The sequence below is a fragment of the Lepidothrix coronata genome, unplaced genomic scaffold (genome assembly GCF_001604755.1).
Source record: "Lepidothrix coronata isolate B3197 unplaced genomic scaffold, Lepidothrix_coronata-1.0 Scaffold80, whole genome shotgun sequence".
Taxonomy (NCBI): Eukaryota; Metazoa; Chordata; class Aves; order Passeriformes; family Pipridae; genus Lepidothrix; species Lepidothrix coronata.
This window is the reverse complement of record NW_016690260.1, coordinates 2,131,319-2,199,884: the sequence shown is the minus strand read 5'-3', so window position 1 is coordinate 2,199,884 and position 68,566 is coordinate 2,131,319. Positions and strand designations below refer to the sequence as shown.

At 39.4% G+C, this 68,566-nt stretch overlaps 1 protein-coding gene across 2 annotated transcripts; it reads right to left on the bottom strand.

Moving 5' to 3' along the window:
- Positions 1–7,919: 7,919 nt before the first annotated feature.
- Positions 7,920–42,576, bottom strand: KIF5B (kinesin family member 5B). Of its 2 annotated transcripts, none has more exons than XM_017820254.1 (26): positions 42,237–42,576; positions 33,816–33,903; positions 32,186–32,259; positions 31,616–31,720; positions 31,158–31,206; positions 30,777–30,832; positions 30,570–30,657; positions 28,969–29,093; positions 27,398–27,502; positions 26,831–26,976; positions 24,892–25,040; positions 23,360–23,553; positions 22,669–22,737; positions 21,372–21,578; positions 19,899–20,042; positions 19,064–19,252; positions 18,093–18,210; positions 17,705–17,766; positions 17,483–17,592; positions 17,200–17,301; positions 15,841–15,901; positions 15,660–15,731; positions 15,386–15,490; positions 14,652–14,868; positions 12,798–12,927; positions 7,920–10,475 (listed from the first exon to the last, which is right to left on the bottom strand). In XM_017820254.1, exons 1-26 carry the CDS (start codon positions 42,360–42,362, stop codon positions 10,469–10,471), a joined length of 2,898 nt encoding a protein of 965 aa, XP_017675743.1. In that variant the 5' UTR covers positions 42,363–42,576; the 3' UTR covers positions 7,920–10,468. The 2 variants fall into 2 exon arrangements, with proteins under 2 accessions (XP_017675743.1, XP_017675744.1); XM_017820255.1 differs by having other exon boundaries at positions 19,064–19,249; positions 42,237–42,571.
- Positions 42,577–68,566: the final 25,990 nt, after the last annotated feature.

Here is a 68,566-nt window from a genome sequence, read left to right as displayed (position 1 = left end):
CTATAAGTATTGAATACCAAATACTGAAACATGTCCTGCAGCACATTTCCTGCCACCAAGACCTAATCTGAGTGTGAGAGGGATCAGCACCTCCCCTCTCCCTGGCTGTGGTGTCCTGGGAGGTGACAGACATGTAGGGACTTTGATGTCTGCAAGTGTAGAAAAGCAGGAGATAATAGAAGTAGATCCTTACAGAGTGAGGGCAGGTTGCTGTGATACACCTAAACGTTGGGTTATTATGTTGTCTGAGGCTCCTCTTAGATGCGAGTGGGTGGTGTGTAACTCACACAGCTATAAGGATACAACAGGAATTAAAATAAAAGTTGGCCTCATTAATCTTTTCTAAAATATCTGAGGTCTGTACGAGTTCAAAACTTCCAGTGGACGCTCAATTTTCTGTTGATGATCCTGTCAATGATGCTGCCCTCTGCTAGCAGCAGCACCAGGCAGACTTCCAGCTCCGCTCTGTTAGAGGGCCTCATGCTAATACAATAAAACATTTGCTTAAGGTGAAAGACTTTTCCTGGGATAGCCTTCGGGACATGTAAAGGCAGGGGGAAATTCAATTGAGGAAAGAGAAGCTCTATACACCTTTATGTCTTTCCAGTGTAACACAACACTCACTTTCCTGAAGAAGTCCCCTTGAGTTTTCCCAACCACATGGGCCATTTTGTCTTTGAAATTCTCTCCAGGCACATTGGTTTTACCTGCTCTTAAGGGTGTACCTTTACTCTTCCATTTTTTCTCTCGCCATATAAAATTTCAAACCCTTCACAGCGATGCACTTGACCTACTGAACTGGAAGCAAAACCTCAGGGAGCCCATAGTTAACCATGTGGCAAATTGGTCCTTCCCACTGGCCTCACCTCCCCAAATTTCTAACTGCTAAAGCAGCGGGAGACCTGCCCCGGCAGGGAGTTGCACTTCAACCAGCAGAAACCGATAACGGCAGAAGTATTTTGCTGTGTCAAATCCCTGCCAGCACCGTAGCTGCATATTTTCCCGATGGTTATCTCCTTTCCCAGGGTGCTCTGTGGGTGCAGCTCAGGGGAAACGTGTCTCACCAAGTCAGCGCCAACCCGCGCCAACTTTAATTCAGCAGCATCTCTTCCAGCATCGCTTCCAGCAACCGGCCCTGGGTATCACCCACAGCACAACAGAAACACAGCTCTGCCGCTGTCCGGGATGGGGTGGTGTGTCTTTTCTCTCCCCTCCACCATGCCTTGTGTTCCTGCTCTCTCTCAGACTCCAGAGGAACAATCCTCGCCTTGTTCCCGCTCAGTGACCTGGCGCTGGGATTAACATGCATGAGCGGCTGCATCATCTGCACAGGGAAAGAATGCCGGGGCTGCATCCGGGTGTAAGTGGCCACTTAGACCCGTCCTCAGCCAGCTGCTGGGGTGGATGGAGATTTAACACAGCTCAGGAAAGATGATTAAAAAAAAAAATTCAAACCCAACCCACCCTGGTTTTTGAGAGGGTGATCTATGCAGTTTCTGGGCTGGAAAGAGCATATGCAGGGAAAGCCTCGTGTTGAATTGCTGGTGGGGCTGCAGGGAGAAGGACTGCACAGAAGTGGGGGTCACACAGGTGGTATTTGGAGCAGCAGAGCCCCCAGATGATGACTTGCCAGCCAGCTGCATGCTTGATTTTAATAATAGTAATAATAATATTATTATTAATATTAATGTTGGCCCTTTGTAAGTGCTGCCAAGAACCTCAGTTCTGCCTGAGGCTGTGTGGCCCAGGGAGACCTCCCACACTAGGAGTGGGACTTGAGGAATGCAATCACCAACTGGGGGAACACATTAAGGACACCAAAGTGTTTTGCTCTGCCCACCAACCACAGAACTGATGGGAACAGTTTCCAGCCCCTACCTGGGCAGCAGTTGGGGCCCCCAGGGAAGGAGCCTGCCCTTCGCCCTCTGCAATTTTCTCAGGACTGGGCTGACTAGCACTTCCAAAGGGCTACTTTTTTTTTTTAGTTTCTGAAAAGATGGTGTCAAAGTTTGAATGTCTAGAAATTTTTTAGAAATACTGTTTATCTCCATATGTAGTTTCTTGCAGACTTGGACAAGTCAGCCAGCCAGAGCTGGATCTGACTTTCTGCTCTGGCTGGAGGCTGAGGGTGGTTCTCCACTTGCCTTGCTGGAAAGCCCTAAGGGAAAGCAAGGGAGGCAACAGCATCCACCCACTGCTTCATTTGGCTGTCCCAGCACCATCATTTTCAAGTGTAAGCAGGATGCTGCTATTAGGCAGGATGAAGAAACATGGCTATGAATGCTCTCAGAGCCAAACACCGGAGCTGGAAGCAGAGGGAAGAGCCATCTCACAACACAGGCCAGGTTACCTGAATGTCCCCTGGTTCAGAGGAGGCCTGTGCCTGAGTAGACACACCTGAGAAAATTTCTGATAAGTACAACTTGGTGGTGCCAGCCCCACAGGGGTCTTTAGGCATCAGAGTACACTTACAGAGAGTTACCATTTCAATCTATATCATTTTGTCTTAACCCTCAGGCACATTTTAGGGAGTGTCTCTTCCCCCTGGAAGCAGGAGTGAGCCTGCTGCTGTGAGCAGTGTTTGAGACCTCTGCCTGTCCACGCAGCAGAGGGAGGGCTGCAAATATGTGCTCCATGGTGCTGCTCCTCCAGGGTCTGTGCCCCCAGCCGCCTGTGATCCCTGCAGCCCAGCAGGATGGGAGCAATGGACAGTCACCAAAAAGGACTCCTGAGACACCATGTGCATCCATGCTATTTGCTTTCAAGAGCTTCCACAGCAGATGTAGTTGTCAAATGATTTTGTTGCTATCCATTATTCACTGTATCAAATTAGAAATCTCAGAATTGGTTACAGAAAAAGGAGTTATTAGCTGTCTAGTAATTTACATGATCTGCTCCCCCTTACTCTACTTTTCGTGGAGTTATGTTGACATTTGAAAAAAAAAGTTCTGTTGCTATAGCTACCAAAAATGAGCTTCCAGCCATGAGATTATCATCAATAAAACATGCCAGATGTGTCTCCAAGAGCTTTCATTAATAAAAAAACAAGTGTGATGAGAATCTTCAGACTAATTCTAGGGGACATGAATGAAATGCTTTTAAATAACTAATCTGATGAAAAGTAAAAAGCAACTAGCACCCATAAGATTTTATCCCAAGCACTAACTGAAGCATTGCTCTCAGTGAGAACACATGCAGCAAAACAGCCTTTTCAGAAACACACAGCCCAGAAAGCTGAGCACAAGTGAAAGGGGAACCCTGTGTTTTACCAGGCTGACGCTGGTCCTTTCCCTCCTGCAGAACTGCTGATGTGCAGAACAAAACCCTGGGGCACGTTGTAATAGTGAAGGCTGAATTTCCTGTCCTTGCAAAATCTCTTCTTCTTTGCAAGTTGTCTCAAAAAACTCAGCAACTTGTTCCCTTTGGAGTATCTTCCCATATGTATTACAACTTCAAAAGAAAGATGCATCCACTGTTGGCCCTAATGAAGACCCACCAGCTATGCATCAGCAGGGGGGGACAAAGGGAGCAGAGGAGAAGCTGAGAGAGGAGCCTCAGACTCAGGTCTTGCCCGAGGGCCAGCAGGTCCCTTCCCAGCAGCATGGCAGGGTGCTGGGGGGCTCTGTTCATCCTTCAGGCTTCACCAACCCTTGGAGTCTCTCTGTGGTGGGTATCTGCTCTTGTTTGCTACAGCTCTTTCATGCAATATTTTCCAAACATCTCTGGGTCACCTTGCCTTGTCCTAGGTTGCCAAACTCTGACCGAGAACACGACAAAGCCAAACTCCACCATTCTCGAGGCTGATAGCCCAATTTCTACCAGCTTCATCAGAAAACCATATGAACCAAGGATCTGCTTCTTCATCTCCACTTGTGCTTACACTCCCACAGTCAGGTGTGCATACAGTTCTCCTCCCCTGACAACTCCTGTGCAGGTTCCAGTTGGATGAAGAATAGAAGGAAATTTTTTATTAAAATTGCTTATTTTTATGCATCTTGGCACCTTTTTTTGTGTGTTTTTATTTTTTTTTAAATGCATTTTCTCTCATTTCCCAGTCCATAGCTCATTTTCACCAGCATGTGACCAGGTTAATAAACTCACTCCAAGCTATGTGGATGCTCTGAGTCCAATTTGAACACTGTATCTCTGATTAGCCTGTAACAGGCAAAGTACTTGTTTGCTGCCGTATTGTCACTGAATTATCCTGCCCTGGAACTGGATGCCAGTGTTTGTCACCATGGGAATGAAACATTAATTTAATGCTATCTGCATTTATTACAGAGCAAGCCCATTGTACAGGCTGCCAAGGGAAACTGACAGTCCTCTACAATAATGACTGTGGGGGAAAAAATATCCATTTCTCATCAGGAATGACTCTTCCCACCTCTCACGTGCTGCTCAAGTGTCTGTGGATCAGTGGAGACAAGTCAGCTGGAAATGAGAGAAAAATACAAAAATGTCTCAAGCTTCATCAAATCAAGTTGATTTGATAATGATTCACCCACTGCACAGGTCTGACTTCCTCCATCTTATACCATTATTTTGCAGTTCAAATAAAGAAATAAATTTTTGTGAAATTTCAAAGTATATTCTTGAGGAAAAAAGAAAAAAAGGTTTAAATAAAGAGTGGGAAATGCCTAGGAGAATATTCTGGTACCTGTTCTGAAACATAACACGCAGCTTTTCTCAGTATTTTAATGTCGGGATGCAATCCTATGCAGCTCGGCGGGAAGGAGCTGCATCGCCAGCTGTGGGAAAACGTGGCTCTTGGCGTGGCAGCGCGACACGGGAACACAGGCAGGGGGGCAGCGGTGCCCGGGAGCCCCGGGCTGGTGACAGCGGGCGATCCGAGCGACCGTCGCGTTGCCGAACGCCGGGAATCAAACGCGATCCCAAGGTATCCACAGGGGGATCCCCCGCGCGCCCCCTGGCGCTGAACGGGCACCGGATCCCGAACTGATCCAGGTCCCGGCTGCCAAACCGGGATTCCAGACCAAAGGAAGAACAGAGACCCAACCCAAGGGAGGGAGCAGGGATCCCTGGATCGGCGGTTCCCAGCGCACGAGGCCCCATCTTTCCCCGTGCTCTCTCGTGGCCGTGAGGTCTCGGGTCGATACAGCGCCCACAGCAGGAGCTGCCATGAGCCACTTAGTGCTGGCTGTCACTCACCAGCTGGAACTTTAACCCCAGATGGGAATTCCATTTTTACTGCCCTGAGCAGTGAGATGACAAGTGTGGCTCGTGCTTCATCACATCCTTGTGGGCTCACTGACACAACGGTGCTTTACTGGGCAGCGAGGATGAGCTCAGCCATGGCAGGGGAAGAACTCATCATTTGTTATTATAAGCTGAACCTCAGATCTAGAAAGTGTCACACACCAAACTCGAAACTTTTATTACTCCACCACAGCCTGGCCTGTGTTCCTTCCGCTTGAGACTCGTGCCTCAGCTCATCTCCTATTGCATGCACACGGCCTCATGTTCCAGAGGAAAGCAGACCTGTAGGAGCAGCAATATCAATTTCTTTCAGGAAAAGCAGGGAGCTTGTCCCTTTCCCCAGCACTCAAGCCCAGGTCCCCAGGGGGGCAGAGGGGAGCCCTCCAGGCTGAAGGGGCAGAGGGTGGCAGCGGCAGAACCAGGACTCCCTTCTTAGCGCGTGTGAACAGAGGGAGCTGTGCTGCCTCTGCAGGACAACCCACCAGGATGAGGGAACCCGACAGGGCACAGCCCCCAGTGCACGTGTGAGAGGACACCCTCTCCCAAAGGAGCTTCCCTCTTCCATCAGCAGCAGGAAGGGGGGGTCACCCTGCTGCAGCCCCCTCTGCAAACCAGGCCCTGGACATCACAGTCACAAGGCAGCCGGCACTGCACACAGAGAGGCCTCGCAGTGGTTGAACCGAGCTTTCCTGGGCAGCAGATTGAGTTCTGTCATGGTTTCTGCTGAAGGGTATTTCCTACAGTAAAATCGTTTAAACAATCATTTACACCCTCTCAGGAGAAGATCAGCACGAAATACTCTGCCAACATCCACTTGCTTATAGGATGCTGGGTGATCATGTAAAACATCTGTCTCGGCAGCACAAAACCCCCTGGCTGATGAGAATTGGACCTGTTGATGAAGGAGATAAGCAGACAGGATAACACAGACATTTACACTTTGCTGAGCTAATTTACTTCTAACCTTTTAATTTCCTGACAAAAGCCACATCAAGAATCCACTAAAACAGCAAGTGGCTTCACAAGTATCTTCAATATGGTGTTATCAGCCATGAAGTGTATTTGTCTCCAACTGCAGGAGACAATTTAGTTGACTTACAGGACAGTTCTCAGGCATTTGTTCCTCGCAATAGAAGCCGTGGAAACAGCTCCTTAAAACACGCCTGGGGGCACCTCTGAGTCATTTCCACGCCTAGTTTTGTGGATTTAGGAACGCAGAGAATGTGGGTTATGCTGCTCTCCCACTGCTGTTACTTCCTGCAGGTACAGAACAACACTTGCCTTGGTAGTGTAGAAGCCATTCGATGGATTGAGCTCTGTTCCACAACAGGGAGTGCGTTACTGAAACGCGCTCCTGAAACACCCCTATCTTTCCACTTTAAAGTCATCAGCCTCTTACTTCCTTTTCAAATTTAAATAGGTTCTTTTCTTTTGTACTGTATTTTCCTTCATGTAATTTTTCCTCTGCCCATTATACTGGACAGCTGAGCTGAATGATACCCTCTGCACCTTCAGCTTTCACAATGGAACATTAAAAGGAGGCAGCAGCTCAAATTACCCTCCCTGCCCAGTCCCACGTCATTCCCCCCAGCAAGGCGTGCTTAAAGATAAAACGATGAACAGTCCTGTAGGGGACTCAAAAAGATTCATCAGCTCGAAACTCCCCAGGCAAAAATTCTGACATACCCATCAGTCTTCAGTAATCATCTTCCAGATGTGATTTCTGTGTTATTTAGTGAGGTTCTATTACGTACTTAACACTTACTTAAGTGACAGTTTTGCACATAGCACATGTTAAACAGAGTGATGCATTTTGAGGCTTCCTGAATTGGTGTTACAAGGTCTTGGTGCATTCAACAGTGAAGCTGCTCAGGCCAGCCAATGGAACAAACTTGTTCTGTCAATGAATTCCGTATCAGTTTTGTCGGTGCAGGTAACCACACCTTTTCCCTGTCAAGAGATGTAATAATATTTTTTCTTAATTTCAGAGGTAATTTTGGATCATACATTGCTCCCCAGAAACTTCAACGTGAAAGGAGATTTACTTTCCTTTTGATCATCCCTTAGTCATTGTCTGCAATTAAAAACATCTCAGTTTGGTCATCTCCTAGCAGACACAAATCCACTCAAAAGTCAGCACTGCACTGCTGTGACTGAGCCATCTTCCGTTAACAGGATATACCAGTTGATATTAAAAAAAACCCCCAACAATCCCCCCCCCCCAAAAAAAAAACCAACAAAAAACCCCACCCAAACCAACCACAAACCAAAACATCCACAACAAAGAGAAGCCAATAAAAAAATCAACTACATAGCAAGTGTATCTTTGGGAAAATCAAAGTAATCCCAGACTAGAGGGGTGCAAAATCTGATAGACCATGGCTGTAACTGATGTCTAACACTTCCATAAGCATCAATCAGGGGGTTTTTTTCCTGTTCTTTTGTTTGGTTTGGGATTTTTTGGCTTGTGTGTCTTTTTCTATTGTGAACAGTCTTCTGATGACTAAGATTTAAATATTGATATTTGTGGGGGGGAAAGTTTACTTGTATTAACTAACACAGATATGAGGTTAAGAGACATCAAGTGATCACAATTTACAAAGACAAAAGTGGTCATGAAACCTACGAAGTGAAAAGTATTATATGGAGACAATGTAAAAAACAGGTGTAGAGATAATAAATAGAATAAATGCACAAAGAAGTTCAAAGATTTTTCTTCTCTTTATTTAAACACAAATACATTTACAGCATGCAGGTAAGTTAAAACTATATGGCGTCTTCCCCAAACCAATTGTTTTAATGCATCTTACGTGTACTGAAGTTAAATCATATTCCACAGGTAGACTTGTCCTCATGTCAAATTTAGAGTTACACACAGTAGTGAGTCAGCATTTAAGTTATGTAAATAATTTAGTTGTTCACCAGAAATAAATATTATTTCACCAAGTTCCTATCCTAAACCATCTTTTAAAAATATGATCTAGAGGAACATAAAAATAAGAACCATTCAAAGACTGCAAGTTGAAATAGCAGTGTTGAACATTCCCCATATAGACTGAATATTTTAATTTACAAAATACAGTAACTGTTCTGTCTGGCTGACCCATGACAGCCAAATCAGAAAGCAAAGAAAGTTGTGTGTTTGTTTCTTTAATTTTTTTACATTTTAAGAGGCAGTTCTTGGTAAACGTCATAAAAGGTTTCAAATAAAAAAAAAAAGTTTAAATATAAAAAGGTGATGTACACTGAGCTACACACTAGTTACTATTTAATCTAATTTTTTAAACACAGCAATTTTCAGCACCAAAACCCATGACAATTACCTACAGGAATGAAACCCCCACTCACAGGCATGAGAAAAAAATCCTGCTTCATTTCAGTGCGTTGTTTTGTTTTTATGATTGCACATTGACAAATGAAGGTCTGACAACCTGTAGTTAACATTGAGAAAAATAATGGACAGTGCTGTTTCCATTATGAGAAATTTAATTCAAAATAGTTTGCTGTTCCTTTATATTTCTTTGCTCAGTATGCTGTCTTCAATCGTGCTCTAAAACAACTGTAAGTTTGGAGTGTTTGGCAGCCCTAATGAACAAAACTGTCTTAAAAGCTGAAAACTCCAAAACAGTGAGATTTCCAACTGATACACTCAACCTTTAAAAATCAAACTATTAAAAATTCAGACTACTGTAGAAATAGAAAAAAGTGGTTTAAGGTCTAAAATTTGACTATAATCCATCAAAATATAAATATTTTGCCTATTTAAAATATAAAAGTTGAAAGTGATTTGCTGTCTGAACAGTCACAGAGTTTCTACTGTTTCCACAATAACCGATGAATACCCAGCAAAAAAATTCAAGCCAGAACAAAAAGTGGTACCAACCAGGTCAGGAAAGCTCACCGAATTCTTCCAGTAACATTAAGTTCCTTCTCTCTCAAAGACCTGGTAGCCAGTTTCTATACAGAAGAAGGCTGTTCTAAAAATTATAGTGGCTAAACCCTATGAATAAGTTAAGCAAATTACACTACAAAATTTTAAACCCTGGATTCAGCTCAGTGGGAGTACTGGAGCTCAAAACAAAACAAAAAAACCCATGTTTCATTTTGTTAGCCACTTTACAGGACTTTATTGCAAAGAGAAGAAAAATATTCAACAACTACTACTTTGGACATTTCATATACCTACTTACAAATGGATTACAAATACAATTCAGGGTAGCACTTTATTTTATTATTATTTTAAACACGTGTCTCTGGGATATCCAGATACACCAGTTTTAAAAAGTTGTGTCCTCTATTAACGTATCTGAATTCGTTAGCCTGTTGCTGAAAAAGGTTTTTCTAACTGAAAATTAAAATTTTAGCCAAAAATTCCAGTATGTAGTGGAATATAAAGTTACATTTTAGATTGCGCCCATTTCGCTATTACAAACAGCGAAAGTGAACCATCACAGATACAGACAAATGGACAGACAGGCTCATCATAATGAAGCAGAATGTTTTCACTCCACCAGACTGTACTGTGTGCAGAATCAGGAACGGGACAGATGGGATAATCCATTGCCAGAGTCTTTTTTGTAAACTTAGGTTTACTCTTATTACTGTACAATATTTAATTCTAAGTCACCCGATAACCGGGCGTTTAATCAGATAACAGTTATACAGCCGTGTTCATATTGAACTCTTGAGATCTGTGGTGTAGCGATCGCAGTGCCTCGTGGCAGTTGTCGTAAGCACTTCAGTATTCTTACACTGTACAAATAGATTTAGTTCCAATGCTCTATGTAGCATTCCAAAAGAAAACTGTGATGTAGAGTGCCGCCCTAGTTCAGTGGGACATGTAGTGTTATGTGAAGTGATAAAAATGAAAGTATACTTAAACACTGTTGCACATTCCCTAAGACAATAAGATGTACACAAATTAAGCTAGAAAATTGGAACTAAGATTTTCTCAACATACATTCAGCTTGGCACAGTGCAGACTAAATTTAAGACATGAAAGACAAACTGTGTAATAAGCAGAGCTACACTTTAAGTAACATGTCATTTTTCAAGACGCCAAAATTGCACTCTAGTTTTTCTTTTTTGGGAATCAGTTAGCAGAATTTGTAGAAGGGGGAAGAGCTGTACAGGCCAGGTATAATTTATACATTTTCAGAAAATAATCCTACAGTCCCCAAATGGAGAGATTATTGTCATGGAATGACTCCCTCTACACAATATCCGATACTTCTCACGCCGCATTTACTTTTCAGCAACTGTAAATGAGAAAAATCACAGTGTTAAGCCAAAAATGCCAAGTGACTTATATTTACAGTAGACCATATCCCTATTTACATAGATTTAAGAGCCCAGTTCTTAGACTACTCAGATAAGTGCTAATAAAACATTTACTTTAAAATAAGGAATCTCTCAACACAAAGCATTTACAGCACGACAAACCAACTGGGTGTGCAATCTTGATGGCATTAATGGAGTAAACATTACAGAGAGAAACCACTCATAACCCAGCTCCATTTTCCATGACTGTTGCTGCTTTTTCAGGCTAGTGACAACTGCATGGATATCACCCACCAGTTATTGCAAAGTTTTGATTTTGCTATTTTGGAAAGATGGAATGGGAATTAAGACATCGTTCGGCATTAATGATTTTAATTTATCATCTCTGTATTTCTTTAATGTGTCCAGAATAATTCATTAAATAGTGGTCTCCAAAAGCTAAGCAGTATGTTGTGTTCCAACTCTACCCAAAGTTCTTCTCTAATCAGAAGTTCACGTGCTTATAATCGGTATTAATCGTCAAAAAAAGTATAGCCATTACTACAGAGAAAAATGATCCTGGCCACCAGAGTATTCTCAAGCTCAGAACAAGTTTATATTAATAGTAAAATAAGTTCAAAAAGTTTTGTTCCTTTGCTTCCCTAAGAGACAGGTTCCTCTAAGAAGAAGATAGGAAAGTAGAAATGAATTACAAATCTCCTGTCTTTAAGTGCTAAACTCTACTGGCCTCTACCACAATAGGGGACATGATGACATCAGCAGAATTACAGGAAAGCTTTGCAACTGATTCTGTGAGCATATTACATGGGAATGTTTTGGTTTGTTTGTTAAAAACATGTTCTAGACAAGCCTTAGCCATTTTGCATTCCTTCATGATTTACCTACACACAGTCCAAAAGTCAAAGTGCCAAGTCTCATATTTATATTCTCCAGGAGCAACAGTGAAAGCTCTTGTTCACAGCAAGATGCAAATTCCTATTTTAACTATTTATCGCTGATTATATCTGGTCTTCTAAAGCTTGAACTACGAGACTAAATAGGTTCTTTTCAGTTTGCATTCTAGGCAACATCAGAGCATGTGCAAACTCATGGTAATACGGACAACTAAAATAAATTGGGTCAATCATACCTTTAAATGTCTCTACATTGGACAGTTGAGTTAGATTGCCTTTGTAGTCCAAGTAGCTATCTAAAGATTACTCTCAACATGTTAATGATCAAGAGTCCATGAACTGCCAGCTCCTTGGTCATTCAAGGTGTTATTCGAAGTTAAAGTACCCATCACTTCAACCTCGTACTTATTAAGAGACATTACTGAACAGAACCAGGTACCCTGACTAGTACTACAGCCTAATTTTCTCTAAATTGGAGAGAAAGCTTTGGAAAGTCAATCAGTTATAAAAGAAACTAATAGAAACAAGTTTAACACAAGCTGTTCTGGAGCCCTTCAGAATAGGAGCACCCAGGATTCAAGCACCCCACAATCATTTTAGGTGTACTTTCAAACTGAAGATGCCGATAACCTTAACTAAGGGAATGTCTAGAAGACATTTATAGACACGTTCAAAAGGGAAGATGACAATGAAGAGTAAAGCATTACTGTCAGGTGAGCAACAGACCAACTATAGAGCAGACATTAACTAAAAAGATGCAATTCTGTAAAGCAACTTCAGCATATCAAGTACCGCACTGCGTAATTACATTGGAGATTAGAGATCTGCACATTAATGAGTGATACTTTGGAGATTAATAAGTGCATATATTAATTTCAATTACTGTAACTGCATTTTAGCTAGGCTAACATTTTAAGTTTACCAGATGAAGACATGAGTTCTTCTGTTATATAATTCCAAATCCCTGACACATGAAGCAGTAAGAAAATCAAATAATTAACATATAAGAATAGGGTCATTTTTACTTCATCACTGAATGTTTTCCTGAAGAAACCATATTTAGAAAGATAATAGCAAGCCAAAAGAATTTATATGTCCACTCCTTTCCCTAACAATAGGTATTGTCTGTGACTGGTAACTATCTCCAACTGATTGTTTTCATGTTTTGTTCTATTCCAGCAGAACAACCCCAGAACTACCACTTTACAACAAACACGTTTTATAAGAAAAGCATCAGCATCCTTCATCAGATGGACATGTATACTGTTCCACTAACTATAAAATTCTATAAAAAAGAGAAGTTAATCTGACTATCCAAGTGACTTTATGCCACAAAATGAACAGCAATAAACCTAGTACAAAGAAGTTTGATCACACATTTAAAAAAATCCTACAAGACAAACTTACACTTTGTCTTGGCGTCCCCCTCCACGCAGTACAACTGGCTGGCTGTTCTGAGTGAACGCACCTCCACCACGAATTGCACTTGGATGAGTTGGAGAAGCTGCTGGATGCTGGCCAGGACGGATAGGCTTAGCTGCATGCAAAGAAACATGGCTTACAAATATGTACATCACAATTGTACCTTGGATTATTCAAATTTACTGATAGTTTATTTTACATTATCCAAATGAAATTGAATGCACTTTGAATATGAAAACAACTTTAGGGGATGGTATTCTGAGAACCTAACAGATTAGTGTCAACTGCAACAAGCCCTGGAAAATAGAAAAGATTTTGCTTTTGTTGCTCCTACTAGAATTAAAGCTCGCAAAGCTTCTGATAAAAATTCATATGAATTATCTGCTCCATCTAATGTATTACCCTGTGAAAGTTCTGGTTTTTGGCAATAAGAACTCAAATAAGACACAATGCTAGAGGGTCTCACAAGGGTTATGCTCCTGAAAGGAATCATTATGCACCTGGCTGTACTTCCCACAGCTGTTTGATTGGTAAGTCAGTAGCTACTCTGGTCTGCAAGTGGTTCTGCATACCAATTACTCCACAGATAACACTGCTTTGTCAACCTACCACCACATAAAAATAAAATTTGCTCTATAACTGAAGTGAAAACGCAGCAGTTTTGACAGGTCATTCACAAGCTGCATACACTTAATGAACTGTATTTTCAATCAGTTTTGCACTTAGCTCTTGACAGAACATGCACAATGGTACGACTTTACAAAGTTCTGTAATATTAAACAGAAGCATTTAAAGTTTCAGCAGGCAAGAGGGGATATAAAGCACCTGCAGGTAGCAGCTGCATCAGAGAAACACTTCTTGATTTCTGCCTTATAGGAAGCTGATCTACAGTACATGACTAGTTCATCTAGACATTTAAGCAAAAGAGGCTGTGTACCTCTGGTAAGCTCACTAGAGAATTCTGTTTCTTTTCTTGGAGACCACTCAAGAGAAAGGTAAGACAGAAAAGCACCTGTCTGCAAGCTGCCACTTCGTGTGACCAAGAAAAAAATTATAACTATTTTGCAACAGCTCTTTGCAGACCTACAGAATATGAGCAAAATTTAACTGCAACACTCATTTCAGTTGTATTAGCATTTAAGAGAAGTGTATTGATTACTGAAGTCCTTCAGTTTTACAATTAAAATGTAATATGCACAGTTAAGTCCTCCACAGGTCACACACCCTCTTGCTCCTCAGCATCTGACAGTGTAATGGCAGGTGGAGGACCCAGGGAATATGACTGTCTTGCCACCACCTTGCTACCCCTTTCTGTTTCTCCAGTATTTGTCCCTAGAGAGGGTGGTGGAGTACTGTACATTTTGGAACAAAGAACTGAAAAGGTAATTAGGGATCTTAGGATGTTGTAGGTTTCCATCTGCCCCTCTCCTCCACAAGATCAAGACAATTCTGTTGTTGTTTCTACAGGTTAATCTTTCTCCTTGTCTTGAAATACCTCCTTAGTCTTAGAAATTAGATCATTCCAATTCCATTCCAACAGATTGAGACTCACATTCAGTGTGTTGTTTTGTTCTAGGAAATGCAACACACATTCAGGCTAGAATTCTAGGTTGGTAAGCCTTTCCCAGAGCCATTCAAAATAAATAAAAAGCCAAACAACCACACTGCACGACCTACACACACTTATGGTCTATTAACTGAAATGTAACTCATGGTAGAAAGTACATCACGTTCGCACATGCAGTTCCAATGAGGGCTGAAAGATCCACATATGCACAAAGGTTAAAAAAAAAAAATGGGACAGATGAAGCTTTGCGGGGCAAGGGATTCTTTACTAACCAATTTGCGCAGAATGTCCTCTTCTGGCCATGTTCTTGGATCTCACAGCTTCCTTTATACGATCTACTTCTTGCTGATACCGCTTGCGATCACGAGAAGCGTTCTCTTTGGCTTCCTTCAGTGCAGACTCCAAAGCTTTAACTCTTTCAGCTGTAGCTCTAAGTCGCTTCTCCAGTTTAGGAAGTTCACAGCGAAGATCAGCATTATCACGTACCAGCTACAAAACCAGAATTGATTGTTTTCTTGGCACCTCCCTCTCTTCATAGGGAGAGCTAACTAAATACCCTCCCACCCCTAAACAGGCAAAGCAGTAGGACTACTATATTAACTTTGCTTAAGCTTTTAGTAAATCTATACTTCAGTGATAATAAGACTGTTATTTGAAAAATCAGCTACTGTGGAAGAACCTGCTACCCAGCATAGGTACTTCTACATTCTTCTTCCATAAGAGACAGGCAAGAATCCCAGAGACTGATATACTGTGAAAAAAGTGCTAACTTGGATCTTCTTCAATTTAAATGCAGCTATTTTGTTACACATGTACTTAAACTAGCTAATTAATTTACATTATAAAACAACAGACTAAATTTTTCCTACATCAAGAGACACACTAAAAATATAGAAGTATTTAATAATAAAATAGTTACTTTATTACCAATTGCTAGTTGCTTCTATAATAATGAACCTTGAGGAGTTTGTTTTTAATTAAAACTTGAAAATGAGTCTCACTGTACCTGCTTGTGAACCTTTGTAAGCTGTTCAAGATTATTCTCAAGGAAGGAAATCTTCTGTTTTTGTGCAGCACTGCCTCCTGTATCATCTGAGTCAATCTCGGCACTCTGCAGTAACATGGGGAGGGAGAAAGGAGGCTGAGTATAAATCTGAACTTGCATATTAGAATTGAGCCAGAAAATTACACTGCATAAACATCAACTCCTAATTTAGCTCTAAACTGAAAGTTATGCAGCGTTCTCAGAAACAACAAGTTTCAGTACAGCACCACACTACCTTTTTCACTCTAGTAGCCAGATCTTGAACAAACAGCTTCCGAAGATTGTGAAGGGTCTGAAGTTCTTTTGCCTACAGTTAAGGATAAGAAGTTAACAAAACAACCCGAACAAACTCTGAAAGAAAAAAAAAAAAAGGCAAGTATTGATATTTGCTTTGGAATTTATTCTGAGTATCTTACCACAGTCTCTTCCAAACCCTTTAAATCTTGTCGTGCTTGTTCCCGTCTGTCCTGCATGACCCTGAAAGACAATAAAATCATCCTAAACATCCCAGCAAAACTGGAAATTTTAATGTTTTAGGAAACTAGGGTAATAAACACTGTCTGGTTACAAACAACATATTTCAGCTGAAGTCTTAAATTAAAGATGTAACCGATGGATGGTATCACGCTCAGAAATCCGTATGGGATGGATTGGGAGTGCAAGAGTTGCAAGAGGAAAAGAGGGAAGTACTTTTAATATTGAAGAAATACAAACAAGTACATTCAGATGCATAAAAGTTTCTATAATAACAAAAGACAAGACTCTCAGAGTCAGAGTGAATATTTGGGGAGATTTTATCCTAAAAATGTTCTTAGCTCTGACCAGCAGAGATAGTAAGTATCATGTGACAGATAAGGATTTTTTCTTTGTTTTAACTCTCAGCATGCTTGCCAAAGCCAGCATCATAAACAACAAAATCAGTGTAAAGGTATATAACCTAGTGATTATCACTGTACAGAGCTGCTGTCTTCCCATGCAACATGAAAGCATTTTCTACACAAGTAAAAATGTTCTCTCTCAGAACTGTAAGACACTGCAACTACTAAGATGACAGAATACACAAAGAAATGTGGATTTCTCGTTTTATGACTCAAGGTTGGAATAGAAACACCAGGGACTGCACAAAAATGAAGTGTTTCTATTAAGTAGCCAAAAAGCTTGTTTTCTCTTAAAATATCTCCTCACTCAGCCAGTTTCACTGCTAGCTCACTGTTAAATGAATAAACATCTGAAGTAATAAAATATTCTAAACAATATTCCAGCATCCTATCCATTTTCGAGACCTCTCTGGAAAAGTAGTTGCAGGCATCTTATATAACTTTATATTAAAAAAAAAAAATCTGCATTGTTTCTGGTCTGTCATTTGCCATGCAATTAATCAATGAAGCATGCAACTGTTTTATTTTAAGAATAAGCCAGTTAGAACCACCAAACTACTTAAACTGCATAAGAAAGAAAAAAAGAATAAAGGAACTGTTACAAGCCTCTTCCAGTCTTTGATCATACAACACTTATCTGCAAATTGAAAAGTTAATTACTCCAATCCTTAGCATATTAACAAAAAATAGTTGTGGCCTTCATATCTTTTATAATGTTACTTCCAATTTTAAATACTCAGGCAATGCAAAGGTTTTAAAAAAGTTAAGTTCAAGAAGGCCCTAGAATCCCTCTCTTTAATAGGCATCCTATACAGCGAGAGCCATTTCATCATATCAGGTCACTAGTTTATAGAATAAGTGTTGCCACACACATTTGTTTTATGCATCATCACTTACGTAAGTTCATGCAGTTTTCTACTTTTTTCCTGATCAGTCGCTTTCAACTTCTCATGCTCAACTCTAAGACGTTCCTGTTCAAGCATCATCTTCTGGTTTTGGCTGAACACAGAAAGTAAATATTTTATCAGGTGAAACTGTCAGACAACACATTCAGTAACAACACAAGGCAGAAAGACATTGCTGGAGGAAACCCTTGCCACTTCCTTCACACTGTATTTTGCTTCTGTACTCACACAGTCCAGAAGCATTTGGCACTACTAAAATAATGGCAATCACTTACTCTTGAAGTTCAGTGATAAGCTTCTCCTTTGCATCAACTTCATCTCTTAGGCTACTGATTTGTTTCTGATGTGTCTCACGATGGCTCTGAATTTGCTGCTCCACAGCTTGCTATTAGAAAAAAACCAGAATGTATTAAATGCTTTGAATTGCCACCAGAGTTCACTTTGTGGGGATTTGGGTTGGTTTGGTTTTTTTAGTTTAGACAATGAATTTAACTTACCTTGACTTCATTTGCAGTCTGAACTTTATTTAAGTGCTCTTTCTCCATCTCATGGACCTTTTCTAGTAGGGATAGAGAAAACACATTTCAGCCAGGTAACTAGGCGATCCCATGGATGATGGAGTTAATTTCCCCTTCCCTTGGCAAGACCTTAAAATTTGGAAAAAGACCCCTCCCACCACAAAGATCAATTAAATCAGTAACATCTTCAATTTAATCCTCTCCATAGCAGTTCTTTCAAACAACAAATATGTTTTTACATTGATTAACTCCCCATGTTGAGTAGGAAAAAGCCTTTCTATAGCTCTACCCTTCAATCTAAACAAAGCAAATCCCTATACTTAAAATGGTGAGGGTGGTGGGTGGGGACTAGGGAAGCAAGTCCTACCCTGTGCTCGGAGTTGAACTAATTCTTCATTAAGGGAATCCACAGATTCTTCCAGCTGCCTCTTCTTCTGTTCCACGTTCTGAAGATATTCAGTCAAGGACTTGATCTTGGCTTCGTGCTTGTGGGATGAAAAGATTCATTTACTTTGGAACCGGGTATCATGGAATTACATCTGCATAAATGATTCATACTTCTTTTTAAACAAGAAGGAACCTCATCTCAAAACAAAAATGGTACCAACTAAAAACTCTAAGAAGAATATGACTACTCAAGTAGATCTGCAACGTAGCCTATAAAATAACATCTTTATTCTGGATTGGAAAGAAATATATTTTTGGCTGGGAGAAGAGATGTTTTGAATGTTAAATATTATCAGAGGCCCACTGTATTTAAAAGATTGCACTGAAATCTGCATCTCCTGATTTAAAAAAAGATGATCATCCATATGTAAAACATAATATAGGAATGTTAAACTGTGTATGTGGATCACAATTTTCAGAAGTGTTAGGGGTCACATTACTGATCTTTTCTAATAATCACAATGAAATGGCCTTGCTTGCATTAGAAGTAAATTTAACCTGCTACACAAGCATCCTGAAATTTTACTGTGCTATTATTACCTCTCCCACTTCCAACTGGAAGCATTAGCAGGTAAAGTGCTCACTAGCCACTGCTTCTGTAAGACTTGTATTTGTAAAGGATCTGGTGATGAAGAAAACAGGGACTCTAGTATTTAATACAAGTGCTGCAAAAGCATTATCAGGCTACAGATAGATTGCAGAAATTCTGACATCCTGTCACGCTCAGAACTACTCAGAAGCATCCAAACTGAAAAGCTGAATCTTGTTGCTGTTCACTCACAATGTGCTTTGTTAGGAGTCAAAAAGAAACTACAACTTTTTTTCCCTAATAGGTTAATGAATTTAATTTTTAAAGAACATTTAGGAAGTATACTGCAGAGGAAAATTTACCTGTGAGATCCGGAGCTGGCAGGCAGCCAACTCCTTTTCGTTTTCTTCCATTTTCTTATTGCTTTCAGCTTGTGTGCCTTCTAACTGTTTGCATCGTTTTACCATTGTTTTTACTTCTGATTTCATTTTGCTAATGTACAGTCTTGCAACTGTGAATTCTTCATCTATCATGCCAGTTCCCTCAGGCTGCTGAAAAGTGCGAAACAGTACATTTAGAATGCTCAGATAACAAAACCAAACTAAAGGTGCACTGGAGCAACTTAATGCCCAGAACACATCCCCCACCTCAACAGATAATCACAGCTCTTAAAAAAAAAACACAAACCCTAACATCGTGGTGTTTAAGTTTTCTGATAGATTATTTAGAAGTTTGTACTAAGGTAATGAGTTGCCTGAAGAGCGAAATACAGTTCACTATTGATTTCTAATACTGCTTACATTCTGGCCCTGCAGTGATCCTCTAGATTTCTCTTTCATTTCATTTCCTCATTCCATTTTTTATGTAAGTATCATCCCGATTGTCACTGTAGGTCAATATTACATTTCTAAGACAATGCTGTTGATTAAGACCACTTCATACAGCAGTTTCACAACAGGAAAACACTGCTTCAGAAAAAAAAATCATGCCTGCTCTTCCTTGGCTTTGCATAATCAAATTCTGTCTGGGACCCAATCAAGTCACAGTATAAGGAATGGATAAGCTTATGCCCAAATTACTAATATACGTCAGACTTCCTATGGTGGTAATTTTTACCACACTAAGAAAATGACCCCACCTATCCACAATGCATGTGTTTAATACATGGCATTAAAGACAGCACTGATAAATCCTTACCTTGACATCATTGTTTCCTACTGCAATTCCTATCTCTGCAAGATCTTTCAGTAAGGAGGCCATCATTTCTGTTGCTCGTTTCTTCTGATGGTTGGTCATTTCTTTAAGTTTCTGAAGCTCTGCATCTATACTGGCTAAAGTGACCTACAGTAAAAAAAGTTACCCTTTAATAAATAAAACACATTCTTGCTTTTGGAACTAGTTTCACACTATTTACAGAGTGACAGCATTTCTTCCGAAAGAACTAAGAAGTACTGCGGACAGAGACCTTTAGCTCACAAAATATAATCTTCCAACTCTGCAATAAAATTAGTGTCCACATTGTTAGACAGCATTCAGAGTTATATACAATTAAATATTGCAGAGAATTGTGTTTACAGAAAAAAGGTACATGGACAGCAAGTCCAACACTTTTCACCATATTTTGGTAAAGGAAAACAATTTATTTGCCTGCAGAGCTCTTAACTCTTTCCTATTTGCAAAGCAAAAAACTGCATCCACTAGAGTTCATACACAACACAATCTAGAGCAGTTTTTCAGTAAGTCTGAGATGCAAACAAAAAACCTAAACACACACTTCAGTATCATACATACACAGAGCAAGCCTACTCCACCAAATTTTAAATGCTGCTCATAAGACGACCAAAGATTCTCTGACTTTTAGCCAACCTTCAGGTAATGAAGTTACCAACACAGATTACTCAGCTCAGAACACTTAGAAATTTAAAGAGAAGTTTCGTGATCTTGTGAACTTCAACCTTAGAGTCAGTTTTCTATCAAGCCAAATCTTACTAACTGAAAATTGAAAGACACATTCACTAGAAGACCCAGACACACTCAAATTTCATCTTCAAGAACAGATAAGAACGGGAGTTTTGCCACCACATACTGTCTGCAATGCTAGCAAACATGCTGATTCTTTCCAGTACTTAGAATTTTAGGATAGTAAGGGAGTATTAACTATTTAAAACTGACTGAAGTCTGCCAACTATCAGTCAGTTCAGAAACTTTGCAGGTATGTAAGGAGGTGTATGGTATTAACCCTGTGGGCTGATGCTGCACCTGTATTTTAACCAGGGCTATCCTCTGGAATATGTCCTCAGTGTTCTTAACTACTCCTTTCAGAAAGTAAACAGAACTGCTTATTTTTGAAGGCATAAAGGTAAATTATTTCATACACCATAAATACAGCAGGCAAATACACATTCCTTTCTAGAAAAGCTGCAGCATGCTCACTGCAACTTCGAGATTGGAAGAAGCAGATTTTTAAGTCAGGATTACCCCAACAGCACCAGGAAGACAAAAAAACCTGAATCAGATCACCAGCATGTCATCAAAGTGTTAACTTTTGACATCTAGGATATTTCTGAACACTCTTCAGGTAGTAAAACACCACAGACACTAAAAAGACAAGAGCTAACAAGGTCAAGTCACATTGAAGACTGTCAGTAGTTTCTTATCCCAATTTCATACCGATTTTTGATTGAGTTCATCACTAAGCAGTTCATATTCCTTTGCCTTGTCTTCTACTTCCTGAGACTTCTGATCATAATTGACAGCTAATTCTTCAAGGGCTTGTAACACCTCTTTCACTTCCTCTTTAGAGGCATCATTTTCAGCCTGAAGGCGATTCAACTCTGCTTGTAGGTTGTCTTGGTCCCGTCTGGTTGATGCTAGAAGCTGAAACATTACCAGAGATTTAATAAAATTGCAAAAACAAATAATCATGAACAAAATTCCATGTCTAACTTGAATTTTATTACTGCTTTTAGCTACTACAATAGCTGACATCTACATTTTTAGTGTACTGCATCATGCAATAAGGATGCCAAGGAAAGATACAGTGAGAATGAATAATTAAATTTACCGTCTATATTCACAGTTCTTTAGCTTTTACAGTATCTTCAAAATGGAAGTGATTACAAATCAAGACACATAGGGACAGCAACTGGAAATGCACATGGAATATAGCAAGTTCTCAGAAAAGCCACTGAACACTACTCATGAAATTGTCAGCAGGCTAGGGACTAAACTTCCAGTATTTTAATACCATTAGCTGCTGAAGAACAACGAGTCAAAGCATACAGCTGCTAAAGAATCCAATTTATTTATTTAAATAAGATTAAACAGTAGCTTCAACTTCCTGAGTTCTCAACCCACTTCCTTCCTACCATGTACACAAGGATCACTATTTTTTAAATCTTTGTGCTGTGGAGAAATATTTTTTCTAATATCTTGGCTAAATGAAATTAACATTTTCATTATTAATAGACATCTGTCCCCATTTAATTAAGTTACATCTCTGGCAAAATGTGCATACAAATTGTTTCGAGTATTCTAGAAAGTATGGTCTGAAATAAACACAGACACTTCCTTTTTCATTTCCCTCCTCTCCCTTCTCTCTCTGTACAGCAAGTGACCAAAAGTAAACCTTACAACAGATTTCTTAGAGTAAATCAAGTTACCTTCAGTTTTGACAAACTGCTGACTTTACATGGGGAAAACAACTGCTGCTGTCTCTGCATAAAATACTTCAATTCTTTCAATCTTCGTGGATACTTAAGGTTCAAGCAAACTGGTTTAAGCTTAGCGATTAGCACAGTGTAGGTGGGAGGAATGAACAGGCAGAGCATTTAGATAAGGCATGAAAGAGAACTGCTGTGCAGTAGTTAAGCTGCCATTCTCCCTGGTCACTGTGACCCATTCAGAACACCTCCAGTTTCTTTAAAGAAAATACAAACAGAAATAAAGATGCAAGAGCAAAACTCACCTCTTCCTGATCCAACATCTGTGTCTTCAGTTTTTCTACTAGTTGGCTTTGCTGATTAATTTCTTCATCCTGCAGTTGAAATAAGACTGTGTTCATTAAATTGACAAATACCACTCAGAAAAAAATAATCTAAGAGACATCAGATGTTTGGCATCTAACTTTTCCCTATTCTGAGACAATTACACAACTGAAAGCAATTGAAGTAAAAAAAAAAATCCTTTTTATTTCACTGCCTGATCCAGTAGGCTCTTAACCTGACATGTACATGTAACACACCATGCTTCAAAGACAAAAGTCTAATACCTGGTGCTTTTGCAACTCTTCTTCAAGTTGTTCTAACTTTCAAGAAACAATTAAGACTTAATTAAAAGATTTTTTCTCTTTGAATATATTACTGCTTAAATTTGATATTATATTCAAATAAAATAGGCATAACACTCAAAGAAAAAATTGCTGTCTTCAAATTACTCTTTATCCCACTTTCTCATTATTTTCCAACTAAGAATCGATACTCACTTAGTACCAGATAAGGTAACTTTGATTTCTCCTAATCAGAATTAAGAGTAGGCACTCTCAGCAAATACTTAAACAAGCTGAACTAACAAATGAATACTGGCAAATTAAATATTACACAATAATATGGTTCAAGATATAATTTCACAAGGTCTTACATTAAATAAGAATACCATACCTTGTCATCCAGTTGTTTATATAGTTTGGCAATTTCTTCCTCACATTTCCTTCTCTCAGCATCAGTGAAATTGCCAGTTACTCCAATTGTGGTAGCTGGTTTATCATTAATAACAGTAATATCCTTGTCCACTGCAAAAGCTTCCAAGTTGGCCTTCTCCTTGTCAAACTGTTCATCAACTGGCACAGTCTCCCCTTAAAGAATACACTTAGCTTTAGTACAGTCAGCCATAAAGTGTCTTCTACAAAGTTAGCCTTGAGAAGTATTACATATTTCCTACTAACAGTATTGCTCCACAGTTAATAAGCAATTGACTTCATGTGATTACTTGGCAAAACCAAAAAAAACCCACCAGACCTAGATCATCCAAACTATTTCCCGCTTACCACAAAACATTATATTTCACCCAGTTACTCTGCTATGAGCTACATCAAACCTTATCTTCTAGAAAGTCACCTAAGTTGCCCAGAAGACAGAAAATCCTTTCTTTCCCTTGGTAGTCTGTTCTGCTAGGTAGCCATATTTACTTTTAAACTGCTTTGCTTCTTTAAAATACTTTTTCAGTTTTATCTTTTATGTTCATAAAGTTTTTTCTGATGAGAACACTAACTTCACATAGAAAAAAATATCACATGCTAATCAAGGCACTTCTTTAAACTAAATTCCTTAGTGCTTTGTTCAAAACATTTTATGCAGTCCTTGGAAGGCGCAGGCTCTTTCCAACACTCCAGTATCTCGTGTCAATATTCTGAAAGAACTATACTTAACATTTCAGGTGTGGTCTCATACCATCTCTATAAAAGAATAAAAAAACCACCTCAAAACCAAACAAAAAAACCCCACATCCTACTAAACTTATTTCAGTGAACCCATTTTTTTCAGATTTATATTAGGAATGTGGTGCAGTTGTCTACAAGACTGCAAAATCATCTTCTATAGCTGCCAAACTCCAGAATACACCTGTAATTATGACCTATGTTACTCTTTTCCTGAATTTATGGCTTCATTATTAACTTGCATTTTGCAGAAACTTCAATTGATAAGAAGTTAATTATTCAGGAAGAATGAACAGGCATACATCCTGCACCGTCAGCAGTTTTGGGTGGGTTTTTTGCCTATTAACATGTTTGAGTTTTAAATGAGGGTAAGATCCTGTGATATTGATTTGAATTAGAAAACCAAACCAGAGGAAACATTTAACTCGGTTTCTGCACTTACAATTAAAAGCAGTGTTTTCTCTCCCAAAATAAGAATTTTACAATGTAACTATAGCTCTACTAGTAAACCAAGCATTGAATGATCTAACATGAATACACTTTCAGACCTTTTTGCCATTACGAGATTACTGGAAGTTGTTTCAGTTACAATAAAGTGAAAAGCATGAAGTTCGAAAGTCAACTTAATATCCTAGATTTAATATTCTTAACACTGTCTTGCATAGTGCCCCTAGCTATTTTTGGTATCCTTAGGACTTATTCAGTGTCTGTTGTCTTGACCAAAGTTTGCATAATAAAAATCTAATTGTTTCTCACCATTCCGCCATCTGTTGAGTTCGTTCTCCAGCCACTGGATGGTGTTACGCAGAGTCTTGTTTTTCTCCTTTTCCTTCTCATACTTTTTCTTCCACTGTTCTGCTGTGAGCTCCACGTTGACACAAACTGTGTTCTTAATGGTCTTCGCTCTACACAGAAAAGGCAAAAAGCTCTGAAACTTCATTTTTAAAGAGAGGAATCAAAGGTTATTAAATAAAATTTCCACGGATCGCTGGTGGAAGTGTAAACATTCCCACCTCTTCCAAAAGTTTATTTCTACTCCCTGTCAAGTTACTATTCTTTCAATTCAATTGATACAACTGTTAATGGACAGAGCAACACAACAAACTTTGAGAAGGTTGAAAAATCTCAAGCTGATTGAGTTGGAAAAATTCAGCTGCATACCTTCACCTGAAAGAATTCAGGTCAGGATAGTTGTGCACAACTTTGAACAAAGGATAGTATTCACATCTAGCTGTACAACGGAGAGCATAACACTTCTAGGGTGCAAACCAACTGGTCTACCTAACAAACAGCTCATTTCAACCAAAGAAATCCGGTTACTAGATCTCCACTAACCAAAAAGGTGTTACAAGCCAATTAGATAATTTCAGATGGGATTATCTACACTCAGTCGGGTGAACCCCATCCAATTAGCCAATTAGTTTTGGAGACAAAACTACAGGCACAAATAAGATATCCATGAAGTTAATGTCTGGTTTTTACTTTAGTGCCCCACATCACTTATATCAGTAGTTTTCCTGTATAGTCTCCTGCTACCAAACACCCCACCCCATGAGATCAGAACAGGAAAAAAGCTTAATGGCAGTCAAACATTTCTCCAGCCTCACAGTACAATCCCTGTAAGTATCTTTCTGCAAAGTCTTAGTGCAAAAGACACATGATATTTTTACTGTGTCATGTGATATTTACATAGCCTTCAGTTACTACAGCTGAGGGTTTCAGCATAAATTTGAACAACCCTAGAAGGTTGAATCACTATACTGGAGTAACTATGGTGGTTGAGACAGAAGTGTACTCTGTTAACTCCTGGAGAAGTCAAGAGCACAAGGCAGTGAAACTACACAGCTGCAGCTGGAAGACACTTTCCAGCAGCTCATTCAATAAATACTAAAGGGAAAAGACTTCCTAACTTCTAAAAGAAGACCAAAACCCTTCACTGTTGCAGAATGCAGTGGTTACTCCACACTCACTAACTATTCATATTCTGCCAGATTTCTAAGAAGTTCTGAATTCATCTAGTCTACTTTCCAAAATACAGAGCTTATCAGAGAAAACCAGTACAAAACTATCTTTTTGAACTAGAGTGGAAGAGGTACACTAACATCAAAGATCAGATGGACTAGCAAAACGCTGACTGCTTTTGTAATGTGCTCCAGAAAACGCAGTGAATCAATCAAGTGGTCAGAAACTGGAGTATAACAAGGTAGCATTAACAGCAGAATGACAAAGAGCTACCTAACAGAATACCAAATGTGAAATGGGTACTTAAAAATTAAGTTACAAATGACACAGCAATTTACAAGTATTAACTCAAATGTTACTGGAATGCTAGATGAGGACAGGCTCCCCTGGCAAATAAAAGATTCAACTTAACAGGAGTGAACTCCTTCCTCTCTCTTCCACTTTAGGGGAAAAAAAAAAAAAAAGGTACTTATTACCCTCCAAAATTATACATTAAACCACATTTTGAAACAAACTATATGCTGTCCTCCTGGAAATGCAGTCTTGAGGATCCTGCCCAATTTAAGGATTTTTATATAATATGAGATAAGGTAGATCACAACACTTAGCCATAAATACAACAAAAAATTACAGAAAGAAAGTAAACATTCTAATTAATTTGGTTGAGGAATCTTAATGGAGTAACTTGCTTATTTCTCATTCTGCATTTATTTCTAATAAGTCATTTACTCACCTTTGGCCAAACAGAAGAGTAGATTTAGTTTCAGATTCATTGTAAGAAGATGGAGAACAGCAAATAACAATAGTGGTTCTGCAATTACCCCCTAGTGAATCTTGAAGGATTCTGGTCATTTTGCTATCACGATATGGAACATATGTCTACCAAGAAAATGGTTAAACGATCAGTCATGGTTTCTCAGACACATTTAATTTCTTGAAATATGAGTTATGCTTTTGCTAGGTGTAACTTCATTAGACATCAAATCCTACTTTAATTCATAAATAGTAGGACTGAAGATGCACAGGATGACAAAATTGTACTTCTATGTTTGGCAACTTTTAGAGCCCAGGAAGACTTTTAGTATGATGTTTGGATCCCTCAGCATTAAATGTAACTTATTAATCTTCACTGTCAACACAGTACAAGACCAATGGCCATCTGCAATGCACTGATGCAACTGGAGTAGTTTAAAAGACTCCAGGCATATCACAGAGATTGGTAGGAATTTCTGTGTAATATCATATTCAAAGATGCAAACCTTTAACCTTCAAGTATAAAAGTACAAAAGAGGACACTTACACTGCTTTCAGCCAGTGCCGAGATGACATTTCCAAGAGCAGACAAAGACTTGTTGATGTTCTTGGCCTCATCCAGCACAGCACCTTCTGCTCCTGTTTTACTAACCTATACAATATTTCAGTACATTATTAAATGCATCTTCAAAAAACATCTTCTGTGTTTAAGATAAAAGTGGAAAGATTACTTGAGCTTTAAGTCAGTCTCCCTGACTTTAAGAAATGCTCATAAGTAAGTTGCATTAGAATAAGCAAACTCTTTCTCATACTCTTTCCCTGATTCATTATCAGTTTCTCATTCAAAAGTCAGTGTTTGAAGATGTTACTGATATTTTACACTGAAGTGAATTTTCTCCTTGCAAAGGAGGCCTCTTTATAGAAGATAAACCTACAGTTAAAAACTCCTGTCAAATGAACAACTTCAAAAGTAGTTTGAAGTTTGTCAAAAAGACTGAATTCCTTAAAAGTAAAAAAGCATTATGAGGTTATCCTTAAAACCAAACCACCACTATATCCCCCAAAAAAGCAAACCATAAAAAACAAACTACAAAACCCAAACCACATACCACCACCACCCCTGGAAAACATAACAGAGTCTTCATTAGCAGAAATTTATGAGAATAGATTTCAGAGGTTGAATCTGACCTACATGAGTGATCTAGGAACTTAAGCAGATACCTTAGCTCTTCTGCCTCAAGGCCATAATTTGACTAAAAGTTCTATAACCCCCCCTTTACAATTTTCACCAGGCTGTGATCATGACTACAACTAAACAATTCTACTTCCCTGTGTTTAAACCAACTCAAGACATGACATTAGCAACTTCATGTATTTCAAAACGACTGGGGAAACACACAGAAGTAAACTTTGAAATAAACACTGAAAGGAACTACAGAGAAAAGAGACCTGCAACCCAGCCCTTAAAAGGCAAAAAAGACTATAACTAAAGAAGGACGTTTCACAATAAACACAGGATCAGAGACAACAATAAGGTCATAGAACAGTGATGTAAGGAAAGACAACAGCCAGCAGAAACAAATGAAAAAACCTGAAGCCAAAGACAGGGATAAACTCAAAAGCAAAGATGAAAAGAATGTCAAAAATCCAACTCTTGAAAGGGTAATTACAGTACATATTTCTTTCCTTGCTTTAAGCCACTGACATAGGAAAGCAAGCCATCATTTTAACCAGTGTTAATCAGAATTTCAAGTTAAGAAACTTGGTATCCCTATACAAGAAAATTCAGATATTCCACATCTATAGAACTCTTTATTCCAGTACCTGACTAACCCACACACCTGTAGACGTTTTTTGTGCTCTCAGATACCAAAACTGAACTCTACCCTATTTCCCCACTCTAGTCCATATTTACAAACTCTCACTGCAGAAATGCAGATCAACTTAAAGTGTTAGTATCTAACAGTCAACTCAGCCTAGGACTCAGAAACCACATTTTAAAGTCAAAATTAACACTTCAGAGATGACAACTGAATAATCAGTATTACAGTAATGTAAAATAATTGACTGAAAAGAAAAAAAGAGCTTTTCAGAGTAGAAAAAGAAACTTATAATTACCTTCTCACTACCTGCCAAGTCCACAAGGTAAAGTTTTCCACTTAGTTTCTGTTCTGTTTGAGTATTCTCTTGTTTTACATTAATTAGAAAAATACTATGGCTTCGGGAGCTGTGTTCATTCATATCTATAATTCAAAATACACACACTGTCAAAAAGATTTGCACAACCAAACTCACTTAAAACAGCACCTTCCCACAGAGCAGTGAGAGAGAAAAAGCTAATGCAACTGTATAGTGTAATCCCTCAATGACAATAGAACTAGAGGCAGCAAAACCAACGGCATCATCTAATTAAGTAACAAAAGATGCAGTTTCCCTTGAGCTTCTATTAATACCCCACAAGCTCACTGATCAGGTGTGCTGGCCCGTCAACTATGGAGTTCACACTTCCAATTTACTTTATTAGAACTGAAAGCATATTTAGGTTTTGATATCAGAATGCTTTTCACAGACTTCCAGTGTATCTCATTTTATCCTTTTGTGATAATTTGAACTAGATGGCCATAACCTTTCAGCCCTTTCTTGTACTGCCCCCTCCGCCATGAAACATGCAGACCAAACAAGACTTGTTGAATTCAAAGAATTATTTTAATTCAGTAACAAAATTTAAGCAGACTGCAATCTGAATGAGAATGTCCGTCTACTTCTTCCTTTTAACTATAAATCCCTCACACACCTAGAAGGACTGGCTTACTGATGCCACAGAAGCAGCTCAACACAGAATAATACCCTTCTATCCAAATTTCTGCTACTTCTCCTTTACTTAGTGTGGTCCCCACCTTACTACCTAGGAGGAGCAACAAGTGGACGTGCAAGACTGAATCATTCCTTAAAAGGAACATCGTATTTCTAATTTTGATCTTTGACCAAAGAAATGCGAGGGAAAACCTTTTTTTTCTTAATGACTCTATATTCTTTTTCTGAATAAAGAACTAGACACAGGAAGACTGTAAAACTCACTCTCAATTTGGCTCTCAGACATTTCTGGCAGTCACCTCAGTTGCAAAGAACTCAAGTATTATTTTGCACGCACCTCATCTTTCCTTGTCTTTTTTCAACCCCTCTGTCAGTTCCTAATCCTGCTACTGGTGGGAATTTGGAGACCCGTGACAGGGCTCCTTGCAACTCAGTTGCATGCTACTGCCAAAAATCTTGGGACATTGGGATGCTGCTTAAGTTTGCAGCACATCTGAATATACATTCTGACTAGCTGCTCTTGGAATATGTGACAGAATGGTCAAACTGTCAGTGAGCCGCAGTGCCTCACTTACAGATTTCCAGGTTAATTGAAATAGATTCCCCAAACTGGGATTTTGCACTGTTACTAAAGCAGAACTATATGTTTTTCTCCAGTGATTCAGAGCTCCTCACTGACCACTTACTTTCTCCTTTCAATCCAAGTCTAATCAATCATCTAACAAGAAATTAACTGAAATACTTGTTTTGGAAAGACACGTTGAAACTGCTTATGCCAGACCCTTTCAGAAACCTGAACTGTTTAGCTAACTACTTTTGTCTTCCATACTTCCATACTATTTTTGTACTTCCACACCAGAAGCAACTCAATAAAGCACTGAAAGGAAACAAAAGATAATACTTACTTGTAACTGCTACATGTCGATTTGATTTTCCTTCATCTATAGTATCCATAACTTCTTCTGGACTACATACAAAACGCTCTGTGCAACCCTTTGGAAAACAAAAGGGGAGGGGGAAGAGGGGTTGTAAAATAACACCACACCAACAATCCAAAAGTAAATGATGTACACTACGAGTGCAAGATGGAGACGTATCAAACTGATGCTCACCTTTACATAGGGAACTCTATTTTTGTCCTCATGAACAGAAAGATTGGTCTTTGAAACTGGAAGAGAAAAAGTTGCAATGCTAAGGTACATATGATTTAATTGCAAAATGAATGAATGCACTGTGTACAATGCATGGACGAGTCATAAATGTTACCTCTCAGCAACACTTCATAAAAACTTAATATACAAGAAACCACTACTATTGCAGTTTTAGTAATATTATAAGGATAAGCTCCATGCTTTTGTGTTTTGATGTACCCTTACCATGTATAGGCTATTAGCATAACACATACTTAAGTATCATAAGGGTTTGGTTTTTTTCTTTAATAGCTCTCTCCAAAACAATTTACTTTCTATGTTCAATACAAATAAAAGGCTTACCATCCAAAAGGTCCCTTATTTTATCCAAGTATATTTCAAAATATGACACCTAGAAGTAGGAAGAGGAAAAAGAGATACATCACCAGAAAGCAAAAATGCTTTGCTTTTTGATCACAAGGATCCAGTACGATTACTATGACCTCCCACATAACACCACATCCAGCTCGAGTTCTTACGGCTGAACTAAATAAACCTTAAAGAAAAAACACATTTGATCAAAAGCTTCAAACACTATCAGCACTGCCACAGGTTATCAAGACAGCTACCATCAACGTTCAATGGAAACAAAATTAAACTGTTAACATAATTCTTCTCTAAGGAGAACTAATTACTTCAGAAACAACTCAGGTTATCATGTTTCCAAATTACAGGCATTTGAAACAGATACAGAATATCCATGTACCCACAAATTACCTTCCAGTTTTAATACAGAGTAAATAAGTAAAAATGAAGTTTACCTTAATATGAAACTCAAGATTCTCATCCATGGAGTAAATATAATTAAAAATATCTTGCACTATTCTTGGAATAATGCCCATTCCATCTGGGTCGTGAAGCTTCCCCTTATTAGAAAAAGATAGAATAAAATTAAACATTCATACTGAATGCAACATTACAAACAGAATACAAAGGCAAGGCAACTGGTTCCAGTTAACACATTAAAGTGCTGGTGGATATGATGCACTTATTCTGTCTATAAAGGACAGTCTTGACCATCCATTTAGCCCCAGCATTTGCCAGAAGTGTAAAGAACAGCCTCAGAACACTGCCAGACTACTACAAGTGAAAATATGTTACTAACATCATTCTTGCATTTCTCATCCTGCTACTGAGGGCTGAAAAAAATACACTAATTGCCATTCTCGGTCCTAAAAACAATAATGGAGTATAAAAATGTAATGGAAAGGGAAAGAAAATTAAAATTGCGAGAAGAAAACAAGCAGACATCTTATTTCTAGAAAGGTAAGACTTTGCAATGCAGAGATGTGACAGAGACATTAAGAGAAAATTGTTTTAGTATTTCTTACTTCCATAGTGTGTGTCTTTCCAGATGACGTCTGCCCATAAGCAAAGATTGTTCCATTGTATCCCTCGAGTACATCTAAAGGGAAGGAGTATTTTCATTAGCATTCATTTCCTTCGTCTAAAGATAAGCCAAATTAAATAGAGTGCATGAAGGCAGTTCCTATAATGTCCAGCAAGTTAAATCACTCAATGTTTGGGAACCCTGTGCTAGAGTTTGGGGGAGGGAACGTGCTTATCTCTACCCCTTTTAATGAATTATGCCATCATTAACTGTCTTAGAAGTTTCCTGTATTAGAAGCACCTGTTTCTTCAACCAGAAAAATCAGGAATTCACAGTCAGGGACAAAAAGGAAATTGATACAATTGCCAGGCTGAACAGATAGTCTTTGATATCTTGGAAGAAGAAACCATGAGAATGCCATTGTATTTTCAACCCTCAGGAAAGTTTAATTGTCCAGTTGTGATGAAAATGAGCTATGCCCTAAGTGTCAAGCATCTTATTCTTAGGCTTCTCTTCCAAATGATGAATGAACTGAGCCAAAGTTTTAGATTGAGAGGTGATGGGCTGGTGGGTTGGCTTGTTCATGAGGCAGTTACTGTAGAATCACATCTTGCAAGTAAACTTTTATTTTCCAAAAACAGGTATAAGATACTCCCAATGGGAAGGTCTTTGCCATTCCATCAGACCTGTAAATCGATTTGTCCCACCACCAGAGTTCATTTGCCACTTGATGTACCAAAGCCTAGAAATGCCACAGGGAACAGAGTTTTACAATGAGAAAAGGGGCAGCATTACAGTTCTTAGTTCAATTCCAGTTTTTAAAGAGCAGACTTTTTATCTAATCCTTATTACCAATAACTCATTAAAGGGTTCAATACTTGCAGCAGCATGAATTTTCCATAGCAATCCACTCTTCTAATGATCAAAACCCTCCTACATTTACCACATATTCTCCTGTCACTAGCAGTTGATATTTCAGGGGTTTCTGACAAGACTTTGTAAAGCCATTTTGAAAGTTGTGTCAATTATTAATGATGTCCTCAGGAAATGAATCAATTTTACGTGCAAGAAACTAGCTAGTTGCTTACTACAGGAACTTATTGTGGAGTATCCTTTGTGATAAGACTTGATTTTCTAAAGGTAATAGGCCAATTCCGACAATTCAGTTTTGGAGAAACTGTACACCCTGACATGCACAGTGAAAACTCATATTTCACAAGTTTCATTTCCACTTATATTCCTGCAAACAATCCTATGTAGGATGTTTTTCACCAACAAATTTTTTGGGGGACAGATGGACAACATGCCTCAAACCTATTAATAAGCGTTATTTTGATTAATTTCAGACAAATTGTTCTAAACAATTATTGCACAGAACTGTAAAAAAAAAACCCAACCCAAAACATAGCAGGTAAACATTATCAAGTGTTGCAATCGACTGAAACAGTAGGTTAAGTATTGACAGGATTTATTAGCTCAACTACAGGATAATTTTATACTGCTACAATCCATGTTGGCACTTATTAAACACGCAGAAGATAAAAGGCAGCAATAGAAGTATCAGTTTTCAACACTGAAACCCATACAAACATGAGACATTTTCTTATGGTAAAGCTGCTCTTCCACCTCACCTTTGACAATCTTTTTAGCACAGTCATTGTATACTTGTTCCTGTGATGTGTTTGACTGGAATACACGGTCAAATATATATGGCTTGGACTGCAAAAAAAATGAAAAGAGATAGAAGAGTCATTAAAATGCTGTAAGTGGAACTGGAAGGTGTTTGTTCATATAGTTTAGAAACATCCTATACTGTCTCAGCCCAATCTTCTATTTTAAGCACATGAAGACTGTAACAAGGAAATCAGCTTATACAGTGTTGCCTAAATCTTCATGCGCTTGCTTACAAGTAAGGCCTTGAATTAAATACATTTGGTTTCAAAGTGCTACCTAAATAGTTCTCCAAAACTACTCTGCCACATGACCTCAAGATACTTGATTTACAAGGTTAGCCAATGCCTGGTCTGTACATCCAAGAACCCCTTATTCTCTTCTACTCTGGTGGCAGGTTTATTATGGTAAACCCAAACTATTAAAAACAGCTTATACCCCATGACACAGAGCATCTATCTTGGTAATATTTGTTAAAAAAACTCACCAAAAAGAAACATTTAGCACAAGAACTATTTTGCTATACACTACATCCTTAAAATAAAGCTCCCCAAACAGAAGAGAAGTCCATGTTGGAGGAAGGGAACCTTTCACAAAGACTCCTTTTGGAAAAGGCTATGTAGTCAGGAAGCTCTGACAGAATTTTGAGAGGAATGTTGGATATTGCTTTTTTTAAAAAAAAGAGATTTTCATAACAGTTCTAAGGAGCTGACAGTCCATTAGGATATGAACTATTATGCTCTTAAAAAGACTATTATATCTTACAAAGTTCAATTTTTTGTAGCACTTTCAGAGCTTGACTTTGTAGGTAGACAAGCAGACGGGCAAAGTTTACAAAGGACCTAGGTCAGTTACCATTGTTAAACTCCCTCCAACAGTGAAGCGTTCCATTTTGCCTAAATTTAATTCATTATCATCCTCCCCCAAGGATATTCTGGAATTGACTCTCTGGCAAAGGAACAAGTATATTTTCCATCTTTCATCCGCCCACCACATTTCCCTTCCCCAGCCTGACCTTCCATTTGTCTTTAATAACGTCTAGCACCACACCAAACAAAGCTTTTTTAAATTCAACACATATTTATCTGTGCAGAGGCCTTGAATTCGGATGGAGGAGCTCCCTCTTGGAAAATAACAATTAAGTGTTCACTGTATAAATAAGTTCAAGAAACCACAAGACTCAGCAAGCAGAAACTATCCCTAAGGTGCTGAAGTTTGTCAGAACACTTGTTTCACAGCAGGGAAAGCACAAACCTCCTCGATTACTCATTTCAGCTTCAAATACATCTCAAATCTCTCTGTTCTACAGGTAGAATTGAGGCCATCACATACACCAGGAGACAAACAACTAACAATTTCTAGTGACCCTGAGGTAAGAAAATGAGGACTGAGAACACATTACACAAAAAGGAAGTCACTGTAGAAAGGATGACACCAGCTACACATTTTCTTTCTCATTAGAAGCTGTAGCTTCAAAAACCTCCAATTTCACAGATATCAATCAGCTACATCACAAAACATTAATCAGATCTGTTTCATGCTCAAGTGGGCATATTTATATGCACTGAAATAATTCCATTTTGGAGCATCATATTTAGCATTGCACATTGGAAAAATATAGTGAGAAAAGTGATAGTGTCCAATGTAACTATAAACAATCCACATAGCATTAGAAATTTGTGTGTTTGTGCTTGTCAGATTTAAATCCTCCTTCAAAATATTGCTCCAGAAAGTATATAGATGAAAATTATTTCAATTGCATTGATTTCAGAAGAATTAAGGAAAGTTCCTGGATACAATCTCTCACAGTCTATGGAGCAACTGTTAACAACACCCACTATTTCTCATAGATCCTAACATATCTGATCTTTGCTGTTGCCAGCAAAGCATGACAACAATGGGAATGGAAAAGTACATTAAAATGTAAACATTACTTTGCATAGTATGTGTTTGAATGTATAGACATAATTGTGTATTTATATATTACTACAGAATATTTCTGATGCCAAAGAGCAGGAAGAAGGAACTGTAGGCATAACCTGCACTAATCTGCAACCATCCTGCAATCTACAGGTATTTGCAGCAGGTTCTAAAAAAAGCTTCCCTTCTCTACATTTTTAAACAACATTTAGAGGGGTTTGTTTTGCTTTTAATTCTTCTGCCAATCAAAGGTTGACTGAATTGAACTATTCTTTTTCTGTGTTAAAGAAAAATGTTACTAATTTGAGAGCAATCTGCAGACACAGAATACTTTTAGACTATCTACTCTCCAATTGCCACTAAAATGCTTTCATAAGAGAACAGAGTCCAATTACAGTACCTCATACAATCACAGTCTCTTTTGTTTTACAGAATGTAAATATAAAGAATAGCACATATGATGAATGCCATGGACTAGTAAGTACAGGAAATCAAGCTGCAAGAACTTTGCTCAGGCAGTAATGCCTTTAATTGATCTAGTTTATTTATACAGTGAAAGCTGTTAGGCACATGGCAAACTCCAATTTCCCTCAAGTTAACAACTGCTACAAAAATAGCCACAAAATTTAATAATTCTGGCCAAAAGCATCCTCACGAGGAGTACTGTTTTCACTTGTCACTTCTCCATCCCTTGCAGGTGGAAAGTGTATGTTTATGTGCCCTCAGTATTACAGGTTCCTATATGAAGCCACAATACAATCTCAAAGCACTCAAAAATGCCATTACATATTTCCCTCCCAGGTCACAGTACTTTTATCACACCTATGAAAATCCATACTAGAGACGTCTCTGTTCCATCATCACCGAATCAGTATCTAACCAAGTAGGTTTAGACAAGCAGGTTCCAGGATGATTATGTTCTAAGAATACAAATTACACTCACTCAGCATGATTTCACATCTTTGACATCTGCAATGCTATGTCTTATCACTTCTCTTTACAGTCTACTTTCTGCTGTAAACAAAGCCAAAACAGTATTACACAGATTACCATGCCCTAGAAAGCCTCCTCATTACCTTTAAGAGATTAATCAAGAAAGATTAAAGTGCCAGATACTTTTTCTATACCAGATGCCTTTTCTTCCCCAAACAGTAAACAATCAAATCTAATGATGACCTGAAGACACAAAAGGTCCAAGCAACATTACCACATGGAGTCCTCAACAGGCACAGTAGCAGTGTCACTACCATGGTATGAGGCTGCTTTGACATACTCCAGAATTTTTCAGCAGGTGTTGCTGAATTTAACCAGTTACCAATTTAACACATATGACCTATAAGCAACACATAAAATACCAAGCAAACAAGCAGAGCTTCTGACTTCCTCTCTGCAAATAAGTTAGCTCCTTGCCTAGCATTTCTTCTGTCAATAGTCAACCACAAGACAACTTCAGCTCCTACAGCTGCCTGTACTGAAGGGGTGTGGTCTCACAGCAAAACCTTTGCAAGTGTTCTAACAGCCCTCAAAAAAGTACATTTGGCAACAGGATTTAGCAGGAGTTAAACTGAATCTTAATAAAGGGCTTATGCAGAAGTACACAGTTCCACAATTATCTTGAAGACTAGTTACCCATTATACTCATAAAAAGACGCTTAACCCACCTAAATTATACAAAATTTGAAGCATGCATGAGTTTCTTTGGAAAAGTTTTTAAGTCAATACCTTCAATGAGCACCATGGAAAAATCTGCAATCACAACTACACTGAAATCTTACCTCAAAAGTCAGAGAAATAAATACTTAAACTTATCTCCATAGAAGAAATTGTAAAAAACCTTCATATTGCTATTGCAACTTTCCATAAACTACAGAACTGGTTATTCCTAAGAATACCTGAGTTCACCTTGGCTTCAGATATTAATGCATAAAAATTAAGTCAGCAGTGAAAATTTACTTGAAAAAAATCAGTAGCATATTTTTTTACCACAATATATCTGCAGCTCTTCACTGCATTTTGCTGGAATGGACAGTCAAACCCATGTCAGCTTATTCTCAGTAAAAGGCTGAAGTAGCACATAATGGGCCTACTTTCCCTTTAAGTTCTGTATCTTTATCAAAGAATGTTCTCCCTGTCAGCGCAAAATATGTTAAAAGAATAATCCCACATGGAATAATTTCTGGAAAGTATGATCCCAAATACCTGACTCAGTTCTTCCTGTTACTAAGCTAAGGTATTGCTGCTTTGACATACCTGAGTCCGACACCGCAAATGAGGGAAAAGGCACAGTTACAAATTAGTGTTTTATTTTTAGGATAAGGAAAGAGGATTTTCTTCTTGTCCTAGCTCCATGCACACAAAAGTGCAGCTGATAAAGAAGAGGTAGTGGATCTCAGCTCTCTTTGTCCTATTTTCCTTATTTCTGTGCAAATACTGCAACTCAAATATCAACTTTTACAGCAGTTATTTACTGTTACAGAATTACTAAAATGTGATTTTATTTAAAATATTGTGACTAGAAACTCAATTTCCAGCATCAATATAGGGAATAATTTTGGAACAAGAGTTTCAGCCAAACTTTGCCTTAGTAAAAAGTTTTTTCTAAAGAGAAAAGCAAGCACTCCTGGCATAAAAATGGTCATTGAATTTCAGAACAATGAAAAAAACCAAACCAAAAAACAAACAAGTATGAGTGAGGTGTTTCTAAGCAAGTGGCACAGCAGCCAGGGAGAAGAGCTCTCCCTTTACAGATTAATGTAACATCAAATATTTGCTTTCTCTTAAATCATCATACCAGTATCATCTGAAAAGCATCTTTGTTATTCACCACTTAACGGAATAAAGTTAGAAAAAAATTAGATAATAACTCTAGAAGAACAGTATTATTTCAGCTACAGACTGCAATTTCTCCTTCATGATTAAGGTTGCACTGTAGACATGAAGAACATTTATCTATGTGTCTCTAACAAAACAGTGCTTTCCTTCATGTCAGCAAATAATAGTAACTAAAAAGTTGCTTTAAGAAGGTATCTTGCTTCTTTCATTTATACAGTCCAGCACAGCCTTCAGCAACACATAGTTTACTTTTCCCTTTTGAAAAATCTGCTCCCAAAAGCTGCAGTAGTAGCAAGTGATCTTCATTACCTGCTTCTAACATAACTTAAACCTGGCCTTGCTCTCATTTATGATCCAACACTAGTTTTAAAGACCATGAAAAAGAAATCTAAATGTCTCAAGCTCTTTCCAGGATCACAGGGGTTACATTTTACATTAAAAAAAAAAAATCAGCGCTCTAAATAAATATGAAAATACAGACAGGTAGCCACGATTCTTTCTTAAAAGTCATAGAAATAAGTAATATACTGTGATCACTACTAAACACATTTGGACAACAGAGGCATACTGCCCATTTTTGTGAACGCCCATAGCACCTCGCCACTTCAGCCACTGCATAGTACTGGTTTTGGTTTAGACTTCAGTCAGAAATCCCTGAGGATTCAGTAGTCTACCTTTGGGGCAGTTTTAAGATGAGGAAGACTAGGTATAGATGTTTTTAAAGATTTATAGAGGTGCTATGCAAAACTATAAAGCTACTCAGTTGCAAGTAGTTTTATATTTGAAAAAATAAAGTACATAATCCTATATCAGATTGCTATTCTTCTCTGTTACATCTTACTCAAAAGCCTGAAACCCATGAGCAAATTGCTATCAATTTTTATATAGAGGTACATTTCTAATGTTTAACATCAAAGTCATATACTCATTATGAGTCACCCTACTATCTCTTTTAACAAAATCCTTATATTTCATTAACAGGAAGAGACACCAGGAAAAAGTATTTAATAGACTTTTCCATTAATATGGAAAAAAACCACCTTGAATTAATAATTTAAAAGTTCTTTACTGGTGAAAAAAGTTTCATCCTATGGAAAAACAATACTTTGTTTCAGAGTCTGCTCTTTAAAACAGACCAACACCATATGTCCCCTCAAATTGCTGTTACACACTAGTTACAATTAAACAAGTATTTTATCTAACACAAATCAAAATGACTCACTTGTCCAGAAAGATAACAATGACACTAATTACATAGAAGCTAGGAATAGAAGGGAGGATAGCTAGCTCAGAGATGACAGAAAGGAGGAGGGTTTGGTTATAGTCACTGATTTTCCTCCACACCCTCCTCCAGAGGAATCAAATCTGCAGTCTGGGATAAGCCCTGCTTCCGCTGCCTCCCAGTTTTCACCTCCCATCTACCATTACAGGCAACTCCCAAGTATTATTAAAGCAGCCTTCACTGTTCCAGACTCAGACAACACAGAAGGCGCAAGTCCTCCAGGAAGCTGAGGAAAGCAGCCATAAAAAAAACAGAAGTGACTTAATTACTGTTCAACAGGCAGCCAATAAGGGCAGAAATGAAACAGCTGAAGTAACCAAACAAAGCTTATCAGGGAACGTTTTTAGAAACTGTTTCATGAGGACTGTTTCTGTTACTATCCTCCCTTGGGCAATTCTGCAACACAGAAACACAAGCCTGGCTGGCTACAGGCTCAGGTTAGAAGGTCCCTAAATTTGTAAAAAGTTAGCTTGCTAAAAAAAACCCAAACCAAACAAACCCAAGTTAAAGTAACTGTCTCAACAGTTTTGGAGAATTAAGTCATGATTCTGAGAACATTGACCTTATCCTATAACCACCACTATAAAAACAAAATCACAGATTATCAATATGTCATTAAGATTTTGTGAAACAGGACACAAATACTGTCACTGCTACCCAACCTAATAACTTCGGGGCATTTTTTCCCCTAAGTCAGACAGAGCACGTACTGAACCCAGGACCACTGGGGAATCTTTTGCTGTGATTTTTACCAACGCAGAAATCACCAAAGTAGAGCTGGCAACAATAAACATTAACCCTGAGCAGAAAGCCCCATGTGATCCCTCAGCAGCACACCATCAGACTGTTCTACTCAGACATAGTACCACCTCGGCACAATTTACATTTCAGATAACTTTAAAGTGTACTTAAAGAGTATTTTAAAAATATAAGCTTTTATTCATACTAGGACTAATGAAAGAAAATGTGGAAAATTTATTTTTTAAGTTAGAAAACATCAAGGTTTCTAAACTAAACCATGGGTTTTAAACAGATTATGCAGTGTCACAATGAATGGGCATTCACTGATAGAATGAGAACATTTGTTCTAGTTAAATTTTCCATTTTCCAGGATTCGTTCCTTACTCTGAGTTCACCTGTACAACCTCAGGAAGAAGAGATATACTCCAAGATAGTAACTTGCCAGCTGAAATAAGCCCAAATTACCTCATTTCAAAAGCATGCTATCGTTCTTGTTGCTCCAGACTCAAGGAATTCCATATTTTATTGAATTTATCTGAATATTAACAGACTAAAGCGCTAGTATTTACTGACTCATTAAAAAAAAATATTTTATTAGATCACCTCCTGTAATTTCAGATAGTTTACAAAAAAGTTATTATTGACAGCCTCAAAAAACCAGAAAAAACACCAAAATTTGAAGAGAGATAACTGGCATTTAAATTACTTTCAGCAATGCAGAACCAGCACTGTCTCTCTCAAGAAAAAATATTTACATGAAAACAAAAAAGCTAACAAAAATAAAACAAGCATTAGGAGTAATGTGTGTTTATACAACACCAACCAAACGAGACAATAAACTACTGTACTTTATTTTTATATTCCAGTTCCACTTCGTAGCTAAATATGACCCAGTGAACAAAAAGCAGAGGATTATCTTTTTCCCTGCAATATCCAGATTGTTTTATAACAGGTCTCGTACCTTGCAAGGAGACTTCAGTTAAAACACATTTACAACCCTGCAGTAAGGCAAATAGTCTGTTTATTCTGATTTAACAACAAGAACAAGAAGTTGTTAGCTGACGGCTGATGTACAGATCGCAAGCACGAATGCGCTGGAGCCTGCACGGTTGTGCTGCATTTCTTCCCCAAAACTCTCCGCAGACCATTACCCGTCGGCAGCTCCCACGCGTGCGTTTGGAGCGGGATTTAGCGGTCACATATCCCCGGACAGCCCGGCTGGCGGACTCACTGCGGGACCCGCCTTCACTCCGCACCTCGTCCCTCGGCGTCTCGCCGGAGCCTTTGTCAAAGGTCTCCCGACCCGCCCCCCCTCCGTGTCCCGGCAGCCCCACGGCCCTCAGCCCGCGCCGCGCCTCGCCCGGCCGTGCCCACATCCCGACCAGCCCATCCCGCCCGCAGCTCTGCCTGCCCTCCTCCCCTTCCCCCACAGACCCCGAAAAGCCCGTCCCGCTTTCCGAGGCGTCCCCGCCCGGGGGCCCTCCCGCCTCGCACCGCGCCCATCCCCGCGGCGTCTGACCCCGCCGACCCCTGACACCCCCTCCCTCTCTCCCTCCCTCTCTCGCCCCCGGCGCCTCCCGCCGCTCCAATCCGGGCCGGCCCTCACCGCAATGACGACAGTATCCTCGCCCTGGAACTTGGCGATGTACTTGTCGCCGCGGGCCACTTCGGACTCGTTGAGGGGCCTGAAGCGACACATCACTTTGATGTTACACTCCGCCGGGTCCGCCATCTTAGGCCGCCGCCGCCTCCGGGGCGCTCAGCTCCGCCGCCGCCCGCTGCTTGCAGCCGCACCGCCGCGCCGGGGGGGTCTCGCAAGCCGCCGTGGCCGGGAAACCCGCGCCCGCCCCGGCAGGAGGGAAAAGGGAAGGGCTCCTTCCTGGCCGCCGCCGCCGCCTCCCGCGCTCACTTCCTCCCCAACATGGCCCCGGCCATGGCGGTACGGCCGCGGTTCCCGCCCCGCCCCGCCGGGGGTGTGTGTGTCAAGGTGACGTCACCCTCCGCAGCGCCCGCCCCGCCTTGTGCGCAGGCGCGGCGCTGCCCCCGGGCTGGCGGGGGCGCTGCCCACGGGGCCGCCGGGGGCGGGAGACAGGGGCGGGGTTCCCTCAGGCAGGCGGGGCTGCGGGCGCGGCCTCTTTCCGTGTGCGGCTGCAGCTGGTATCGTAGAACCGTGGAATTATAGCATTATAGAACCATAGAATTAGAGAATCACAGAATTGTAGAACCATCAAGGTTGGAAGAGACCTTTAAGATCGTCCAGTCCAGCCGTCCCCCCACTAACGACTAACCACTGAACCGCATCACCCGGCGCCAGATCCAGACGCCTCTTAAACACCTCCAGGCATGTGATTGCACCACTTCCCTGGGCAACCTGGCGCCGCACCGGTTCCCTCCACATAGAGCAGCCACACAGAATTACTGAATCACAAAATCAACTAGGTTGGAAAAGACCTCTGAGATTACTGAGTACAAGCTCCGACCAACCACACCACCATGCCAACTATGTCACCATGTCATGGCAGGAAGAGCCATGTCTGGTCTTTGGAGAGATATTGCAACATGGCTCTGCCACCAGCAGAACTCTGAGCAGGGCAGTGCTGGGGAGAGCCAAGCTCTGTATGAGTGACAGAAAACCGAGAGGGTGAGTGTGAAGTAAAGGCTTCAAGTGGGCAGTTGAGATAGAAACCTATGATATTTGGAGATTTTTTTTGTTTTCGTTTCTTTTCCCGGCTCAGAAAAGGAAAAAATCCACATCTGTGAGGTGTTCAGAGACGTCAGGGAGCTGCCAGTGTCTGCTAAAGTTCCTGTGATCCTCATTGCCTGCATGTCTCTTGGAGCTGGAAGCCGACGAGTGGGATCAGAGCACATGGCAGCCCACGGCTGTTGGTGTCATCCCCAGGGATGGAGTCTCTCACAACCTCTACATCCCAATTTACAAAAACAAAGTCTGCACAGTAGTTTTTTCAGGCTTAGTTTATTACAAGTTTTACTAATTTATTATAGTGGATCTAATTTTAATCAGTCAAAACTTACTGACTGCGTCTAGACAAAAATCATCAGGTGAACCATTCTCATAGAGATTTCCAAGAGTCTCATGACTTTATAACTGTGCCTCTTACATCCGGGCATGAACTTTCAGACTGGAACAAAGTACAGACTCGCAGCTTGGCTAAAGTCAGTCAGTTTCCTAACAGAAATCATGACTTGTACTGGAAATTTTTCAAATAGCCTTGAAGATAATTAAAAAAAAAAAAATAGAAAAAAAATTGAGAAGCCTTTCTCTTAAATTAGTAAATTTTAGTAGGGCAGAATGACTCAAAATAGCAGTGTCCTTCCCTTAAATTCTTCTTTTTTCATTAAGAAAAGGGGGAAATATTATGAATTTTAACAGGGACCATCCCCCATTTTCAAGACTTCTCAGTTCAGGGATTTCAATGCTGTGTTTTCACTTAGGATAGATGTGCAAGGCAAACACAGCTTCAAAACTGTTCCACATGACAAAAGAATTACCTAATAATCTAGTTTCATCTATAGGTTCTTTTCACACAGTAATACGAAAAATATTTCTATGCCTAGTTATTCTTATGAGGTAATCTAAGTCTTCTAAATTGAGGTCATGTTGTAACAAGTTTATTTTTCCGCTGTGATTAAAAATGCTGCAGGACTGTGCTGTCTTATGCAGGGCACCAACAATTACACATCCCTACCTACCAGCAAATGTGGAAATAGTTGTCTGGAAAAGCCAAGATATAGGCTCAGTCTGTAGAAGGTGCAGTGCTGCTCCACATCATCTAGCATATGAGGTATATATAGATATATATCTACAGTTCTGTTTGTCTGTGTTTTCAATAAAATGTTTTAAACATAATTGTGTCAGAAAGCCTATTTCTGTTGATTGCTATTTTAACATTTTGTTACGGAAGAAACCTCATAATGACATGATTCTCAAGAAAACAGATGATTGGGCTTGCTTACCTTTTCAATTTTACATAGCAGACACAAAGACAAGGCGACACATGCATAGGAAATTACTCATTGTAACTCTGTTGAAACAGAAAATGTCAGCATGTGAACCCTGTAGAAAGGACTGCCCACTGTGAAGCTGTTGGGTCTGTGCAAGCTTCTGGGAGAACTGGCTGATGGTGTCCCATCCTGGCTGTGGGAGCCTTTGCTGAATGACATCTGCTGAACTGCATCCTCTCACATCCCTTTCAGGGACTCTGTCATGAAGTTTCTCCTCTCTGATCTGCTGTTCAAAATAGCAACCGTTCCTTGACATGACCTACTTAAGGTCTGACACAACGAAGCAGTGTGCTCAAAGAGGGCAGTGTGTTATCTCCGCTGGCGCCAAGATGTGTCAAAACAGCAGTCTTGAGGATTTGTGTTTAAAGATGCGGTCTCGTGAGACCAGGGCAGAGACCAAACATCCTGGTGAATTTCCCATTTTGTCATAATTACAGAATGTTCTTTCTTTGCTAATTGGGAATATATTTGCTGTCTTCTATGTTGTTATGTAATGTCTGCAACATACATTTTTTGACACTTAGGATAAAAGACTCTGTTTAAAAGTAATATATTGTAATGAGAAAAAATGGTGTCTCAGTTATCATAAAAAGTGAATCCTTCTGTTTGATGCTTAAGCCTAGTATGTTCATGTAAATCGAATACGTTTTCTTTATCCAACAAATAAGTTTGGTAAAGTTCCTCAGTAAGGACCAGCGTATTTTTTAAAGTAATTTATGTAAGGAATTTGTGTTTGTTAGTTCACTAACCATGTTTCTTTCCCTTTATGATCTGTGCAATAAACCCCTATAAATTCTTTTATGATTTACAGCTCCTTTAGATCTCCAGTCTTTCCCAGGAATAAAAGCATGTTAAGCAAAAGGAATTGGCAAACCTGAGCCTTACAGGGAAGCTATATCTGGATAATGATGTAATTAACCATCAAAATTGCTCCAGCAGAGCAAAAGTGATCTTGATTTGGTTGTAAAAGAACATTAGATATTTGAATAAATCTTTAAACCAGGTGTTTGTGGAGAAGTGAATTAAAACTGCTTCCTCCTGCCCTTTAAAGAATTAAATTCTGAGATTCATCAGTTGACAGCACTTGTTGACATTCAGTGTGCCTAAGGCAAACACAAGTGCTCTTCTCATTTTAATTTGCAATGTGCTGGGAAAATATAGCACATGACTTCTGAGAATTTAAGGTGCATTCCAGGTCAATTTTATTCCAAATTTGCAAGTCAATTTGTAGGACAAAAGAGTGATTAATCTGTCAGATATATGTACCTCAAACAAAGTTCTTTATGGCTTGTAACACACTCTGTAAATAAAGGCTATTAAGATGACTTATGAAGTCCAGAAACATTACTTGACACTGTAGAAGTGTAATTAAAATTAACAAAATTGTGTGGTTCAAACAGCTTATACAATTATATTTTAAATAATATAAATACCTTTTAAGTCTCTACCAACAGACTGTGTCTAGTCAACTCAGCTTGAGGAACTCAATAACTGATTGAAGGTTGGTGGATGGACCTCAGTGCCCTAAGATACCGTTGGAGTCCAACTAGATTATTTGAAGCTCTCATCCAGTTACAAAATTCAAAAGTTTCTTTTCATTGCAGGAAAAAATGTGATGTGGAATGTATCTCTTGTCTCAATCAAGTTTAGGATTTTATATGAACTAGAGAGATGAAATGTATGCTAAGGATATTTCTGCTTCTGTTTCTGATACATATTAACTTCTTGGCAAAAATAGAAGTAATTCCAAAGATCAGTTTTGTTTTATTTTTTAACTGGAAATGCATAAAACCTGAAAACCTTCTAGTTTGTTCCCAATCACCAAGATCATATTTAATTATTTCCGATAGTGATAGACTAATTAAAAGCAAAAGCAAGCTCTGGGAATAATGTCACATTTTAGATGTTTATTTCAGCTAATTTGTGCAAATTCATGCAAAAAAATTTGTCTGCTCACTACCTAAAGCATCCAATTCTCTTTGAAGAAGGAATACACTTTTGGACCTTGTTTATGTTTTTAACCATTAAAATCATCCAGCATACATTGTTTGAAACATCCTATCGTAAATCTCTATTCTCAGTTGCTTTTCATCATTTATAACCCTTATTAAACTTGCCACTGGATTGTATCTTAGTTTCTATGTCTAGACAATGGATTTTTAGCAGGCTTTCCTTTTGCAGTCAATCTGTTTGATGTGGGAGCCAGAGCTGAAGGCAAGACGTGTGACTGTCTTCAATTCAAGAAGGTGCTTTATTCACAGAAGGAAACAAGAAAAGTAGTCAGGAAAGAAGCGACAAATTGGAAGAGATAATTTTGGGAACATAGTAGAACCAGGCAGAAAAGGCTGTGATTTCTGCAGGAGCTCTTTCAGAATCAAGAATCGGAACTAAGATCCCTCACTTCTTAATGTCAGAAAACAAATGTGGAACAAGCAGGTGAGGGACACCACTCTATAGCTACCACTCTACTCTGGTTCAACAGAGCTGCCATCTTGCCTTTCTTGTTTATTAATTCTTGCAGCTACCTAGCCAAGCTTGTCACACTTTTATCAACCAGTGAAAATTAAAGACAGAATCAGTTTAAGATGGGGTTGCCTCCCATTATTGTTCTGAAAAATTACTCTTGGCTATATCTTTTTGTCCAGTTCATGCATCAAAAATCATTGGAGGTTTTGACTGTTGAAGTAAACTGTGTTTTTCACAGTCACTATACACACACACACACAAAGTGATTATAAATTTCATATTTATTTTTTAGGTGTCATTCTCTTTAGAAAGGTGACTATACACAGCTTTTTACTCAACAAATTTGACGTATGCTTATACTCAAATTCATGTCTGAAATCTGTTGGCAAAGTTATATTTTGTTTCTCTCTATTAGCTCTGCAGAAATAACGCTGGAGGAGAGGAATCCAACCCTTTTTCTAGTTCTTTTATCCACAGAAATTTCTCAGTTCTGATATTTATTGTTGGTGACAGTACATGAGATAGGCAGAACAGAGCTGATTTTCAGAGTTCAGTCTGAAACTGCTAGGCCGAAAGTGCTTTTTTTTTTGTATGCTGAAGAAATGCCTCTGGCAGTGGTAAATGCATCATTCATGATGGGTGAGAGGGTGGGACAACTGTGCTTCAAAATTAACCTTTCATGTGAAGTTCCTGCTCATCTCACACAGACTCACCATCCTGACTTCTAATCTTCCCATAAATGGGTAAGTGCTGCCCTAGGTGAAGGGAGTGAGGGGACGTGGGGGAGTGTGTGCATGCACAAGTATTTTCATAGTGCAATTCACGCAATTTTTTCCATCTCCTCAGTCACATTTTCACCAACTTTATTTACTGTGCTGGCCACAGGATATAGTAGAGAGATTTCACCAAATTTTCTAGTTGTTTAGTAAAAGTCTTCCTTCTGTTTTTTTTTTTTTCTTTCTAATCTGGATGTTTGCCAGGTCTTACGACATGGAGCTAGTATGTGGGAAAGCAGCAGTTCTTAGTGGTTATTCAGAAGCTTTGGTGCTAAAGTGCTGATTTAGCACATTAAGGAGTGGCTGAGTAAAGAAAAGAAAATCAGGTAAGAGATGAGACAGGTACTAATCACTTTTTGGCAACATCTAAAGAGCTTGTGTCATCCTAAGTAAACTTCCGTCTCATCCATATTTCATTCACGAAGGTGGTCACTTTTCAGCTTTTATATAGCTCTACCCTGTCTATCCAGCCCTGTAATGGTTTTTCCTGATACATTTGTTGCTTTCCCAATGTCCAGCAGGCATCTCAAGCAGTTCAAGAAAAGTATAGCTACTAATAAAACCTTTCTTGCCCCATAATATTTAATTCTTCCTTAAATGCCTTCGCAGCTTTAAAGATCATTGGTTTTGCATTCCATGATTTGTATGATTTTGCCTCTCTTTGTTTATCTGCTCTTGCCTCCACTCATGATGCCTTATCCTCTTTTCTTTGGTAGTGATGATGGGATGCAGTTTTTCTCTTTGTCGCAGAGTTGCCACAATGATTTCTATTGCATCACTCCAGTTATCAAATTCTCTAGAATTTGATTTCTCTGTCATGGTGCCTATCAAAATGGTGAATAACATGGGTAAAGACAAAGGAACAGTGAGAACAATTTATGAAACCCCATTTATTTCTTATATTTAGAAGACATGGATTAATCTTAAAATCTTAATCCTTTTGACTGTGGTACTCTAAATTTGTCTTCTTCACTAGACATCAACAACCTTGTTGTTTTCCTATGGTTTGTAGAAAATTATAGGAGATTGCCAAAATACAGAGAAAAAATAGAATAGTAGAACTGAAATTGCCTTGGTGAATCCCATGCCTCTTGAATAATTGTATTCTGATTTGTCCATATTCATCTCTTTCAGAAACCACAGTATCATCATTCCTGGCAAAGAATGCTTCCTTCCTTCATTACAGCTGTGAAGACAGAGTTTGTACTTGGATGGAAAAATAATGAAATGGGTTCTTCAGTTGGTATAGTCTCCATTTTTTGAACTCCCAAAAAGCATTAGACTTGTCACCAGCTGAAGAGGGAGGATATATAATAAATTTTTCATTAGGGTTTATGTCCTTTGAAATGGTAAACAGCACCCTTTGCAGTAACTGGAACTTACATAGCATAATGTGAGTAAAATCAGAATTTTCCATGTGCCCCTTATGCTGGCCAAGCATTTAACAGGCAGCAGGCAGGGGTGATAGAGCACTGCTTTCCTTTGAGTGTGGTTCGATGATATGGGATTAAAGATCTACCTTGAAGAGTATGTGAGGCTTAGGATATAAGAAGAGGGTTGGGAGCTGAGAGCAAGGAAGTTGAAGCACATGGTTCATTGGTTATTGCACTTTGGCAGATCAGCCCGTAAAAGGTTATTAAAGACATTGTAGATTTGAAGCCCTGTGTGTCCTTTAGTCCCTCTTACCTCATCCACCAGACCTCTACCCAGTCATGGCTCTGCAGAATAGTTACTCTGCATGTGATATTAAAATCTCATATAAATTTCTCTCTGTTAATAAAATTGGTGATCAAGTATCCAGAACAGATATAATTCTCCAAATTCTTTAAAAAATGGGAGAGGAAAAAATACTTCTTTAATCCCATCACTATTTCTGAAAATCTTTCCTCTCTAACATCATCAGCATCTCATAGGTCTCAGTGGCATAGATGGTTACCAGTCCTACTTTGCCTTGAAAAAAGTATGCATTTAATCTAGGACTTGCAAATTTAATTGTAGTAGTGTTTAATGCATGAATTGACTATGTGGAGCAGCTGTCCTTTCTGTGTAAGGATTACAGATTACACTGATTACAGACACATCAGCCTTACTTCTATTCCTTGAAGGTACAACCTGATCTACAGAAAGCAGCACTGGTCATTGTTATTTTAGATGTGTAATATTTAGCAGAACAATGTAAGGGTTAAAACACAAGTTCATGCTATTTTAATAGAAAAAATGCATTACATTCCTGTTGTATTCCCCATGGCTAGATTTCCCTGGGAAAAGGTAGACAACAATGGTACATTGTTATAAGAAACTTAAAATGTTTTAAGATGGAGGTTGATAAGTTTATGGATAGGGATCCCAAAACAAGATAAGAATGACTCTGAAGTTAGAATTAAACCTTGAGATAACTGTTCTTTTCTATCCAATTTATTGGTAGTGCTGATTCCCAAATGCATGTTGGAGAGGAGATTCTGTGTGTTTGCAATGCTTTAGCCTCCCGTTACAGGACTTCTGTTTCTTATCTCTGGGAGTCAGGGTGGTGGGCTCAGTGCTCAGTGAGAGACACTGCTGTCGCTTCTGGCGTTAGAAGCTCTTGGAACATCTTAGGATCTTTTGGTCAATTTACTTCCAATTCTTGCTGCTGTAAGGATGTTGGGAAATGACCAGTCATGCTTTATTCTTATGGTACCCCAGAGGTACATCTTTAGTCCTTTTCCTTTGTGCCTCAGGTCTGTGGGCCGTCAGGAGTGTGTAGGCTGAGGTACGGGTTTGTTCATGGAGGAGCTGCATGGCTCTTTTAAAACAAATATTTGTTGCAGTGGTTCTTGTATTGCCTGGGACATCATTCAATGACCCAAGTAGTCTTTTTACTCTGTTACTGTGTTCTAGACTGTGCTAAGACCTGAACCCAGACAACGAGAAGCAGTGCTTCCAAGCTTGTAAAGCTGCTATTTGTGCCTCTCACCTGCTTAGGGCTCTTCTTTCTTGGCCAAATTAAAGATTTCTCAAGAAATCCCTACTGAGCATTTTGTGAATGTTGAATATGTTAAAAGAGCTGTTTTTTGCACCGAGTACAAAGCACATTTTTCATTTTTCCTCTTTGCACATAGATGTGGGAAGTGGTACAGCTCTTACCCTGGGAGACAGGCATTCCCTTTTTTGTACTTCCCAGCTCAACAGCATGACTTGGTCTTTAAAAAAGACAAGTACAAGCATGCTGGTCAAATCACATTACAATTAACTAAGAAGTCCAATGTGGTATAGGTCTTTATTAAGATTACTGAAGGTTTTATGAGATATACAAGATTGCAGAGGAAACCCTTTCAGAAAATATCATATATATTAATGAAAATACAGCAAAGTGCTCCCACCAGTGTGTTCTGCTGTGTAGAATTCTTTTACTTTACACAGCATTTCTGCTCTGAGAAAAAAATCTCTGTACATGATAGACTTTTACTTAGCAAATCCATTTCTTTGTCTGTAAGTATTTTATCTGCACATACAAGTGACAAAAGTAATTTAGCTTTGTTTTTTATTCCAGCTAGACAGACTAATTATGTATTAGGTAATAAGCTGAATTCTGCTCCTTTTTATACATGGTCAACAGAATTTACTGCATTGCTAGCAAGGATATTTATGTAACTTAATGAGAACACTGAAAAAGGAGCAAAGGTTTGGTTTGCTTCAGACAGGCCTCCCATGAGATTACCAATATTCATTGCTTTGATCTCTCCTCAAGGTTCAATATTAAAAGAGGCAAAATCACATAAACAAGACTTTAAAGTTGCTGTCAACTGGTTAATTGATTATTAATTTTTTGAGATCACTTCACTCCTGCAAAGAAAAAATCAGGCAAAATAGTAATCTTTTGTGTGTGGGAACACTGTTCTTCTGCTAACTTTTTTTTTTTTTGAGAAATATAAAGAAAAAACAGGTTGTCTAAGAAAACGTCATATACCAGAGTATGTAGGAACCTTTGTGTTCATGTTCTCTAATCTGGTTGGTGCCCAGGAGAGTCTCTTCAGCATTTTGAAAGAGGAAAGCTGAAGTTCAGCCTGCCATAGAGGTGTTACATTCTTTTTTTTTGACCTTCCTGGGGCGAGAGGCTTCCTAGAGTGTCAAACAACCAGAACACTTAAACAGAACAGTTAGCACCTAGAGTACATCCCAACTAATCTACTATAAGCGTCGAGAAACTAGCATGTAAGCTAGTCTTCCTAGCCTCCTCTTAAGTCTGTGAAAAAAATTAAACACCCCAGAAGGTGATCTATGTCATTGATAGGTGAGATAAATTGTCCTCTGGAGAGGACCATTTACCTTCTGTTGACTCTTCGTAAAAGAGCCCAAGTAAACTAACTTAGCTTTGGACAGCCAAGTCCTAGATGCCTAAAGCTTAGGTAGGATGAATACTGAGCTGGACTCCTAAATAGGGCAATTTCATTCAGATGCTTAAATTTACTCATGGAACTCTTAAATGTAAATTTAGATCCACCTTAAGGAGATTTCCAGAAAACTGTAATAAGACATGCAGTAATATGCAATATATTGATAGCATCAATGCATCAGTCTCAGGACATAATTTCTAATTACATGAGTGTTTCAGACTTGCTGCACACACAGAGTGAAATAGTACATTTTTTAGAGCAGTTTTTTCTAAAGCAGAGGATGTGTTTGGCACTCATTTGAAGGAAAGTGTTCCAATGACGTAGAATCAAATTGGTTCTCTGGATTTTGCAAAGATCAAATAGAATCCATTAAAACATTATTGATTCCAACTTTGTGCTGAAGTACTGTCTGTGAGAGCTTTGTCATTAGCTCTCTGAAACGGCTGATTAGAGTCTGACATGAGTTATGAGCATATAGAAGCTACCAAATGGTATTAGTGTGCATAGTGAAAGGCATAGGGCATTAGCAGGGGTTGGACTAGATGATCTCCAGAGCTCGCTTCCAGCCTCAGCTATTCCAGGGTTCTGTGATAACTGCACTTCTGGCGCCCATGTACTTACACCCCCTCTTTCCCCGTGTGGTGACTTCTAATTGCTTTGTCTGTCCTATTGTTGCAATTTCTCTGTTAAAAACAAAACAAAACAAAACAAACAAACGAACAAACAACAACAAGAAAAACCACCAAAAAAATCCCAGCAAAACCAAACAACTGAAACTAGGTTTTAAAGTGTGTTAAAGAAACCTTTTACTTTTATGTCAGAGACAAATTTGGCAAGTGCCTGTGTTATGTTTGAAAAAAAAAGTAAGGAACAATCAGCTCCAGAATGGCATCCTTTACAGGCTGACTAAGCAGCCTGCAGTGATGGACTGGTCTGTGCTTTCCCTACCAGGTGGGAACAGAAACATCCATATCAATGAACACACACCAAATTGAGTGGAAACAAACCCTAAGGACAGAACTGTGTAGTGAAGTTATCTACCCGCACAGCATTACAACAATTGATCTACTGGTGTATTACACGTACTAAATTGACACTTTTCATTGATCAAAATCAGACATTCCACTGATAGAGCACAGCATGCACTTTTCCTTTTAATTTATGTATTGCTTTATGTGGTTATCAAAGTGATCATCTTTTTTTGGAAGGGATAATGAAGACAATGGTATGAAAAATAAGCTACCATATGTTATGTTAAAGGATATTTTTGCTATTTTCTTTTTCCTCTAAGTACACAGCTCATTTTCATAAGCTCCAGCATATGCAACAGTCCTTATTTTAAAGTTTTTCAATAATTTAGAATCAAATCATAAAACTCTCAGCATACACGATCAAAATAAAATTTAAATAGAAGAGCAATATCAATATTTTGAACATTTCTGCAGTCTTTTCAAGTTCTTTTTTCCCAGTAAGAGGATGTTTCCAATGTTGACTTATAAGTGAAAATAATGAATTCCACATCATTCAAGATGTAGAATTTGAAGATAGGAAATTGTTTAGTATTCTAATTTCAGACTCCTGAAGCAAGTGCTCACAGTCTGATTCATCTATATGCAACAGTACTCATTCAAATCATCCCTATGAATTTTTTGTCCAGTTTTAACCCTGCAGCAATTCTTGTCATTTCCTAAAGAATCGAAGAAAGTTGATGAATAATACTGTGGAAGTTTTATATCCTGAAGTCAAAATATAAAAGAATTATTTTGATTGAATGGATTTCCTTTGGATTTTTTCTGCTTCACCGTATGGTGTTTTTAGATGAGTCAAATCGACGATTGAAGAGTAAGTATTGTCTCTTAACATTACATGCATATGATGACATGCTGCCAAAATTCAAACTCTCTGACTGCATTACTGCATACTGTTAATGGAGCTTCATGTCACAGAGGTAATCAATCAGATGACAGATGATTGGAATTAGAACTATGCAAATGAATGCAATAGATGTGTATCATAAATGTTTTGTTATTTCTGAGTTTGCCACAAGAAAATATCCTTTTTGACAGAATTAATTATTTTGTCCGAAGAACAAATCTATCATTGACAAAATCTGAAACATTTACCCTAGCAAGCTATATAATTTCAAATCACAAACCTTGTGTCTGTACAACTGACTGTATTATATGATTTTGGCAATATGCTGATTGCCAGGCGTCTGACAGTGTGCTACAAGCAATCCTGACTAAGTAGCCATGAGTCACTGAAGGAAACTTTTTCTTTCGGTTTGGAAAAGTACAAACTGTTTTCTTTTCTTAGGGCATGTATTTTAGCTTCTCAATGTGAAATTATCATCATCTCTATCTTGCAGTTCAGGTTGGGAATGTAACGGAAAGAACACGTAGACTCAGCTAAACTCATAATGGTTCTGTTTGCTCTGCATCCACTCTGTTTTGTACACACAGACCCAAGTATTGGCTTTTTACAGCTAGTGGTTATCTTGGAATGCATGTAATATCAAAACCATTCAATATCAAAAAGTTAATTAATAGCACAAGTGTAGCTGCAGATCAACTGAGCTATTTTTGCAGATGCATTTTGCTCTTACCCTGTATGTCTGCATGAAGTTTGTAAAGCAATATAGGATCCTTCAGTGTTGCGGCTGCTTAGGTATTCACCGAATCTTCATTAAAAAAGCATTCCCAGTGCCCGTACAAGGCAAGAACTGCTATTTACAGAGGCATGAATGAGCTTTTCCAGCACTTTTCTCTCTTGCATGCCATTTCTCTGCCTGGGTTACAAGTGCAAAGACAAAGTCCCAGGGGCATAACTGGCAAAGAATCAAACACGGAGCCATATCCCTGGTCTCTAGTTGAAGATGTAGATCGACTTATTTTAAACCGTTTATTGAAGTCTCATACTTCTACTGATGAGGTCTTTCTTCATTTTTACATTTATGAGTGATTTTCTGCTCAGTGAGATAATATGCAAACCCATAAGCTTTTCAGAAAAAATTGCAAACAGTCCTGCTTTATTTGACCTGCAAACACGAGCTTAGGCATAGAATTGGTAGGGGTTTTTTTACATTTTGTTTTACTTTGTCTTTTCTGCTTTTTACTTTGGAGAGCAAAACATCTGTATTACTTAAGCAACCAATGAATCAAAATCAGATCACACACTGTGTGTAAGAATTTAGCAGGCATAGCAGGTCACCTGCATGTGAAATACATGTGGTAGTTCCTTATTCTGATTTCTGTTGGAGGAGAGGTGTTGAATAGGAACCAGCTTTTGTTTTTATAAGACCAAGATTAGGTTCATGGTTCAGTAATTGGAACAAAAACTGGCAGTTGTTTGAGGAGTTTCCTTTCATGCTTGAACAGTACAAAAAACCCTTCCAAATTTCTACATGCCCAGGTGCTTTGCAATGGGAGGCATAATTTATACTTCTAACAAATAGTTCGGTTCAATTCCCTCATCGGCAGCAACATATTGCTGCCAGGTATTTGCTTGGTGTTCTGCAAGGAGCAAAAGGCCAGTTCCCAGCACAGAGGTGTCCTCAGCACCCAAACTACCATTTTTATCACACGTGGCATCAATCTATACAGCGGCAAGTGAAGCCAGAACATGAGAGTGACATAAATTTCTCATTCTACCAGTGTTCTTTTCAAGTTAAGTCTGACACACATTAGAAATCGGAGAAAAGCGCTGCTGCTTCTCCCTTCACTCAGGCAGTTGCAGCTGTAAATGCAATGAGCACAGAAGGCCCACAGAGACTATTATAAAATTTCCCTTAAGTCTCAGTTTGGGCATAGTGAGACTGAAAAGAATGTCATTTAGCCCTGTGCCTCAGAGCACAGCACAGCTCCAGCCTAAGGAATGGAGTTTGCAGTTGTCCTCTGAAAACAATGTTCTCCTCCTGACCACAACCCATGGAACAGTGCATTACCATCTTGGATGGGATCTTTCAGCTGAGAAGCAGAACGGAACACTAGAAATTCTCATCTTATTTTGTTGTTTTATTGTGGGTTTTGTTCTGTTTTGTTTTGTTTTTTTCCCTGTCCCATCTTCATCCAAATTAAACCCAGAGAAGTCACTCCTATAGGAAAAAAAGTGCTGCTATCCTGCTTTCTGAAAAGAACTCGGCATTGCTATTCTGGACTAGACAAAGTAATTTGAGGAACTAGTCAAAGTTAAAACTAATTTTTAATTGAAAGAAGAAAACAATTCCTGCTTCCTTGGTGACAGGATTACTCCTCCCTCAAAATGCTGAAATGGCTTTTAAGGAAAATGCATCAGGAAGATTATGGAAGTTGTAAAGATATTTGACTTTGCTGACAGCAGAGTCACAAGAAAAAAATAAATAAAAATATCCTAAGCAGCCTGTGTGGTAACTGTAAACACAAACAGAGTATGCTTCTCATCGCTATCAGTCCTCCTCTTGCCAACTGATTAATCTGGTCACCAGAAAGGTCCTCTCATGTGATTTCTGTTTGAAGTGTTGAGGTGTTTTCTGACTATTGACAATGGTCTCTTTGTACGCTGAGCAGACCAGGGTATACTCACAGTCAGTCAGCTGATAGAGAAATTTTTTTAAAGCTTTTTTCTGGAAAGCTGGATGAAAAGTTATTGTTAGAATTTTGTAAATCAATTATTTTTTCCTGTTTGACACAAAAAAGGAAAGAAAAGAAAAACTAATCATGAAATGAGTGACATTTGAAGCTTAAATAAATACATTCTAACCTCTGCAAAATTTCCTGAAGCATGGCTTAATTGAAGAAAATAAAGATAATTCTTCCAGCAGTATCATGTGCTTTTCCTCTTTCCAAAAACAGAAGCTTCATTTGCTTTCTCTATTGACCCCAATCTAATTTTTCTCTAGTAGGGCATGGGGACTATGAATTCAAATGGACCAAAGAGGCCAAAGACTGTTTTGGTGTCCCTCACCTCTCATGGGGGGGAGGAAATGAGTGACACTGCTGAGAAGAAAATGGTATAAGCACACTCACTGACCTATACAAGTATCTTTTCACAGAGTCAAAAGATATTTAGCAGTGAAGTCTGGGTAGTGCAAAAATCCTGCATCCCCCATTGCCAAGGAGAGCGTGCAGTCAGGAGGGTGAGGGTACGGATACACGCCAGCCCTCCCACTGGACCTGCATCTGTCCTAGGACTATTTAGCAAACAGACAAAGTCAGCTGGGAACAAATGCTGCTCTTGCCCACAGCATGTCTCTTATCCCCACCCGATGAAAGGAATCCTGCCCTTGGCACCAGACTGCCAGGAGCATGGGATCGCTTCCCTCTGCTTGTTCCTCAGCCTGTTGTAGTGCCAGCCAGAGCAGAAGTCAGTCTGTGGAATACAGATTTTGGAAACTAAGCAGCAGTAATTCAGCACTTTGCCTCCACTTTCCAGCAAATAGGTCTTTCAAAAGCATGTTTTTTAACTTTAAATTTTGCCTTAGTGTCTGGTCAGCAGAAGATTTCATTTGTTCAAGATATTGAGAAGTCTTTTTGACCTCAATTAAGGAAATAAGCTAGAAAGCATATGAACCATTATTTTACCATCATAGGGACATATATACATGTTAGAAACATGTGCTTTGCTAAAATGGTCTTGGAGCAGTTTCTACATGCCTCTGTCCCCACTTGGATCATTGTTGCCATTCCTTCTGTGCTGGCATTCCAGAGCTGCTGATTCACAGCCTACGTCTGGTTCTGTAGCGTTCTTGCCAACTCAAAGCCTCATGGATTATTTGGAGACTTAACTTGCTCAAGTCATTCTCCCTGTCACTGACTGGTTTGTGTGTTATAAATACATTTCTGCAGGGACTTTCCTCACTATATTTGATTAGCTCATCTGATTTATCAGAAATGAAGTGTTTTCTTTCCTTCTTTCTTTCATTCTTACTTCCTTTGCCTCGGCTTTACCATTGAGAATAAGAAGAGAGTTGCTGATTCTCATACAGAGGCCTGCTGACTTCAGAAAGTCATGGGGTAGATGAGGACATCTGCTTAGGAAGAGTGACTGGACAAAGGACCAGGATCCAGCTCTGTGAGCTGTCACTGGTAAAAAAGAAAACTGAGCTTTCCAGATGTGTTACTGTGGACAGTCACTTGGGATTTTTAAAACTTAGCATTGAGATGTTTGTAGACTGCCATACACTCCAACTGCTTAGTGTGTATCTATGTTAATTAATTTATAATTGCTCACGATATTGAATTCTTCAGTCATGTAGTACAACTTGGGCATCAAAGATAATCTGTGAAATCAGATAGCAGCTGAATTCAGCCTATTAAAGGATGTAAAGAGGCTGGGAACAGTAGAACAGTGACTGTGCTTTGTTACATGCATGTTAGGGAAGATGCCCTTCTTCAAATTCCTGCACTGAACCATGTGAAAAGCTATATGCCTTGCCATCCTATGGAGCTCATTTCCACTCCATCAAAAGTGGCCAAGGTTCCATCCTGCTGAAATAAATCAAAATTTGCAAGTAATTTCAGTGTATCTAGGATTACTTCCAATAAAATATATCACTTACCTTAACCAAGGCTGTTTTTAAATCTCCTGCAATTTCAGTGGGAGTTCCTAATTGAAAAAACTGCTTAGGGCATGAGTGGCTTTTATAGATGAGGTTTCCTCCACCATAATGTTTAATATGGGTACAGCTGGGCAGTCCTCTTTGTTGATGTGCTTTACAACTCTTATTTCCAGCTTCACTAGGCAGAAATAATTTCCAAGGGTGGGATGTGAATTAGTGTCCATGGCCCTTCAGTCTTTTTCTGTTGGAACTCAGTTATATTGCCAGTGTGGTTGGGATGTTAGTGGTAGGGGCAATGTGCACTGGGAACAGGATGGACAACATCCTAACTTATTCCAGTAAGAAGCTGTTTGTACACTGCTTTCAGTGAATGCTGGCTGTTGTTCAAAAGCCAAAAGCAGCTGTCTTTACAGGAACCTGCCTATAAACTAACACAGAAAGCCACCATTATTGACTTATAATATCAGCCAAGTTATATTTTGAATGGATGGAAATGGGCTAGACATTGGAGATGGGCTGAAGTGGTCGTTGTCTGTAGCACTAATAAGCAAAACAATCCAGACTTCGCAACATACCTGTGTTCCTGCAATTGGATGTTCTCAGCTGCCCCCATTTCGCAGCAAGATTTGCAACACCAGGTTTCTTTTCCTCCAACCCATCATCCTTGGACCCTGACAGTTATGTGGGAATTTTCACTTTCAGGGATTTTCTTGTGAAGAAGCACGTCTCCAGTTTTTGAAAAAACTGCTGAGTGTACACCCCGCTGGCTCAGAGCCAAAGGGTGCAATCTGTGGGTGTTTTATTTGTTTTCAGCCAGTCATGATTTTTTTGAACCCTTGAGTTCCACCTAAGGAAGGAGAAGTGTATGGTCAGATGCATCCTTCAAAAATGCAGGGTGTTAATTCCAAGTTAACTAAAGCAGGAGGCAAATTTTAGAGATCCTTGGTCTGGTTCCCATAAGCTTTGCACCTCTGTGCTGCCCTGCCTCCTCTCTCTGCCTTTCTCTCCCCTGAGCACAAACCCTCAGGAGCTTCAAACTGCTCCGTGTCTCACACTGCAGCAGCAGAGTGGCCACTGTAACAGGACAAACCTCCCTGCTGACAACCAGGCACCAAAGCTCCATTTCCAGTGGGGCCCTGGCCAGCTAACCCAGAGCGAGCTCAGAAACCTGCACTGCATTGCAGACAGTAGCTGAGTTTCCATGCACAGCCTTTCCCTGCCTGCAGGAGGGAGGGAGAGCCGAGTTTGGGTTTTCATCTTCCTTCTAGACATTTTCCCAGAGCATGATGTGAGAGGAGGCATTATGATTTCCATTGCAGGCATCATCCTGGAGGTTTTCAGTCTAAATTATTTAAAGCAATTGTGACATTACGCCCAAAAATAATGTCTCTATCAGCAGATGGAGCTGAGCTGAGGTCACAATGATCCCATTTGCCATATCCTGAATAAAAGCCTTCAAAATGAAACTAAAAAAACAAGGTACTCAAGATGCTTCACCAGTACTGAAAACAACCCAATTTAGAGCTGGCTGTGACTGGTGAGACTGTGTCTTCCAAACAGGTATAAGTTACAGAGTTCGGTGCTGCTACCCCATGCAATAGCCCCTCTCTTTGAAGTGCCTTATATCCCTTGTGCCTACACAGGGAATGATGGCCTATGAAGGCCTGCTGCACATCCTTCATGATGACCAATCCTTTTCCTCCCACAGAGTGACAGCTGCTCTCAGACAGTGCAGCTCCATTGCCAACCAGTGCAAAGTCAATATTCTGGCAGAAAGTCAGAGTTTTGTTCTGAGTATCTTTTCCCCTAATCTCTGTACTTTTCTGACTACAATTCCCTTTCCTGTACTTTCACTGAAGCCTTCTCAACCCTGGCAGATGGCCAAACAGCCACATTCACAGTGAATTGACAGAAATTTGTACCAGGAAACAGAGTGAGAAGGACAGAGAACAGCAAAAATTAACCCAAAATTACTAACAAAGAGGAAAAACTAAAGTTAGAGAGATGAGACTTCTAGGTGTCAAACATATCATCACTAGAAATCTTCTAATAGTTATGATATTGGTATTTTGAAGATATTTGAGGCAATAAGTACATAAATGGAGGTAGATGCTAAGTCACTGTAAGAATATATAGTAAGGACCATATGAGAAAGGCCACTAAGTCCAGTGGCATGGATATAATTCACTTCCAGGCACTGTGCCAATCCAAGGCCCAGTCTCTGCCAAATTATTTTGAGCCTGATCTCTGTGGTTGCTGCTGAATCTGTCTTTTTCCATCTTGCTGTACCAGGGCATTCAGCCCCAGCAGACACATGAAACTGAACTAGCAATTTATTTGAGGGAATGGGCTTAATGTTCCTGACAAGATGGAAAGTTACCAGCTGGGTTATCTTCTGCATCTCATCCAAGTCAAATATTTTCACCATAATGTCTATTAGACCAAGCATAAGTGAAAGGTAGACCTTCCCAATATCCACAAAGCTCTGTAGCAATTGAGAGGCCATATATCGTGTCATTTTTTTCTATTCAAACAGTCTGTATCTACTAAAGCATAAAGTCTTGACAGGTTTCCATAAACCGGTGAGTGCAATTTTAATAGTGTTTTTATACCAATAATTTCATAAATGAAGGTTGTTTGTTCAGCTGATCTGGCAGAGCTGGATGTATTATAGAAAGATGGATTATGGGATGTCTCACTGAAACTTCCAGGTTAAATGTAGAAGTCTTGTTAGAAAGGGCAGTGTCTGAAGACATCTCCAACAAAATTGTTCTTGCTACTGAGAGAGTTCTTTCAGGATGGTCTGCTCTGGGATCATCACTGGCAGCAGTGTCAGACGCCCAAGTGTCAGAAAGATTCATTCTATTCTTGCTACAATTTCAGCATGGAGCATTGTATGCAAAATGAGTCCTAATTCCAATTAGATTTTTTTTTTTCTGGTATGCCAATATCTGGTAAAGCTTTTGTGCTTGTTACTTTGCTTACTGCTTAGGTTTGTTGCTTGCCTCTTTCTGTGGATCTTTGCTGAGAACACAACTTCTCTATGGAGTATTCCTTATAAGTATCTTGTCACTCTGATTTGTAGGGAATGAAGGAAGGCATTATGTTCCTGAGAAATCATGTTTATCGTCACTTGACTTACTCTGTGGAAAGGTTTTTTTGAGACCATCATCAAGGAAGCAATTACATAGCTGGATTCAGTGTATCATCTAACCCATCTCTTTGGTGCCTTTACTTATATAAAACAATTCTTGTTTCCTATACTTGCCTGATATAAAGGTGCAGGATTACTTTAGTACTGCTAAATCTGAGGTGGGAAATGAAAATGTAAATTCCCACTGAAAGGGAGCTGTTACATCTGTGTTGGCTCTGTCAAAAACTGAATCTTCAATGCAGAGTACTGATGCACATTTATGTTATTTTTTCAGGTCTGAGATTGTATCACTTAGCAGAGCTCAAGTGTCACTTACAGAGGTCCAAATTAATTGCAGTTGTGGTGATTGGTTTCATGATAATGATAATCCATATCTGTCAGGATTTGACTTGAGACAAAATGTGCATTTTTATACTTCCAAGCAACTAAAAGATGCCCTTTGATGAGCTCTGGCCTGTGCTGTAAGCAGACAAATGCCCTCAAGGCAAGCCTCTGTACCCTACTGCAATGATTCTGCTTAATATCTTTATCGATGATTTAGATGAGGGGATTGAGTCCACCATCAGCAAATTTGCAGATGACACTAAGCTGGGGGGGAGTGTCGATCAGCTGGAAGGCAGGAGGGCTCTGCAGAGGGACCTGGACAGGCTGGAGAGTTGGGCTGATTCCAACGGGATGAAGTTCAACAAGGCCAAGTGCCGGGTCCTGCACTTTGGGCACAACAAGTCCCTGCAGCACCACAGGCTGGGGGACAGAGTGGCTGGAGAGCAGCCAGGCAGAGAGGGATCTGGGAGTTTGGATTGACAGGAAGCTGAACATGAGCCAGCAGTGTGCCCAGGTGGCCAAGAAGGCCAATGGCATCCTGGCCTGGATCAGGAACAGTGTGGCCAGCAGGTCCAGGGAAGTGATTCTTCCCCTGTACTCAGTGCTGATGAGGCCACACCTGGAGTACTGTGTCCAGTTCTGGGCCCCTCAGTTCAGGAAGGACATTGAGGTGCTGGAGCAGGTCCAGCAAAGAGCAACAAGACTGGTGAAGGGACTCGAGCACAAGTGCTATGAGGAGAGGCTGAGGAAGCTGGAGTTGTTCAGCCTGGAGAAGAGGAGGCTCAGGGGAGACCTCATCACTGTCTACAACTCCCTGAAGGGAGGTTGTAGCCAGGTGGGGGTTGGTCTCTTCTCCCAGGCAGCATCAGTAACACAAGAGGGCATGGTCTTAAGCTGTGCCAGGAAAGGTTTAGGTTAGATATTAGGAAGAAATTCTTTATGGAAATGGTAATCAGGCATTGGAATGGGCTACCCGGGGAAGTGGTGGATTCTTCATCCCTGGAGGTTTTTAAGATGAGACTGGATATGGCACTTAGTGCCATGGTCTAATAACCACGGTGGTAGTGGATCAAGGGTTGGACTTGATGATCTCAGAGATCCCTTCCAACCTGGCTGATTCCATGATTCTATGATTCTATGACTATGATTTTATGATTTTGAGTCTTCAGAAGTCTCTAAACCAGACACTTAAACTATACCAATGTTGTCTATATCAAGAGAAACAATAAGGTAAAGCAGAAGGGCAAAAAACATCCAGGGGCAGTGGCCAAATCTAAAGGAACAGCAAATCTAAAGGAAAAAAAGTCAGGGATTGGCGAGGAGCTTGGGAGGACAGATCTGTGAACTGTTCACCAGGAGGGAAACAAGGACAAACACTTTGATATATCAGAAATAAAAATGCCTGAAAGTGGGATTGGCTGATGGCATCTGATTGCTGTCCCCAGCCACAGTCAGGCATTTCTCCAAAGCACCAAGACAGTCTGACAAACTGCTTATCCCAGCGGCTTGCCAAAGGCTGAGCTCCAGCAGGAAGACTGCCGGCGCCAAGGAAACTGCAAAAGAGGCTGTTAATTTTCATTCTCAAGGTTTGTTCAATGTTTACCCACATCCATCTTCTCTTTCTGGGCAATCTTTTCCTCCCACCCCCCTTCCCAACGCGCATACAGTGACACAAGCCTTCTGCAGAAAGGACCCTGCACTCGCCTCTCAGCCGTGACCCTGAGGGACAGTGGTTATCGTGGCCATCAAGGCTGTGCTGGTGCACACCCCCACAAACACTGATGGTGCCAGCTCCTGCAAATAAGGAGGCTGGTTATGGAAATGAAGAATGGAATATATGATTTCTTGGTGGGCTCACTTTATTACCCTTCCTGAGCTTTAGCTTATACTTTGCTTTCCAAGATGCATATGATACTGATTATCTCTAGAGCACAAGCAAAATGTTAAATCAAATGAAACTCAGAAAGTTTTCTTTCTGAAATTCTTCATTTTGATCATATTCCTGACAAAATACCAAAACACACCACTGATTCCAACTGTGTGGCAGTCTCCTGTGCTTAAGCAACAGCTATTCCCATAGTAATGACCCAAATGCTTTAAGCTTTAAATCAGGCATTTTTTGAAACTGAAAATTATGCCTGCTCTACTGCTGACATCAATGGAACACAAACCACTTAATCTAAAGAATAAAACAAGCTTTGAACTCCTAGCAGATGCCAAACTTCAGATTTGTCTATGCTATGTAATCTCCATTCAGATATTTGATGTGGTTGGTTTCCTTTATCTGTGTATAAACAGACTTTAAGAGAATGCTTTATCACAGTGAGACGTGCAACTATAAAGAGAATGAAAACTTTCGAGCCTTATGAAATACGTATCTCTAAAACTAATATTACTCTTAAGATGATGCCATCTTTATTTTTAGAAAATGCTATTGAACGTGGAAGTGCATTTGTTTAGGTGATTTGATCCCATTTTATCCCCAGCTTCAATTATATAATCAAACACATTAAAAAAATTATCTCTTTTTTCAACTTGAATTCTTTGATGATAAAGATTGCTTTATCCTTGAAAATTAATAAAACAGAAGGCCAGTTTAGAAAGCATGCTTCCTACCATACACTCAAGAAACTGGACTATGATAGCTTATGTCACAAGGCTGGGATTTGGCAGTATAGTTGTTGGTGTCTGCAGAAAGTGGTAACCTAGTGAACCAATTTGCTCTATTGCTATAAAAAAGCCATGATCCCATCCCATTTGTGTATATGGCATCATCTCAGCCTTGTATGGAGACTAAACACTTAATTGGGCACCAAGTTTTGTTGGGCCCTGGACCTTGTGATCATCTCCTGCACAGCATTAATCTTACCTAAGAATAGTTTTTCACTTCCATCAGTCAGGGCGACATTGTTAAGATTTTTAGATAATATATTCAGTGAAATCGCTTCAAAATACCAAAATTATTTACGACCACTGTTTCAAAGGTCTGCTTCTCAAATAGATAGGCTCTAGCATTCACATCTGAAGTTCCAGTAAAAACCACATTGCCACGGAGGAATACAGGAAATTGGCTTCAGGGATAGTGGCCAGAGTAGTTTTGATCCAGTGATGGAGAAATTCTCTTTTGTCTCCAAGAAGCTTTTGACTTCTCTGCATACATCATATCCTGAACCCAAACCGTGCGTGCCCCTGAGTTAATCCTTCCCTTTCTGGTGGTAGTACTGGAGCTGTTCCTGGCTCAATTGGTAGATACCTACTGAGACCGGGGGAATGTGTTATTTCCTAACACAGCATGTTTATGATGTCAGGGGTTGAAGGGAGAATAAGAGGCACCTAGAGTTTTTCAGTGTGATTTATGGTCACCCAAAGAAGAGACCTTCTTAGCTCCCCCTTAAATGAAAATGAACCTGCAGCCAGGTCAGTATTTCTTTTGCACGTTGCACTGTCAGTTGCATAACAGAGATAGTCTTCCTCCAAGCAAGCATACTTGTTAAAGTAGTTAAAAAATTATTTCATCATTGACATTTTACATGTTCTTCTTTTAAAAAATATCTGAACTTGTATGGAAATGTCTGGTTTCTGAGTGGGTTCAACTTCATCAAATTAATTTAATAACTTCATGAATGTCTACGAGAGCCATATATAGATGTATATATTTATATACTATATAAAAATATACATATGAAAGAATACTCCACTAAGCTTAAAATACTAAATACTGTCTTCCCAATTTGACAGTTAAAGTATATCTTGTTTTCTGAATGTTTTTCCAGTTATCTTTCACTTTAGTAGTCAAAGGAATTAGTTCTGGTAGTGATTTGTTTGAAGATAGAGATTCAGCTGAATAAAAAGCTGAATTATGCCCTGTTCTTAATGAACATTTATGTTGCTGACAAGGTTAGCTACAAGGACATGAGCTTCTAGTCCATAATTTCATTAGTGGACTGTACCTACAGTGGTGGATACATTGATTTAGTTTCCCCAAAATTCTGTTTTTCATGCTTGGTAATAAAATCAATTCTTCAACTGTGATTCAAGCACAACACAGTAAGAGATGAGGCCAAATTAAAAGCAGTGATGGAGCAATTTTAGCACTAAGAATAATGGCAATTCCAGCAGGCTTGAAGACTACAACAGTTAAATGGGTAAGGTAGGTTAGGAAAGCTTTTTTTCCCAAAGTGGGCCACAAATATTAGTAAGAATTACAAGAAGATCTTAATTTCTGAATGCAGGAACAGAAAATAGCCCAAATTTAAACATTTTTGTGCCACTATTATTATATTTATATTATTTATATATGCGTAGCTCTGAAATATTTAAATCATGCCCATTTTAAAAAACTACCCTGATTTATTGTACAATGCAGTTTCTTTGCTGGAAAGTCATGGTGAGCCCTGTCACATCACTTGTTTTTTGGATATGGAAACACAGTCCTGGCTGCACCAGAAGAGCCAAAGGGTATTGTGTCTGTGGCCATGGAGGTGCAGCAGAAGCCAGGAGAGCTGTGGTAGGAAGCACCATCCCTTGTGCCATGTTGGTTGTGGGCTACTTCAGAGCAGGGAGAACCTCCTCAGCACCTCCCTGCACGTCTGTGAGGGCTGATATTCCCGTGGTGGTGCCAGCAGCCAATGCTTATCCCCTGTGCTCAGCAGGAGGGGGTTATGGCTGCTAAGCCCACGTCTTGCCCCCTCTTTCCCTGCTGCTGAGGCTGGGCTGGTGGAGGTGAATGCCTGTGTGACTCTCCTCAGACTCTTGGGCTTTAAGTTCATTTTTCTTTTGGACTCTTGCTCCTACCCTGCCTTTTGCTGTTTGTTCCTTCTCACTCTCCTTTTATTTGCATTTCTTCCTTTTTTTTTTTTTTTTTAAACTGTTCAATTTACGACCAGGGTCTGTGCCCAGAATGGGCTGATCTGCAGCTCTAAATAAGTAGAGAACATGGTGCTTTGTCCAGTCTTTCTGTGAAGGGGAGTCAGCAAAGTCACATTCAGGTGTTGTACACTGCACTTTGTTCCCTGAGAGGCTGTAGGGAATTTTTTATTTGCACTACCACAAACCCTAGGAGAGGATAGATTGAGTAGAGACTGTTGAGACAGGACAGGAGGGAATGGTTTTAAACCAAAAGAATGTCGTTTCAGACTACATATAAGGAAGAAATTTTTTACATTGAGGATGGTGAAACACAGTGGCACAGGTTGCCCAGAATGGTCGTGGAATCCCCAGCTTCTGGAAACATTCGAGGTCAGGTTGGATGGTTCTCTGAGCAACCTGATCTAATTGAAGATGTCCCTGTTCACTGCAGGGGAGTTGGAACCAGATGATCTTTAAAGGTCCCTTCCAGCCCAAACCACTCTATGATTCTATTGTGATAGTATGTGATTCTATGTTCAAAGCCCCATCCAACCTGCCCTTGAACATTTCCAGGGATAGAGCATCCACAGCTTCTCTGGACAACTTGTTTCAGATGTTCCCTAAATCTTACAACCCCTCATTGTATTCAATGAACATTCATGTGGGCAAATAACCAAAGGTAGAAATACTGACCAGAAGGGTTATAGAGCTTCTAATCACTGGTTTCAGAACAGGTAGTGTAAGTGTCTAAAGCAACTTGAAATATGCATCAGAAATTCATGGAGAACACACTCTGAATTCAGTAGTCACACAGCAGTAGATGCTGCTGCCCTGATTATTTATTTCTTTTCTGTATACCAACTGTTCCTGTTCTTCTGTTCTTTATCATGTTACCTTGTCTCCTTCTGGTATATGATGGGGAGAATTTTCACAAAGGTAAAGTATGTCTCTTATTCTGTTCTCTAGTAAGACTTATTTGCTATGAGATTGTTTTGATACAACCATAATAGAACTAAATTAGCTTTTAGCTAGAGGCCACTATTCTACTCCATATTGCTTGACCATTTTGCTTACAGTTCCTCTCTGTAAACCATTTCCAGCTCTGGGCAGTAACATACAGATAGAAATGGTACCATGCATAGTGCCTGGGCTCTCCACTCCAGTGTTCCCAGAGTTTCCTAAACTTCTATCATTTACCCACTATAATATTTAGTGCTAAAGTGCTAGAGGTAATCAGCTGCACTACAGAGGTGCCTTGAAAGGCTTTTGCTAGATATAGATTAAAAGGTGAATTACCTCTGCTCTGTGTACCTGAAGATTAGGGTAATCCCTCATGGCATGCAACTGAAATCCACTAAACCCACCGGAGTCCTGGGCACTGCTGTGGAGAACACAACTTCCCTGCTCATCAAGAAACCCTTGGTGCAAGCCGAAGCT

What these genes read in the sequence shown, in the direction of transcription:
- KIF5B (XM_017820254.1), bottom strand. Translation starts at nt 42,362, where the DNA reads ATGGCGGACCCGGCGGAGTGTAACATCAAAGTGATGTGTCGCTTCAGG. An exon ending in AGGATACTGTCGTCATTGCG is followed by an intron (nt 33,904 to 42,236) that starts GTGAGGGCCGGC and finishes TTTTTTTTGCAG; the next exon opens with TCCAAGCCATATATATTTGA. An exon ending in TGCTAAAAAGATTGTCAAAG is followed by an intron (nt 32,260 to 33,815) that starts GTGAGGTGGAAG and finishes CCTTCCCTTTAG; the next exon opens with ATGTACTCGAGGGATACAAT.